The 72,089-nt window shown below is 42.1% G+C and overlaps 1 protein-coding gene across 2 annotated transcripts; it reads right to left on the bottom strand.

Moving 5' to 3' along the window:
- Positions 1-16,418: 16,418 nt before the first annotated feature.
- On the bottom strand, positions 16,419-50,023 carry plin1 (perilipin 1). 2 transcript variants are annotated; one of them, XM_046293742.1, is made up of 9 exons: positions 49,820-50,019; positions 49,592-49,649; positions 49,173-49,371; positions 48,036-48,118; positions 47,678-47,942; positions 41,226-41,413; positions 36,755-36,880; positions 36,265-36,459; positions 16,419-17,875 (listed from the first exon to the last, which is right to left on the bottom strand). In XM_046293742.1, exons 2-9 carry the CDS (start codon positions 49,631-49,633, stop codon positions 17,552-17,554), a joined length of 1,422 nt encoding a protein of 473 aa, XP_046149698.1. In that variant the 5' UTR covers positions 49,634-49,649; positions 49,820-50,019; the 3' UTR covers positions 16,419-17,551. The 2 variants fall into 2 exon arrangements, with proteins under 2 accessions (XP_046149698.1, XP_046149707.1); XM_046293751.1 differs by lacking the exon at positions 16,419-17,875 and adding an exon at positions 23,142-23,459 and having other exon boundaries at positions 49,820-50,023.
- Positions 50,024-72,089: the final 22,066 nt, after the last annotated feature.

The raw sequence follows: 72,089 nt of genomic DNA on the forward strand, positions 1-72,089 counted from the left end.
CTTTATATAAATATTAACTTTATCAAACAAAACATGCATGTATTGTGTAACATGAAGTCCTATGAGTATCATCTGATGAAGATAATTCAAGGTTAGTGATTAATTTTATCTTTATTTCTTGCTTTTGTGAATGCTATATTTTGCTGGAAAATGGCTGTGCTTATTGTGGTTTGGTGGAGACCTAACTTAATAGTTTGTAGTGCTTTCGCTGAAAAGCCTATTTGAAATCGGACACGTTGGTGGGATTAACAATGAGAATAGCTTTAAAATTATGTAAGACATGTACAGTGGGGCAAAAAAGTATTTAGTCAGCCACCAATTGTGCAAGTTCTCCCACTTAAAAAGATGAGAGAGGCCTGTAATTTACATCATAGGTACACTTCAACTATGACAGACAAAATGAGAAAAAAAATCCAGAAAATCACATTGTAGAATTTTTTATGAATTTATTTGCAAATTATGGTGGAAAATAAGTATTTGGTCACCTACAAACAAGCAAGATTTCTGGCTCTCACAGACCTGTAACTTCTTCTTTAAGAGGCTCCTCTGTCCTCCACTCGTTACCTGTATTAATGGCACCTGTTTGAACTTGTTATCAGTATAAAAGACACCTGTCCACAACCTCAAACAGTCACACTCCAAATTTCACTATGGCCAAGACCAAAGAGCTGTCAAAGGACACCAGAAACAAAATTGTAGACCTGCACCAGGCTGGGAAGACTGAATCTGCAATAGGTAAGCAGCTTGGTTTGAAGAAATCATCTGTGGGAGCAATTATTAGGAAATGGAAGACATACAAGACCACTGATAATCTCCCTCGATCTGGGGCTCCACGCAAGGTCTCACCCCGTGGGGTCAAAATTATCACAAGAACGGTGAGCAAAAATCCCAGGACCACACGGGGGGACGTAGTGAATGACCTGCAGAGAGCTGGGACCAAAGTAACAAAGCCTACCATCAGTAACACACTATGCCGCCAGGGACTCAAATCCTGCAGTGCCAGACGTGTCCCCCTGCCTAAGCCAGTACATGTCCAGGCCTGTCTGAAGTTTGTTAGAGAGAATTTGCATGATCCAGAAGAAGATTGGGAGAATGTCATATGGTCAGATTAAAGCTTTTTTAGTAAAAACTCAACTCATCGTGTTTGGAGGACAAAGAATGCTGAGTTGCATCCAAAGAACACCATACCTACTGTGAAGCATGGGAGTGGAAACATCATGCTTTGGGGCTGTTCTTCTGCAAAGGGACCAGTACGACTGATCCGTGTAAAGGAAAGAAAGAATGGGGCCATGTATCGTGAGATTTTGAGTGAAAACCTCCTTCCATCAGCAAGGGCATTGAAGATGAAACGTGGCTGGGTCTTTCAGCATGACAATGATCCCAAACACACCGCCCGGGCAAAGAAGGAGTGACTTTGTAAGAAGCATTTCAAGGTCCTGGAGTGGCCTAGCCAGTCTCCAGATCTCAACCCCATAGAAAATCTTTGGAGGGAGTTGAAAGTCCGTGTTGCCCAGCAACAGCCCCGAAACATCACTGCTCTAGAGGAGATCTGCATGGAGGAATGGGCCAAAATACCAGCAACAGTGTGTGAAAACCTTGTGAAGACTTTGACAGAAATCCTTTGACCTCTGTCATTGCCAACAAAGGGTATATAACAAAGTATTGAGATAAACTTTTGTTATTGACCAAATACTTATATTTTCCACCATAATTTGCAAATAAATAAATTAAAAATCCTACAATGTGATTTTCTGGATTGTCTTTTCTCATTTTGTCTGTCATAGTTGAAGTGTACCTATGATGAAAATTACAGGCCTCTCTCATATTTTTAAGTGGGAGAACTTGCACAATTGGTGTCTGACTAAATACTTTTTTGCCCCACTGTATGTTTTAGGAATTGTAATCATGAGATTTCTGTGGTTTGAATTTGACGCCCTCTATTTTCACTGATAGTTGTCATATCGATCCCGATATCAGGATTGCAGCCATAACAGGTTAATGCGTTTGAGCCAATCAGTTGTATTGTAACAAGGTAGGGGTGCCATACAGAAAATAGCCCGATTTGGTAAAAAACCAAGTCCATCTGTCCTTTGGTCTGATGAGTCTAACTTGGGAGACACTTAACAAGCATGACTATCACAGCATTCTGCAGCGATACGCCATCCCATCTGCTTTGCGCTTAGTGGGACTATCATTTGTTTTTCAACAGGACAGTGACCCAACACACCTCCAGGCTGTGTAAGGGCTATTTGACCAAGAAGCAGAGTGATGGAGTGCTGCATCAGATGACCTGGCCCCACAATCACCCAACCTAAACCCAATTGAGATGGTTTTGGATGAGTTGGACCACAGAGTGAAGGAAAAGCATTCCAGATTAAGCTGGCTGAGGGAATGCCAAGAATGTGCAAAGCTGTCATCAAGGCAAAGGGTGGCTACTTAGATGTGTCCTAACTTGACTGGTACTGTATTAGTATAGCCAAGATTCATTTGAGAATAGTCTGATGGGTGAAAATCCATGATGTATAAAGCCCCACCCGTTGCTGGCAGGTGTATAAAATCGAGCACACAGCCATGCAATCTCCATAGACAAACATTGACAGTATAATGGCCTTACTGAAGAGCTCAGTGACTTTCAATGTGGCACCGTCATAGGATGCCACCTTTCCAACAAGTCAGTTTGTCAAACGTCTTCCCTGCTTGACCTGCACAGGTCAACTGTAAGTGCTGTTATTGTGAAGAGGAGATGGCTCAGCCGCAAAGTGGTAGGCCACACAAGCTCACAGGAAGGGACCGCCGAGTGTTGAAGCACGTCATCACAATAACTTAATGAAATAGGTTTCCAGCCACACACAAGCCTCACCATGAGTAATGCCAAGCGTTGGCTGGAGTGATGTAAAGCTCACCACCATTGGACTCTGGAGCAGTGGAAATTTGTTCTCTCGAGTGATAAATCACACTTCACCATCTGGCAGTTCGACGGATGAATCTAGGTTTGGCAGATGCCAGGAGAATACTACCTTCCCCAATGCATAGTGCCTACTGTAACGTTTGGTGGATGAGGAATAATTGTCTGGGGATGTTTTTCATGGTTCGGTCTAGGCCACTTAGTTCCATTGAAGGTAAATCTTAACACTACAGCATACAATGACATTCTAGACTCTGTGCTTCCCAAAAAATGGCGTGGGACTTAAGGTACAAGCATATCCTTTCTGCCAAATGAACAAGCCTACAACCTATGGCATATGTGGTAAACCGTGGGGTGTTGGGTTGAGCATGCAGAGATTGACACAGAGACAGGGAGGCTTTAGTCAGAAAAACAACTTTACTTAAGACAGAAAATAAATATATCAAAAAAATTACTTAGGTTTTGCTTCTCTCTCTTAATTGGTGTCCGTCTCTCCCGTGGTGTGCCACCGTGCTCCTTTTATTTAGCCTCTACGGCTGGTTGGCACTTTCCTCTAATAACCTTCACTTAGCTGGGCCCCCGACCTGTGGATGACAGAGAAAGAGAATCGCTGTAAGGACAGCGGGTGACACAGTCATTCGTGTCCTTACCTTGTGCCATCCACACAAGGGGGGGCATGGTCAGTAATCAGGGTGAACGTCCTCCCCGAGGAGGTAATACTTGAGGGTGTCCAGGGCCCACTTCATGTCAAGGCACTCCTTCTCGACAGTTGAGTATTTCTTCTCCCTCAGGAGGAGCTTCCTGCTGACATATATGATATATATATGCCATTTAGCAGACGCTTTTATCCAAAGCGACTTACAGTCATGTGTGCATACATTCTACGTATGGGTGGTCCCGGGGATCGAACCCACTACCCTGGCGTTACAAGCGCCATGCTCTACCAACTGAGCTACAGAAGGACCACGATGCAGTGCTCCTCTCCCTCTTGGGAAAAAACAGTCCCTACCCCGGTGTCAGACGCGTCTGTCTGGACCAGGAAGTTTTTGAGAAGTCTGGGGTGACGAGTACCGGGTGCGATCATCCTTCAGGGCCTGGAACACCGCCTCTGTGTCCTCCGTCCATCTCACTGTCTGGGGTAGTCGTGCCTTTGTTAAATCTGTCAGGGGAGAAGCTTTTGCGGCAAAGTTAGGTACAAATCTACTGTAGTAATCTCAGGAATTACTTTACCTGCCTCTTGGTTTGGGGGACCGGACATCCCCTAATGGCAGCCATTCTTTTTTCTTGGGATTTCACATTTCCCCTCCCGGTCTGATATCCCAGGTACTCCACTTTGGTGTAGCTTGCACTTGTGGGGGTTCGCAGTCAGACTTGCATCCCTTAGCGCATCAACCACGGCCAGTAACTTACACAGATGTGACTCCCAATTGTCACTGTGCACAATTATGTCATCTAGATAAGCCGCTGCATACTCACTGTGCGGCCGCAGGACTCGGTCCATGAGCCGCTGAAATGTTGCTGTTGCCCTGTGGAGCCCGAAAGGCAGAACCCGGTAGTGGTATATCCCCCCTGCCGGTACCCCTTCGTCAGGTCCAGGTCCCACAACGGCTTAGTATCTCCCGTTTGAGTCCCTCATATTTCACAGCCTGGTCAGTGTTCAAATCAAAGTAGGCCTTCTGGACCTTCCCAGAGAGTTCGGGTGCCAACTGGCTGGCCCACTGGGGCTTGGGCCATCCTTCCCGCTGTGCCGTCCTCTCGAAGGTGCACAGATACGACTCCACGTCATCTTCCTCCCTTAACTGAACCAAGAACCTATTTGGGCCAGACTCCTGAGCCCTCCCAACCTTCAACTGGGCTACTTCCGCTAACAGGTTTTGTTGGTGCTGTTCCTCCAGCGCTTGCTCCTGGAGAGCCTGTTGCTTCTGCTGGCTGAGGATGAACTGAGCCACCAGCTCCTCCATAGTAATCTCCGCACACTCGACCCGACGGCACCCAAATCTATTGAAGTGCCCGCATTCTCCACCATATGTGGTAAAGCGTGGGGTGTTGGGTTGAGCGTGCAGAGATTGACACAGAGACAGAGAGGCTTCAGTCAGAAAAACAACTTTACTTAAAACCTCTCTTGCCAAAAGCCAGTAAAAATGCAGAGAGCCAAATTCAAATAAATTACTATAAAAATCAAACTTTCATGAAATCACACATGCAAGATAGCAAATTAAAGCTACCCTTGTTGTGAATCCAGCCAATACGTCAGATTTCAAAAAGGCTTTTCGGCGAAAGCAAACGATGCTATTATCTGAGGATAGCACCATAATAAACAAAGAGAGGGAAGCATATTTCAACCCTGCAGGCGCGACAGAAAACGCAGAAATAAAAATATAATTCATGCCTTACCTTTGAAGAGCTTCTTCTGTTGGCACTCCAATAAGTCCCTTAAACATCACAAATGGTCCTTTTGTTCGATTAATTCCGTCGATATATATCCAAAATGTCAATTTATTTGGTGCGTTTGATCCAGAAAAACACCGGTTCCAACTTACACAACGTGACTACAAATAATATGTCACCGCAACAGTCCTAATCCCACCACAACAGGCTGAAATTTCAAGAGGTATTTTCAAACAGCTCTTACACTAAAAGGACATTATCATCAATTTCACAGTATTATTCCAACATCATAGTGTGGACAATATATATCATGCACAGGAAAATCATGTTTTTGACTGCACTTGGCCTTTATAATGACTTTAATGACTTCAAATAATCAATCAGCAGTATAAACAATAACAAAGTAGGCTCCCTTCCCCTGTTTGGTAAAAAGCTGAGGAATGGAGCTGGAGAAATGTACAAATTCATGACATCCATGACATCGACATTTTGGGCTATATATATGTCACGATTTTCATAATAATGGTCGGACCAATTTAACAAAACAAAAAACAATAAACGCACTAACTCCAAACATTAACAATATCCCATAACCCACAGGTGGAAAAAATGCTATGTAAGTATGATCCCCAGTCAGAGACAGCGATAGCCAGCTGCTTCTAATTGAGAATAATACCAAAACCCCAAACATAGAAAAACAACCCAGAACTAGACTGTTGTATGTTGTTATGGTCTAATGGTCTAATGTTGTTATGGTCTAATGTTGTTATGATCTAATGTTGTTATGATCTAATGGTCTAATGGTCTAATGTTGTTATGGTCTAATGGTCTAATGTTGTTATGGTCTAATGGTGTTATGGTCTAATGTTGTTATGATCTAATGGTCTAATGTTGTTATGGTCTAATGGTCTAATGTTGTTATGGTCTAATGGTGTTATGGTCTAATGTTGTTATGATCTAATGGTCTAATGTTGTTATGGTCTAATGGTCTAATGTTGTTATGATCTAATGGTCTAATGGTCTAATGTTGTTATGGTCTAATGGTCTAATGTTGTTATGGTCTAATGGTGTTATGGTCTAATGTTGTTATGATCTAATGGTCTAATGTTGTTATGGTCTAATGTTGTTATGGTCTAATGTTGTTATGGTCTAATGTTGTTATGGTCTAATGGTCTAATATTGTTATGGTCTAATGTTGTTATGTTCTAATGTTGTTATGGTCTAATGGTCTAATGTTGTTATGGTCTAATGGTCTAATGTTGTTATGGTCTAATGTTGTTATGATCTAATGGTCTAATGTTGTTATGGTCTAATGGTCTAATGTTGTTATGGTCTAATGGTCTAATGTTGTTATGGTCTAATGGTCTAATGTTGTTATGGTCTAATGTTGTTATGGTCTAATGGTCTAATGTTGTTATGGTCTAATGGTCTAATGTTGTTATGGTCTAATGTTGTTATGTTCTAATGTTGTTATGGTCTAATGGTCTAATGTTGTTATGGTCTAATGTTGTTATGATCTAATGGTCTAATGTTGTTATGGTCTAATGTTGTTATGGTCTAATGGTCTAATGGTGTTATGGTCTAATGGTCTAATGGTGTTATGGTCTAATGGTCTAATGTTGTTATGGTCTAATGTTGTTATGGTCTAATGTTGTTATGGTGTTATGGTCTAATGGTCTAATGGTGTTATGGTCTAATGGTCTAATGTTGTTATGGTCTAATGTTGTTATGGTCTAATGGTCTAATGTTGTTATGATCTAATGTTGTTATGGTCTAATGTTGTTATGGTCTAATGTTGTTATGGTCTAATGTTGTTATGGTCTAATGTTGTTATGGTCTAATGGTCTAATGGTCTAATGGTCTAATGCTGTTATGATCTAATGGTCTAATGCTGTTATGATCTAATGTTGTTACGATCTAATGTTGTTATGATCTAATTGTCTAATGTTGTTATGGTCTAATGGTCTAATGTTGTTATGGTCTAATGTTGTTATGGTCTAATGTTGTTATGGTCTAATGTTGTTATGGTCTAATGGTCTAATGTTGTTATGATCTAATGTTGTTATGATCTAATGTTGTTATGATCTAATGGTCTAATGCTGTTATGGTCTAATGGTCTAATGTTGTTATGGTCTAATGTTGTTATGGTCTAATGGTCTAATGTTGTTATCGTAGAATGTATGCACACATGACTGTAAGTCGCTTTGGATAAAAGCGTCTGCTAAATGGCATATATTAGACTAACCCCCCAGTCACGCCCTGACCTTCTCCACCATAGAAAATAAAGGCTCTCTATGGTCAGGACGTGACAATATAGTTCTTGTTCACATTGACTTTGTTTACAAACATTGGAGTAAAACAAGCTTATATTTTGTGTTCTGATGGGGTACGACAGTTGACCTAAGCTCATGAGGCATTTATAAATGATATTCTTCAAGAATCATTGGTTACATATCACTCATTTATAATTTCCAAAAAATGAGAGAACTGCTGATTAACACTTTAATATGTATAACATTATATAACTAGGCAGAAGTGTATTAGGCCTCATCTCATAGGGTGCGATCAAAATCCCCTGAGTCGAAAATTAAGGCACTGTATGCCAACCTGCACTGACATTGACTTTCAACCTCCCAATAAAGGAGTTACCATGGTCAGCAGGGGGTCTGGAATGTGTGAACTGTACAACTGTTGAGGCTAAATGGACCTTTTTGCTGCAGAAATAAACCTGAAGATATGCAGTAATTGTTAAAAGATCCCAGCTATCCAATATCCCTTTGCCATTTCTGAACTTCCCAGCAGATTATTAAGGCCCCCTGCAGACCTGTTCTCCACAAGTGCACTGGCTGCACACTTACTATGGTCTTCCTTGCTGGCCAGGAAGTCATTCTGACACTGAGGGAGGTAACTGGTAACTGGTAACCATAATCCTGCTCCCACCCCTACTGCCTCTAATTGGTGAACATTCAGAGTACTTTCACTGCTAGTCAATTTACTTCAATGACAGTGCATGATTTCTCTTCAGCTATTCAACTCAAAACATGATGATGAACTAAAATGAATATTGAAGCACTACTATGCTGGTGTAGCACATGGGGATGTGTGAAACTTACTCCTCTCCTGGCGCGACTGGTAAGACGCTTTGGGAGGACAGTCACGTCTGCTATTAAAAGCAGAGGTCCGGGTTTTAAGACTCGGTGTGAGCCAAATCAGGGGGAAGCGGTACTCGCTAAGAAAGCACCATTACATCCTTTACACTGGCAAGACCCCTTTGTCCAGCATCAATCAAGATAAACAGCACTTATTAGCTTTTAGGTTTCAGTTATTCTGTTGCTTGTGAAATAATCTAAACTCTCTCTTAGTCAGGTGACAGGAGACGGGTGCCTCTGGTCTGGAGCTGTCTGTCAGTGAGCGCTACGCTGCTGTATTGTGACAGCTCTGTAAGCCATCTCTCTATGCACAGGGGGATAATGAGGGCTTTTACACAGGCAGCAGAACACACGGCAGAGTCAGGCCTCTGCCTGGCGGCACTGCACAGAGATCTGAAGAGATTACACAAACACACATGCACGTCATGCACTTTCAGTATGTACGCACGTGCTGTCGAGCACACCCACACACACGCACGCGCACACACACTCACACACACGTACAAGCACACAAACAACTATTATGTAAGTAGTAAATGACAAGAGGCCTGGCTTTGATCATGAAATCCTTTCTCTCTGATCACATTACCTATCAAAACTACCTTTGGAAGACAACACAGTGTTTCAATGTAGTCAGCTATTGTTCCAGGTACTGTGGATGCAGAGACATGGAGCTGTACAAAACTGCATATTTGAGCAAACACATGGAGTTCACACTATGTCAACAACATGTAGTTCTGCAATGGTCATATACCCAAGTCAGTATGAGAAACACATCCAGTGTGTTAAGCTGTTTAATGATGATGATGTCTGACTATTTTTTTGTTTTACATGAAAATAGGCAAAGCTACTGTATTCAGTCCTTTGAAATGACTGCAAGTATTGAGAATATTTTGCATCTTAAACAGAGCAGTTCAGTTATTCATAAGCTTCTTTATAAGTGCCTTTATGGTAGACACAGATACAGTGTATGATCCTGCCATTTTCCCGTAGTAGAGTGAGTTTTACTGCAGAGAAGCGCCTGGTTGTCGTTGGCATGAATGAGTCCCATTTTACTTGCATGGACAAGGTTCCCATAGTGATTGTGGGCAACAAGAGGGACTCCTCACAGAGAGACAGTCCTCAGTAAGGAGGGTAGACCGCTAGCCCTCACAACAGACTGACATGAAAAGCATGTCTGCCATAAAGAAGCCAGCTGGAATCAAGGGCTGCAGCTGGAATCAAGGGCATGGTGAAAAGCAGCCAGCTGGAATCAAGGGCATGGTGAAAAGCATGTCTGCCATAAGCCAGCTGGAATCATGTCTGCCATAAAGGGCAGGCATGGTGAAAAGCATGTCTGCCATAAAGAAGCCAGCTGGAATCAAGGGCATGGTGGAATCATAAAGGCCAGCTGGAATGGTGAAAAGCATGTCTGCCACAAAAAGCCAGCTGGAATCAAGGGCATGGTGAAAAATGTCTGCCATAAAGAAGCCAGCTGGAATCAAGGGCATGGTGAAAAGAATGTCTGCCATAAAGAAGCCAGCTGGAATCAAGGGCATGGTGAAAAGCATGTCTGAAAATGTCTGCCAGCTGGAATCAAGGGCATGGTGAAAAGCATGTCTGCCATAAAGAAGCCAGCTGGAATCAAGGGCATGGTGAAAAGCATGTCTGCCACAAAGAAGCCAGCTGGAATCAAGGGCATGGTGAAAAGCATGTCTGCCATAAAGTAGCCAGATGGAATCAAGGGCATGGTGAAAAATGTCTGCCATAAAGTAGCCAGATGGAATCAAGGGCATGGTGAAAAGCATGTCTGCCATAAAGTAGCCAGATGGAATCAAGGGCATGGTGAAAAGCATGTCTGCCATAAAGTAGCCAGATGGAATCATGGTGAAAAGAATGGCATGCCAGATGGAATCAAGGGCATGGTGAAAAGCATGTCTGCCATGCCAGATGGAATCAAGGGCATGGTGAAAAGCACAGCCAGATGGAATCAAGGGCATGGTGAAAAGCATGTCTGCCATAAAGAGCCAGATGGAATCAAGGGCATGGTGAAAAGCATGTCTGCCATAAAGTAGCCAGATGGAATCAAGGGCATGAAAAGCATGTCTGCCACAGATGGAATCAAGGGCATGGTGAAAAGCATGTCTGCCATAAAGTAGCCAGATGGAATCAAGGGCATGGTGAAAAGCATGTCACAGAGGGAGGGCATGGTGAAAGCATTGTATACCAGGGATGGGCAACAGCGGAGCAATTTACAAAAACAATAACAAATATATTGATGTTTTTTGGGGGGGGATTCAGTTTGGGTTTTAACTTACTGTTGAGAGTTAGAATAGTAGCAACTTCTAAATGCTACATCAGCAGTTGTTCTCTTGTAATGTCAGTCACTGACGTTCACTCAATTACCCCATCTCAGCAAACATTTGTTTTATTGGTAAGTAAGTCAGCCATTTATCTAAACTTGTAGTAATCATGGTTGAATTACCAACCAGGGGCCCCCATTGATTTTGTTAGTCACTCTCACTCAGATATCAAATATTTCTCTCCTTTGGAAATATGTGTAGAATTACAGGAAATTAGCTGTAAAACTGCTTATTTTTCCCTCCGCCATATAGCAAAATGAGAGGAATTGCATGAATGTAGTTATACAATTGTAAAATCTTCTCTCTGTCTCATGGCAAAATTTGTAGAATTGCTGAAAATGTACTTTAAAGCTTATGCTTTCCCTCTCCGCTGTTATTTAAAAAAATCAAATGACTATTATCCTCAACCCTCAATCCATTTTTACAGGACAAGCAGTTAACAACTTCATACACAAACAGCACCTTTTTTTAAACCAACGTGAGGACATTTCATGTCCATATTGTTTGTGACCAAGGTAGAAATTAATACAATTGTAATGAAGCTCAGTCATCATACAGTACAAAACACTTAAGATAAGTATATGTATACATGTATTTCAGTATAATGTATATTACTATACTAAAATGAGATACTCATGACAATTCATTTTTTATTGTTATGAGCTGAATAAAAACCTTTCACCTTCATCTTATTGAATTTATGTATGACAGGAATACTGGAATCAATATTGTGCAGTATAGTATTTGAATTACTCTTCATGTAACAACAGCAACCAGTACAGTAGCAATTTTAGACAAAAGGGAAATTAATGGAGTTTTTGTTACGTAGTTTAAAAAAAAAAATAAGGTCTGTGGTAAACACAGGCTTAGGAGATCTTATACATTCATCAGCTAATGTCACTTTTTGTGATTTTTAAAAATCATTTATGTAATCAAAACAAGCACATAAAGTACGTAAAGTACATAAAGGCTTCAGATTTATCAAGGTCATGTTACCTGATTATATTATCTCATAAAACAAAACATATACGATTATATAAGATATAAGCCTATGCTAACCTCAGACTTTATTTTCGGCATGTGTCCAAAAACCCATTATTTCCCCGCCAATTTCTCCCATAGGAGTGGCTGAACAAAGCAGAGCTATAAAAAAATACTAACTAATTTCCGGTTCCCTTTCAGTCGGTCAATTTGTATAACAAACTATGGGTAGTCAACAACCAATCCTATTCACCTGAAATGAACTGAAATCACACCTACGGGTCAATGGATGCCGAGCCCGCGTTCGGAAGCCCCACCTTCCTTTCTATAATACCAGGGGTTGCATCCATTTCCTCAGTTCTTCGCTTTTCAGCTCGCCTACATGAAGAACATGTCACATAATTTACAAACTTTTCAAGCACACAAAGGCTACGAGATTCGGCTAGACTTAGGTGTCTGTTACTGAGGAGAAAGTACTCATCCCCCTAGAGTTGCAAGTTCTGTGTCTTGGTATCGTTTTTTTATGTTTGCTACAAGATAACTACTTTTTGCTCTGCTTGTGTAGTCACTGCTTTCTTGCTTGAGAAGGATTGCCAGTGGTAAGAATAAGTTCAAAACGGCTAACCAGACAAGTTTGAATGTCCGACCATGCCCTATGGCATGTTGTTCACAATTAAAATTAAAGAAACTTGAGTGCTGTCCTGTTGCCTGTGGAAACACGCTCAAGTTACCTTGGCTCAAACCAGTTTGTGTGACCAATGTCTCCGGCTTGGTTCAACTTCCATTGGGAGTAGGGCTAACTTTGTGAGGAATTTTGGTGGTCGGAGTTGATAGTGGTGTCATCCCAGCTGACTGTGGCTCATTACAGTTTCTCTGGCAGAGTTCAGAGTCTAGATTCTGGGGATGATATACTATCCCCAATTGGCTCTGGAAGGCTTTTAGAGTGTGAATCAAATGACATCAGTCTGGGTTAGCCTGAAACCCTGACTGGATTTAGTAGGGGAGAATGAACCAGTGGTGGTAAATGGGCCTTTGATGGTGTGTTCTCCCCCGCAGCGGAGTTCCTCCAGTTTTGGGAGAAGGTATTTACCTCCTGTCCCTGCAGCGGTGAAGCATCACTTACCCCTGTTTAAAGATTTCGCCAATGAGTGGCAAGTTGCTTCGCTCCTGAAGCTAAGAAGGGGGTTAATAATATCACCGTTCTTCCAAATAAAAGCGCCAGTTCTTGAGATTCCTGAGAGGGACAAGCAGATATATGGATGAGCCAGTTTCTACAACAAGAGGCCCTCTTCCGCAAGCATTTATTTTGGCAACAGTGCTCCCAAGCAGCGCGGTTAATGAGGGCAGGTTACTGGATGCTGAGGAACCTGGTGTTCCATCCAGTGGGAATGCACAGTTTCATCATGGGTGATGAGGATGGTGACTAGGGGAACGGTATGCAGTTCACTATGCATCCTCCTCCTTTTCGTGGCGTCATTATTTCAATGGTCCCCGAGGTCCTAGCTCTTGTCTTGACAGGATATTTCTTCTTTACTTCAAAAGCAGGCTATTTGGGTGGTTCCCTGCATCAGAAGTACAGAGCCTTTGGTACAACCAGTACTTCGTAGTTCCCAAGAGCGATGGAACGTTGCATCCCATCCTGGACTTGCATGTTTTAAACAAGTACCTCAAGATTGTAAGTTTGGCTGCTCAAGGTATCCTCTTCATTGATAAGGGTGTTGGCTCCTTGGAGAGACCCGTGACTGCTTTTTCAAAGGGTTCTCGTGGTCCGAATAGGGTGATTACGACAGACACATCTTTAGTGGGATGGGGAGCACTGTGAGTGGGCTACTCAGAAAGAGGGATTTGGTCAATAGTGCAAAGGGTGCTGCATATCAATCACCTAGAGCTACTGACTGTTTTGCTAGCTCTGAGGCATTTCCTTCCTATGTTGAATGGCCAGCATGTGTTGGTAAGGTCTGACAACAGGACGATGGTGGCGTACATCAACAGGCAGGGAGGAACGTGGTTTCTCTCTCCCCTAGACCTGGCCCATTATCTATTCAAATGGAGTGGTGCACATTTCTTGTCGCTCAAGGCGACATATCTATGCAGGTCTCTCAACGTGGGTGCGGATCAACTTTCCACGAGGGTTCTGTCTCTACTGAGTGGTGACTGCACCTCTTGGTGCTGGCCCAGACATGCCACCGGTTCAGCATGGCTGACATAGATCTTATGCATCAAGAGAAAACACACGTTGTCGTCTGTTCTTCTCAATAAGGGATGTGGGCGCTCCATTGGGAACAGACCCTACTCTATGCATTCCTCTGGTGGACCTGATTTAGACCACCGTGGAGAGGGTCTGTTAGGAGGGTCTGTTGTTGATTTTTGTGGCTCCCTGTTGGGCCAGAAACCGTAGTTCCCGGAGATCATCCACCTTTAGGACGAGGACCCGTGAGGGTTCTGTGTCATCTGGATCTATTGTTCCAGGCGTCCCGAGGAAGGTTGAGGTTAATTAGAAAATGTCAGCCATATCCAGACAGAATAATGAGCAGAACATGACAGATGGAATAAATGTAACTGTTCCGTTGAATCATCTCACCAATTCAAGGCAAGTAAGGCCTTTTTTTAGACAGAAATACCTTTTGACCGCGCGGACTCACTAAACACTTGTTTTTATTCTTCAGGAAATAGTAGTTACATTCATAACTGTACGTTCTCTTTCAGTCGGTCACTCAGTATAACATGGTATGGGGGCATTCAATTACGCCCCAAACCGGCTCAGAGGGTACCAAACTAGGAGGCCTGTTGAATCATCCCAAGTATGGCCTATTTATTTATCAGCTTCAATATTGCAGATAGATTGTGATTTCAATCAATGTAATTGTCTGCATCATTTTCAATCCCCCATACATACAGTTGAAGTCAGAAGTTTACATACACCTTAGCCAAATACATTTAAACTCAGTTTTACACAATTTCTGGCATTTAATCCTAGTAAAAATTCCCTGTCTTAGGTCAGTTAGGATCACTACTATCTTAAAAATGTGAAATGTCTAAATGATTGTAAAGAGAATGATTTATTTAAGCTTTTATTTCTTCCATCACATTCCCTTGGGTCAGAAGTTTACATACACTCAGTTAGTATTTGGTAGCATTCCCTTTAAATTGCTTAACTTGGGTCAAACGTTTTGGGTAGCCTTCCACAAGCTTCCCACAATAAGTTGGGTGAATTTAGGCCCATTTCTTCTGACAGAGCTGGTGTAACTGAGTCAGGTTTGTAGGCCTCCCTGCTCGCACACAATTTTTCAGTTCTGCCCACAAATTGTCTATGGGATTGAGGTCAGGGCATTGTGAATGTCACTCCAATACCTTGACTTTGTTGTCCTTAAGCCATTTTGCAACAACTTTGGAAGTCTGCTTGGTCATTGTCAATTTGGAAGACAAATTTGCGACCAAGCTTTAACTTCCTGACCGATGTCTTGAGATATGGCTTCAATATATCCACATAAGTGAAGTCCCCCCTGCAGCAAAGCACCCCCACCGCATGATGCTGCCACCCCCGTGCTTCACGGCTGGGATTGTGTTCTTGGTGCTGTAGAGATGGGAGAACCTTCCAGAAAGACAACAATCTCCACAGAGGAACTCTGGAGCTCTGTCAGAGTAACTATTGGGTTCTTGGCAGTGGTGTAAAAAATACTAAATTGTCATACTTGATTAAAATTAAAGATACAGTAATAGATATTACTCAAGTAAAAGTGAGTCACCCTGAAAAATACTATGTGAGTAAAAGTCAAAGTATTTGGTTTTAAATATACTTATGTATCAAAAGTAAATGGAATTGTTCAAATGTACTTAAGTATTAAAAGTAAAAGTATAAATCACTTAAAACTCCTTATATTAAGCAAACCAGACGGCACAATTTTATTTTTCTTATTGACGAATAGCAGGGGCACACTCCAACAGTCAGACATAATTTATAAACAAAGCATTTGTGTTTAGTGAGTCCGCAAAAGCAGTAGGGATGACCAGGGAAGTTATCTTGATAAGTGTTTGAATTAGACCATTTTCCTGTCAAAATGTAACGAGTACTTTTGGGTGTCAGTAAGAAGTACATTATTTTCTTTAGTAATGAAGTGAAGTTAAATTAAAAGTTGTGAAAAATATGAATAGTGAAGTACAGATACCTCTCCAAAAACGACATAAGTAGTACTTTAAAGTATTTGTACTTAAGTACTTTACACCACTGGTTCTTGGTCACGGCCCTAACCAAGGCCCTTTCCCCCGATTGCTCAGTTTGGCCAGCTCTAGGTAGTGTCTTGTTGATTCCAATCTTCTTCCATTTAAGAATGATGGAGGCCACTGTGTTCTTGGGGACCTTCAATGCTGCAGACATTTTTTGGTACTCTTCCCCAGATCTGTACCTCGACACAATCCTGTCTCGGAGCTCTACGGACAATTCATTCGACCTCATGGCTTGGTTTTTGTGGAACCTATATAGACAGGTGTGTGCCTTTGCAAGTCATGTTCAATCAATTGAATTTACCACAGATGGACTCCAATCAAGTTCTAGAAACATCTCAAGGATGATCAATGGAAACAGGATGCTTTTGAGCTCAATTTCGAGTCTCACAGCAAAGAGCCTGAATACTTATGTAAATAACATTTGTTTTTTATTTTTCATAAATGTGCATGAATTACTAAAAACCTGTTTTTCTCTTTGACATTGTCTAATATTTTGTGTAGATTGAATGGGGGAAAAGTATATAATACATTTTAGAAGGCTGTAACAAAAGGCAATGTGGAAAAACGCATGGGTCTGAATACTTTCTGAAAACACTGTATATATGTTTTTAAAGTAAGGACTTAATGCAAAGTGAGGATGTGCAAACAGACACATGCTATTAAGAAACGGTCATGAAAGTGTCATTTAAGAATATATTTAATGGTTTAACTTCATGCATGTCCCTCATCGTGATAGAATGTGGGTTATTTCTTCAAGACAGTCTTTTGTTCAACATTTTCCCATGACAGGCAGTAAGAAGGAAATATGGTACCTAGAGTTTCTTCTCAAATCCAATTTATGAGCGTCACTTCATTGATCTGTCTGTTCTTAATGATTCAGCTATGTTATAGGCAAAGCTATTGAGCACAGTCACATTGTGTCTGGCCAATGATTTATTTAAATCCTGGATTGCTGATGCTATACATTTGCCATTGTGATACTTTGAAGCCGTCAGTCCTCAATAGGAATTAATGGAATTCTACATTACTTCAATGAAATGTTTAAAGGACAGACTTACATGTATTTAAGTATTTTCTGTTGTAGCGGGGACAATAAAATTCGTAATCTCAAAATGATACTTTATGGAAAATGTTTTGCCATTTTAATGTTTAGCTGTCATAATTTTAAAGTATGCTTTAAGCTGTCTGAAATAGACTAAATGTGGCAGACATTTATGTCGACATTAACAAATACATTTCTATAACTTCCAAAATATCTTTGCCAAGATGGAGGTGCGGTGGCTTCAATACACCCCCTCCTAATAGCAATCTACTGCGTTTATAAATCATTGTTTCAGACATTGCTTAGTCTATTAGCTATGCATTTGTCAACAGAATAGGAGGCCTTCTTTCAAGCAAAGCTTTGGCCATATCACAAAGAATCCCACAAGTATTACATTCGTAGACCTTCGACATACATGATTGCACTTGCTGTTACTGCATAAAGCTCTACAAATACTGTTGCAATAGTTGAATCACAGCATTGTTGCAAGCTTATATTAAATTGCTTCTAGTTGACACTGTTAGTCATCCATTTCAGTTGTATCCTTCTGAATGGGCTCCACAGTGACAACGTATTTAGAAGTGGGGCTGTAGCTGCGGGAATGCACACTGTGTGTATACGAGGAGTTTCGGGACCTCATAGCGATCTCTCCTCTCCGTGGGATGCGCTGGGTGACGATAGGGGTGTAGGACTGGCCCAGTATCATCCTCTGCTGTTGGGGGATCTGTAGCAGGACCCTTTCCTTGAGGAGCCGGGCCTCATCAGAGATCTTGGGCTCACTGTTCTCCTCATCCACAGCACTGCAGCCAGGCTCAGAATCCTTGTAGGAGTATAACCCTGGAATCTGTGTCCAAAGAAAACAATACCATGATAGCAATTCATCCAAGTAATTAGGACTAGCTCTAATCCTTTTCATCTGAATCATTACTTGTTTGGTTATTGTCTACTACAGGGGTGATTTAATGAGTGTCACAGGCTTAGTTGAATTCATGGCAAGGACTGTGTCCCTCCACCCACCCTCCTACAATGGCTTCTGCAAAAATAACCTGCTATTGCTTATTTGAGACGTGTCATCTGGGCCTGCAGCTAATTAGAATATCAGACAGTGTTTTCCCAGAAAAAACAGCAGGATTTTTCCTCTGTGTGGGACAATTCCAGTTAGAACTGCTTGCTGTTTGTTCAGGGAATCAGGAGCTGTGTGATGCCAAGGAGAAATGGAATGACATTCTGATGGATTAATTATATTTCATTAGGAGGCTATTTGAACAAATAGGCTAATTAAGCCAAACAGACTCTGGTATGATCTATGAAGGGAACAATGCAGGCCTTTTCATGTGCCGACATTACCCAGAATGCATCTCAACACCTTCAGGCAAATCTGAATTTGAATTTAAAGTGCCTTCAGAAAGTATTCAAACTCCTTGACTTATTCTACATTTTGTTGTGCTACAGTCTGAATCGAAAATTGATTAAATATTTGTTCTCACCCATCTACACACAATACCCCATAATGACAAAGTGAACATGTTTTTAGACATTTGTATAAATGTATTGAAAATGAAATACCAGTAAGATCTCATTTACATAAGAATTCACAGTGAGTCAATATGTGTTAAAATCACCTTTGGCAGCAATTACAACTGAGTCTTTCTGAGTAAGTCTAAGAGCTTTGTAGACTTGGATTGTACAATATTTTCAAATTCTTTAAAAAAATTCTTCAAGCTCTGTCAAGTTGGTTATTGATCATTGCTAGACAGCCATTGTCAAATCTTGCCATAGATTTTCAAGACGATTTAAGTCAAAACTGTTTGTTCTGTAGGCTAAGTAACACAACTGTATATTCGGCCTTGTGTTTAAAATCTGTTTTCCAGAATCCACCTTTATTCACCTATAAATGATCAAGAAATCTATCAAACATATTAGTTAAATCAGATGTGGAGAGAGAAGAGGCATTCATAAAAGGATGCTTCCACTGTAGATCTTGGACCTCATGGCACCATAAGGAAATGTTCAAACTTTGCATGCCTTCAGACTTCTAGGACCTATGAGGTAAATATATAAATTGCACTACTAAAGGAGTTATTTATTTATATATTAGTGTTCTTGTAATAAGATGTATATCCCATGCCTTGAAAGGACGTCGTGGAGAACGTATAGCCACTATTAGACATCAAGATATCACCTCGCTTGTTGCGAGACACTATATAGAAAATACAAATCTTTCTATTAATGAATTGTGTTGCGTCGGGATCCAAAAGGTTCATCCACCACCTAGAGGGGACTGTGTCACAGACTATGACAACAAATTACTCCAAAGACAAGCGATGTGGATATATAACTTAAATACTGTATCTCCACACTTTTAAAAGAAGAACAAGATTTCACATTCTTCCTTTAACCTCTAGGGTATGTGGGACGCTAGCGTCCCATCTGGCCAACATCCAGTGAGGTTGCAGAGCGAGCGCCCAATTCAATTACAGAAATGCTCATTATAAAAATTCTTTAAACAAAACATATTTTACATAGGTTTAAAGATGAACTTCTTGTTAAACCAACCACAATGTCATATTTATCAAATGCTTTTCGGTGAAAGCATACCTAGCCCAGAACATACCTAGCCCAGAACATAGCCCAGTTGACAAATTATTACAAACAGTAACCAGCCAAGCAGAAGCGTTACAAAACTCAGAAATAGAGATCAAATTAATCCCTTACCTTTGATGATCTTCATATGGTGCAAATCAGAAGACATTCATTTACTCAATAAATGTTCCCTTTGTTCGATGAAGTCTCTATATCCAAAAACCTCAGTTTTGTTAGCGAGTTTTCTTCAGTAATCCACAGGCTCAAACGCAGTCAAAAACATCCAAATTGTATCCGTAAAGTTAATAGAAACATGTCAAACGATGTTTATATTCAATCCTCAGATTGTTTAACCTAAATGATCTGTAATATTTCAACCGGACAATAACGTTGTCAATATAAAAGGTAAACAAGAAATGAACATGCGCCTGAAAAAAACTCTGCATCACGTTAGGGTCCACTCATTCAGACTGGTCTTACTCCCTCATTTATAAGAATACAAGGCTGAAACGATTTCTAAAGACTGGTGACATCTAGTGGAAGGCATAGGAACCGCAAATGGAGTCCTAAGTCAATGGATACTGTAATGGCATTGAATAGAAAACTACAAAACCCCCCAAAAAACTACTTCCTGAATGGATTTTTCTCAGGTTCTTACCTGCTAAATCATTTATGTTATAATCACAGACACTATTTTAACAGTTTTGGATACTTTAGAGTGTTTTCTACCCAAATCTACCAGTATATGCATATCATATCTTCTGGGCCCGAGTAGCAGGCCGTTAAATTTGGGCATGCTTTTCATTCCAAATGCTGCCCCCTACCCTAGAGAGGTTAAGCCACATTTATACTGTTATACAAGAACACTTTCCATATCAGATTTTGCACATTGTTTATGAGTTAGCCCCACATATTTATGAACGGCTTTGTCTGATGTCCTTTGTGGTGGGCTCTCATGAATTGATGTGACTGATTTAGGTGAGCGGACACCCCTGGGCGATTGATTTGCGAGTTGCCCTTTCGTGCCTGCTCCCATACCCTATAATTCTGTATCTTTTTGTGACTAATTTGCATACAGGTAAACCAGAGGGGCCGGGTCCCTGATTGGCAGATGAGTGGCAACCCTGATTAGAACCATCTCCTGCTCATCTGTTGTTCTTTACAAATGCTGCTTTGAATTAAATAAAATTGTACACACTGAATGTGGCTGTAAAGCCAAAACGTCTGTGTACGCATTGGATAATGAAGTAAGCTTTATGCAATATTTTTTTGAGTGCGAACCCATTACACCGCCTTGTTTGTCTGAATACTTTCTGAAGGCATTGTACATCAAGGTCTAGTCATTCCTCATCTGAAATTTCTAAAAGAATTATGACCCTATGTATACCCAGTAAAGGCATGATAAAACATGACAGTCACTGACAAACTGGTCTGGCACATGGTAACTATTTGGATTGGATAAATGAGGTCTTTAATAAAAAATAAATGAACTTGTATTTTTTTGTCCTACAGCTGACACAAAGCTTCTAGTTCTAACTGTAGTTCTAACAAAGCATCTCGTTCTAAGTTCATGTTGAGTTTAGTCACCTATTTTCTCCACAGATTTAGAGGGCTGTCATCGGAATTTCATAATTCCTATATGTGTGCATTAATTACATCACTCAGTCTATTTTATACGAATTTGTAAGATTCCTATTTGCATAAAATAGACAGAGACCAATCTTATCAAAATTAGATAGTTGTATTTATTCTCGGAGCTCACTGCCATGAAACCACGAACAACAGTTTATATACAAAATATGACGTCATAGGTTATAAAATGTCCTTTTGTCACGACTTCCGCCGAGGTTGGCTCTCCTGCCCGTTCGGGCTGTGCTCGGCGGTCGTCGTCACCGTCCTATTAGCCACTACCGATCCCTTTTCGGTTATCTGTTGGTTTTGTCTGATTGTTTTCACCTGTGTGTTAGTTAATTAGTATCTGTATAATATGTAGGTTGTCCCGCCCTTGTTTTGTGCGGGATTGTTTGTTTTTGACATTTCGTTTCGGCTGTCTGTGTTTGTGTGTTTTATTTCTCCGGTTTGTCTGTTTATTCCTGTTTTGGATATTTTTCACCCTGTTTGTATTTTGGGTTGTCCGTGTTTATTGTTGTTCACCGGAGAATAAACCTTTATTCATTATTTGCTCTCTGCGCCTGATTCCACCCACCTTGACTAGTCGTGACACCTTTCTCCTATCGACCAGGACAAAGCAGGTTCAAAAGTTTATTCCAACCCCCGAGCTCTCTCACTCCAGACACACACTTATCAAGATTAACTGCTGAAATCTCACCTTCATCTATCACTATTCAGAAGACAGCACCAGATAATGGAAAACCTAGGAAACTCACTGCCTTATCTAAACATCCCAGAGCTAAGTTGATTCGGTTCAACCATAGGTAAACAATCCTTTCTGCTTACTTAAAACCACAATCCATTCCTCCCCCAACCTAGCTGGAATGGTATTTATTATGTTTAATTACCCCCTGTTTCATGCTACACAATCCCTTCCTTATGAATTCACATATTGTAAAACAGGGTAGAGTTCAATTAATTATAGTTCTATTTAAAATGTAGATATTGTTTAGTCATTATACATCAAATTCCTAACAAGGGACAATGGCAAAGTCACAGGAGGTAAATGGGTATTTTCTCCATGCTTATCTTTCTAGCACATTTCCCAAAGCACAGCTGATCAATTTTCTCAGACAATGGAATCCCCCTTTCCTTATTGAACACAGCATGCCTTTATCTTATTAATGAAGAAGCAACTGAAATCAGGTTGAATGTGTTTGATAACGCTATTGCTGGTTGTGTTTGGTTATCCATCTTTTGATAAAGCAAGGCAGGCTAGTTAACGTTAGCTAGCGAGGCAGGCTAGCTAGCTACCTCATTACAACATAGTTAGGTCATAGCTCATACAAGTTTGTGTAATGTCTATATATTGCTGGTTATGTAACGTTATCATTTGATCTTGCTAGCGAGGCAGGCTAGATAGATAGCTAGCTAACGTTTTCATACATGTCGGATTTGACAAGTTAGTTCGTAGCTCGTACAAGTGTATTCTGTATTGTCAAGGGCAAAACTAAATAATTGGATGCACCTATGGTGGTAGATAACTCATGTCTGAGGCTGAATAATACAGTGAAATAGGAGCAACAAACTGTAACAGCGTCACCGGCCTGAATCTAATCCAATCTGAGGCTACAGTCAGTCTACATAATAATAATATATGCCATTTAGCAGACGCTTTTATCCAAAGCGACTTACAGTCATGTGTGCATACATTCTACGTATGGGTGGTCCCGGGGATCGAACCCACTACCCTGGCGTTACAAGCGCCATGCTCTACCAACAGAGCTACAGAAGGACAGTACATCTGTAGAGCATCAAATTAGCTTGAACCGAGTTACTACCCTGATGACACAGATGGCTTCATCAACAACGGTAATGTGTGCTACGTGAAAGTGTATAAAAAAAATACCCAGTTTGATAAACTAGCAATTTAATTAAATTACCCAGTCAAGCTGATACAAGTAGTAGAGTCATTTTGGTTGGGAAGTGTATTATCAAAAAGCTTTGTTATTTCTTTATAACAAAATGCAATTTACCCCTTGGCTATCTATTGTATCACCTGTCACAGGCACCCCCAGTCAGCACCAACTCATAAGATGAGGAAGTACATTGATTATGAAGATTTCCTGCTGCAGTTGTTCAAGAGATGTCCAGTTTACAGCCGATCATGAAACAGAGTAGACCAGCAAGGGGACCCTCAGCATCATGCAGACATGCCCTTGCTTTGAGCAATCCTATAAATGGAACAGGGAGGACACTTGAAATCAGGTTGGTAACATTTGACCTGGTCAAAAGTTAAAACAGTTTCAAGTTGTTCCAATTCACCTTCATACCCTGCTTGGTGGAACCGGCCTGACCTCTTCATTTTCCATTCTATTTCACATATCATGATATCTTAAGTGAAATAGAAAGGTGAATGTAGTGATCAGGTTAGTTTCACCATGCTAATCATAACCACCATTGATCATGTAATCTGTGGTCTATGTCTGTTTGTGTGTGTGACCGACCAGTATATTTGATGGAGGGGCCAGGAGCTGATCTACGAAGCCATGCCCATCAATGGGGCACTGGCAAATACCTCGTCGATGGGGAGACTAGAATTAGGTAGGTCTAGTCTGACCTGTTCAAACATCAACATAGAATATGTTCGTTTGTCAGACATCACTGGTAATAGAAGAGAGTGACTGTATGTGTTCACAGATGAGTCTATGGAGTCAGCACTTGCAAGATGATGTGATGGAGTCATAACCAACAGACAGGCATGATACTGACATCTCTGAATGGAGAGAGACGTGGCACTCAACACATCCACAATGTGGGACTGAAGTCGATTACTAATAATACAGCACAGGAAAAAAAGTCCAGTATTTGTAACACCCTTTTCATTCCATGTGTCACTGATGAACTCGGCCTTAACTAGCTATTTCTACAGATTGAGAGGATTGTAGATGTTTTTGCGAGACACCAGCCTCGGTTGTTTGATGGGGTGACCATAATTGGGTAGATGTTATCTGATCTGTTCAAACTTCAACATAATACCCGTTTGCATGAGATATTACCTCTCCTAACTGCCATTGGTAATAGAACAGTGACTATGTGTATGTGTTCACAGAAACATGTATGGAGCCAGCATGTATGGAGCCAGCATGTATGGAGCCAGCATGTATGGAGCCAGCATACTAGTTGAGAAAAAATACAATTACAAAGCATTAATGAGGCTATATACAGGGGGTACCGGTAAGTTGAGGTAATTTGTAAAGTGACTATGCATAGATAATAAAAACGGGGAGTAGCAGTAGTGTAAAAAGGGGGGGGGGTCCAGGTAAATAGTCCAGGTGGCCATTTGATTAATTGTTTTAAGAATGGGAAATGTCAGAATAATAGTAGAGATAATTATTTATTTAAGCTTTTATTTCTTTCATCACATTCCCAGTGGGTCAGAAGTTTACATAAACTCAATTCGTTTTTGGTAGTATTTCCTTTAAATTGTTCAACTTGTGTCAAACGTTTTGGGTAGCCTTCCACAAGCTTCCTACAATAAGTTGGGTGAATTTTGGCCCATTCCTTCTGACAGAGCTGGTGTAACTGAGTCAGGTTTGTAGGCCTCCCTGCTCGTACACAATTTTTCAGTTCTGCCCACAAATTTTCTATGGGATTGAGGTCAGGGCATTGTGAATGCCACTCCAATACCTTGACTTTGTTGTCCTTAAGCCATTTTGCCACAACTTTGGAAGTATGTTTGGGGTCATTGTCCACTTGGAAGACCCATTTGTGACCAAGCTTTTACATTCTGACTAATGTATAGAGATGTTGCTTCAATATATCCACATAATGTTCCTGCCTCATGATGCCATCTATTTTTTGAAGTACCAGAGTCCCTCCTGCAGCAAAGCACCCCCACAGTATGATGCTGTCACCCCGTGCTTCACGGTTGGGTTGATGTTCTTCAGCTTGCAAGCATCCCCCTTTTTCCTCCAAACATAATGATGGTCATTATCGCCAAACTGTTCTATTTCTGTTTCATCAGATCAGAGGACATTTCTCCAAAAAGTATGATCTTCGTCAACATGTGCAGTTGCAAACCGTAGCCTGGCTTTTCTATGGCGGTTTTGGAGCAGTGGCTTTTTCCTTGCTGAGCGACCTTTCAGGTTATGTCAAAATAGGACTTGTTTTACTGTGGATATAGATACTTTTGTACCTGTTTCCTGCAGCATCTTCACAAGGTCCTTTGCTGTTATTCTGAGATTGATTTTCACTTTTCGCACCAAAGTACGTTCAGCTCTAGGAGACAGAATGCATCCCCTTCCTAAGCGGTATGACGGCTGCATGGTCCCATGGTGTTCATACTTGCGTACTATTCTTTGTACAGATGAACGTGGTACTTTCAGGCGTTTGTAAATTGCTCTCAAGGATGATCCGGACTTGTGGATGTCTACAGATTTGCCTGATTTCTTTTGATTTTCCCATGATGTCAAGCAAAGAGGCACTGAGTTTGAAGGTAGGCCTTGAAATATATCCACAGGTACACCGTTAAAACGGTTAGCAAGGGGTCTGGAATGTGTGGTTAAGGCTAAGTGGGCATTTTTGCTGCAGAAAAAACCTGAAGAAATGTGTTAATTGATTTAAAAAATGCCATCTATCCAATGTCCCTTTGCCTGAATACTTCCCAGCAGAGTATTAAGGTCCCTGCAGAGTTGTTCAAGTGCAGTGGCTGCACACCCACAATGACCTTCATATGCTGGTCAGGCAGTCAGACTGACACTGAGGAAGCTGGTAACCATAATCCTGCCCCCCTCTCTTTCTGCATCTAATGGGTGAAAAATCACTGTGCAGAGTAAATTCACTGCTAGTCAATTTACTTCGGTAACACTGGATGATTTCATTGTGTTCCAACTCGCACCGCTGAATAGCTAGCTTTTCACGTTGCGTGACTGGTAAGAAGCTTCAGGAGGGAAGTTACGTGCTAGAAAGCAGAGTTCCTGGGTTTGAGCCTCAGCGTGAGCCTGAGCCGAATTAGGAGGAGGCGGTACTCGCTAAGCAAGCGCAATTCCAATCTTTACACTGGCAGTCCTTTTAGTCTAGCATAAATTGCCCAGCTCAACATTTAACACCATAGTCCCCTCCAAACTCTGGGTCTCGACCCTGCCCTGTGCAACTGGGTACTGGACTTCCTGACGGGCCGCCCCCAGGTGGTGAGGGTAGGTAACAACATCTCCACCCCGGTGATTCTCAACACTGGGGCCCCACAAGGGTGCGTTCTGAGCCCTCTCCTGTACTCCCTGTTCACCCACGACTGCGTGACTATGCACGCCTCCAACTCAATAATCAAGTTTGCGAATGACACTACAGTGATAGACTTGATTACCAACAATGGCGAGACGGCCTACAGGGAGGAGGCGAGGGCCCTTGGAGTGTGGTGTCAGGAAAATAACCTCACTCAACGTCAACAAAACAAAGGAGACGATTGTGGACTTCAGGAAACAGCAGAGGGAGCACCCCCTATTCACATCAATGGGACAGTAGTGGAGAGGGTAGTTTTACGTTTTAAGTTCCTAAGTTTTAAGTTCCTCGGCGTACACATCACATAAATACTGAATTGGTCCCCCCCAACAGACAGCGTTGTGAAGAAGGAACAGCAGTGTCTCTTCAACATCAGGAGGATGAAGAAATTTGGCTTGTCACCAAAAGCACTCAAACTTCTACAGATGCACAATCGAGAGCCACCTGTCGGGCTGTATCACCGCCTGGTACGGCAATTGCTCCATCCACAACCGTAAGGCTCTCCAGAGGGTAGTGAGGTCTGCACAATGCATCACCGGGGGCAAACTACCTACCCTCCAGGACACCTACAACACCCGATGTCACAGGAAGGCCACAAAGATCAAAGGACAACAACCACCCGAGCCACTGCCTGTTCACCCCGCTATCATCCAGAAGGCAGGTCAGTACAGGTACATCAAAGCAGGGACCGAGAGAATGAAAAACAGATTCTATCTCAAGGCCATCAGACTGTTAAACAGCCACCACTAACATTGAGTGGCTGTGCCAACATACTGAATCAAGTCCAGCCACTTTAATAATGGATATTTATGTAAAAAATGTATCACTAGCCCCTTTAAAACAATGCCACTTAATATAATGTACATATCCTACATTACTCTTCTCATATGTATATACTGTACTCGATACTACCTACTGCATCTCGCCTATGCCGTTCTGTATCATCACTCATTCATATAGAGTGGGGCAAAAAAGTATCTAGTCAGCCACCAATTGTGCACGTTTTCCCACTTAAAAAGATGAGGCCTGTAATTTTCATCATAGGTACACTTCAACTATGAAAGACAAAATGAGAAAGAAAATCCAGAAAATCACATTGTAGGATTTTTTATTAATTTATTTGCAAATTATGGTGGAAAATAAGTATTTGGTCAATAACAAAAGTTTCTCAATACTTTGTTATATACCCTTTGTTGGCAATGACAGAGGTCAAACGTTTTCTGTAAGTCTTCACAAGGTTTTCACACACTGTGGCTGGTATTTTGGACCATTCCTCCTTGCAGATCTCCTCTAGAGCAGTGATGTTTTGGGGCTGTTGCTGGGCAACACAGACTTTCAACTCCCTCCAAAGATTTTCTATGGGGTTGAGATCTGGAGACTGGCTAGGCCAGGCGGTGTGTTTGGGATCATTGTCATGCTGAAAGACCCAACCACGTTTCATCTTCAATGCCCTTGCTGATGGAAGGAGGTTTTCACTCAAAATCTCACGATACATGGCCCCATTCATTCTTTCCTTTACACGGATCAGTTGTTCTGGTCCCTTTAAAGAAAAACAGCCCCAAAGCATGATGTTTCCACCCACGTTTCACAGTAGGTATGGTGTTCTTTGGATGCAACTCAGCATTCTTTGTCCTCCAAACACGACGAGTTGAGTTTTTACCAAAAAGTTATATTTTGGTTTCATCTGACCAGATGACATACTCCCAATCTTCTTCTGGATCATCCAAATGCTCTCTAGCAAACTTCAGACGGGACTGGACAACTGGCTTAAGCAGGGGGACACGTCTGGCATTGCAGGATTTGAAGTGTGTTACTGATGGTAGACTTTGTTACTTTGGTCCCAGCTCTCTGCAGGTCATTCACTAGGTCCCCCCGTGTGGTTCTGGGATTTTTGCTCACCGTTCTTGTGATAATTTTGACCCCACGTGGTGAGATCTTGCGTGGAGCCCCAGATCGAGGGAGATTATCAGTGGTCTTGTATGTCTTCCATTTCCTAATAATTGCTCCCACAGTTGATTTCTTCAAACCAAGCTGCTTACCTATTGCAGATCCAGTCTTCCCAGCCTGGTGCAGGTCTACAATTTTGTTTCTGGTGTCCTTTGACAGATCTTTGGTCTTGGCCATAGTGGAGTTTGGAGTGTGACTGTTTGAGGTTGTGGACATGTGTGTCTTTTATACTGATAAGTTCAAACAGGTGCCATTAATACAGGTAACGAGTGGAGGACAGAGGAGCCTCTTAAAGAAGAAGTTAAAGGTCTGTGAGAGCCAGAAATGTTGCTTGTTTTTAGGTGACCAAATATTTATTTTCCACCATAATTTGCAAATAAATTCATTAAAAATCCTACAATGTGATTTTTCTGGATTTTCTTTTGCCCCCATTGTCTGTCATCGTTGAAGTGTACCTATGATGAAAATTACAGGCTTCTCATCTTTTTGAGTGGGAGAACTTGCACAATTGGTGGCTGACTAAATATTTTTTTGCCCCACTGCATCTTTATGTACATATTCTTTATCCCTTTACACTTGTGTGTAAGGTAGTAGTTGTGGAATTGTTAGGTTAGATTACTTGTTGGTTATTAAAGCATTGTCAGAACTAGAAACACAAGCATTTCGCTACACTCGCATTAACATCTGTTAACCATGTGTATGTGACAAATAACATTTGATTTGATCAATCAAGATAAACAGAAAAGATTCCACTCGTTTGTGTTTCAGTTATTCTGTTTCTTGTTAAATAAATCTAAGCTCTTTCTTAGTCAGGTGACAGGAGATGGGTGCCTCTGGTCTGGAGCTGTCTGTCAGTGAGCGCTACACTGCTGTATTGTGACAGCTCTGTAAGCCATCTCTCTCTGCACAGGGTGATAATGAGGGCTTTCACAGAGACAACCGAGCAAACAGCAGGGTCAGGCATCTGCCTGGTGGTACTGCACAGAGATCTGAGGAGATTACACACACACTTGCATGAACAGTCACGCACGCACACAACCTAGATATAGAAATCTGCAGAGAAGATTCGGAGTAACTCCCCAAATACATGCTTGTAGTGTTATACCCAAGAAGACTCGAGGCAGTAATCTCTGCCCAAGGTGGTTCAACAAAGGAATGAGTAAAGGGTCTGAATACTTATGTGATACTTCCGGGGCGTTTTATTTAAAAAAAAATAGCAACAAAAAAAATAGCTAAAAACCTGTTTTTGCTTTGCCAGTATGGGATAGTGTGTCTAGATTGATGCGGGATTTTAAAAAATCCATTTTAGAAAAAGGATGTAATGTAACAAAATGTGGAAAAAGTCTAGGGGTCTGAGTACTTTCCGAATGCACTTTTTAAACTCAACAAAAACAGAGATGTCCTCGCACTGTCAACTGTGTTTATTTTCAGCAAACTTAACATGTGTAAATATTCGTATGAACATAAGTGTCACACGGACCATTATTTGAGTTATTTATTTCTCTGTTTTGTTTGGTCAGGGTGTGGTATGAGTGGGCATTCTATGTTGCATATCTAGTTAGTCTGTTTCTATGTGTTTTGGCCCGATATGGTTCTCAAACAGTAATTGGGAACCATATTTAGGTAGCCTGTTTTGTATTGTGGTTTGTCATAGTCTCCGATTGGGAACCATATTTAGGTAGCCTCGTGGGTTCGTGGGTTATTGTCTATGTCATGTTGCACGTTAGCACAGTGTTTCGTTAGCAGTCACGTTCGTCTTGTTAGTTTGTTTAGGGTACTTCGTGTTTTCCATTTAATCATTAAAATAGGCATTCACACCACACTGCGCTTTGGTCTACTCCATACGATGATCGTGACAGAATAACCCACCAACAATGGACCAAGCAGCGTGGTAACGGACAGCAGCAGCAATCGCAGGACTTCTGGACTTGGGAAGAGAGTCTGGACGGCAAAGGACCCCGAGCATAGCCAGGGGAATATTGCCGTCCCAAAGCAGAGCTGGAGGCAGCGAAAGCAGAGAGGCGCCGGTATGAGGCAGCGCGGCTGGAAGCCCGAGAGGCAGCCCCAAAAATGTATTGGGGGGGCATAGGGAGAGTGTGGCAGAGTCAGACCTGAGCCAACTCCCCCTGCTTACCGTAAGGAGCCAAGGATGGAACCAGAGCCGGTCAGGGCGGAATTGGAGGTGAGCAAAGCAGAGACAGTGAAGGAGTTAATGGGGAGATTGGAGGAGAGAGTTATGAGGGAGGTGCTGTGTTGGAGATTTGATGTCACCTGGGTCAGCTCTCCATACTCGTCCTGAGGTGCATGCTAGCCGTCTGGTGAAGACCGTGCCAGCCCCGCGCACCAGGCCTTCTGTGTGCTTCCCTAGCCCTGCACGTCCTGTGCCAGCTCAGTGTTACAGTTTTCCGAGCCGTGCTTACCGTGGCGGGCGTTGTACTGGTCAGGCACCGTGTTATGCGGTGGTGCGCACAGTGTCCCCAGTATGCGTGCTTAGCCCGGTGCGCTACATCCCTGCTCCCCGCATCTGCCGGGCTAGGGTGAGGATCCAGCCAGGGCGGATGGTGCCAGCCTTGCTCTCAAGATCTCCAGTGCGCCTTTACTGTCCGGTCTATCAGATGCCATCTCCAAGCACCAGCCCTCTGGTGGCAGCCCCCCGCACCAGGCTTCCTGTGAATCTGCAGAGCCCAGTACTCCCTGTTCCTGCTCCTTGCACTCGCCCTGAGGTGCGTGTCCCCAGCCCGTTACCTCCAGTGCCGGCACCACGCACCAGGCCTATAGTGCGACTCAGCAGGCCGGTACGCCCTGTTCCTCCTCCCCACACTCACCCTGAGGTGAGTGTCCTCGGCGCAGTACCACCAGTGTTGGCACCACACACCAGGCCTACAGTGCGTCTCGTCTGTCCTGAGCCGCCAGAGCCTCCAGTCTGTCCTGAGCCGCCAGAGCCTCCAGTCTGTCCTGAGCCGCCAGAGCAGTCAGCCAGCCCGTTGTTTGTTTGTTTAGTGTACTTCGTGTTTTCCGTTTAATCGTTAAAATACGCTGCGCTTTGGTCTACTCCATATGACGATCGTGACAATATGAGTCAACAACTGAGACAAACTGAACAATTCCACAGACATGTGACAAACAGAAATTGAATAATGTGTCATGCATCTCAATCATGCACAGAACTAGCAGTATGGCTGGTGGCATTGTCATGCTGGAGGGTCATGTCAGGATGAGCCTGCAGGAAGGGTACCACGAGGGAGGAGGATGTTTTCCTTGTAACACACAGCGTTGAGATTGCCTGCAATGACAACAAGCTCAGTCCGATGATGCTGTGACACACCGCCCCAGACCATGATGGATCCTCCACTTCCAAATCGATCCCGCTCCAGAGTACAGACCTCTGTATAACGCTCATTCATTCAATGATAAATGCGAAGCCGACCATCACCCCTGGTGAGACAAAACCGCAACTCGTCAGTGAAGAGCACTTTCCTGTCTGGTCCAGCGACGGTGGGTTTGTGCCCATAGCAGACGTTGTTGCCAGTGATGTCTGGTGACGACCTGCTTACAACAGGCCTACAAGCACTCAGTCCAGCCTCTCTCAGCCTATTGCGGACAGCCTGAGCACTGATGGAGGGATTGTGCGTTCCTGGTGTAACTCGGGCAGTTGTTGTTGCCATCCTGTACCTGTCCCGCAGGTGTGATGTTCGGATGTACCAATCCTGTGCAGGTGTTGTTACACGTGGTCTGCCACTGTGAGGACGATCCGCTGTCTGTCCTGTCTCCCTGTAGTGCTGTCTTAGGCGTCTCACAGTACAGACATTGCAATTTATTGCCCTGCCCACATTTGCAGTCCTCATGCCTCCTTGCAGCATGCCTAAGGCACATTTACACAGATGAGCAGGGACACTGGGCATCTTTCTTTTGGTGTTTTTCAGAGCCAGTAGAAAGGCCTCTTTCGTGTCCTGTTTTCACAACTGTGACCTTAATTGCCTACCGTCTGTTAGCTGTTAGTGTCTTAACGACCGTTCCACAGTTACATGTTCATTAATAGTTTCTGGTTCATTGAACAAGCATGGGAAACAGTGTTTAAACCCATAACAGTGACGATCTGGGAAGTTATTTGGATTTTTGCGAATTATCTTTGAAAGACAGGGTCTTGTCACGCCTTGGTCATTGTATCTTGTGTTTTTGTTATATGTTTGGGTAGGCCAGGGTGTGACATGGGTTTATATGTTGTATTTCGTATTGGGGTTTGTATTAATTGGGAGTGTGTATTATTAGGGGTGTGTCTAGTTAGGCTTGGCTGCCTGAGGCGATTCCTAATTGGAGTCAGCTGATTCTAGTTGTCTCGGATTGGGAACCGTATTTAGGTAGCCTGAGTGCGCGTTGTATTTCGTGGGTGATTGTACCTGTCTCTGTGTTAGTCACCAGATAGGCTGTAATTAGTTTCACTCGTTTGTTGTTTTTGTATTTTCACTTATTTCATGTACCGCATTATCTTCATTAAAAGTCATGAGTAACCTACACGCTGCATTTCGGTCTGACTCTCAACAAACAACTGAGGAAATTCATTACAGAATCACCCACCACCATTCACAGACCGAGCAGCGTGTGAACTGGCAGGATCTAAAGGAGGACGCTATGGACGGCAGAAGCAGGGATTATACGACGTGGGAAGACGACAGGTGGGCGGCCGACCCAGAGCGCGTGCAGGAGCCCGCCTGGGATTCCCTACAGCAATGCGAAGAGGGCTATACACGTATGGAATCGAAAAGGAAAGCACGGTTATACAGAGCGAGAACCGAAGGTAACGGGGAAAGCGCAAGTATGAGGAGGCAGCACGGCGACGCGGTTGGAAACCGGAAAGTCACCCCAAAAAATGTATTGGGGGGGGGCTTAGGGAGAGTATGGCTGAGTCAGGAGATAAGCCTGAGCCAACTCTCCTTGTTCATCGTGAGGAGCCAAGGAGGAGACCTGAACCAGAGCCAGTGTTAGAGGTGAGCGAAGCAGAGACTGTGAAGGAGTTAATGGGGAAAGTGGAGTGGAGAGTAATGAGGGAGTTGCTAGCTTGGTGCTATAGATATAATATTCGTCGGACGGATCGTGTCGGGGATTTAATAGCACCTGAGTTAGCGCTCTATACTCAACCCGAGGTGCGTGTTAGTCAGCTGGTGAAGTTGGTGCCAGCCTCACGCACCAGGCCTCCTGTGCACATCCCTAGCCTTGCACGTCCTGTGCCTACACTGCTCTCAACATCTCCAGTACGTCTTCACGGTCTAGCCCATCCTGTGCCACCTCCACACACCAGTCCTCCGGTAGCAGCTCCCCGCACCAGGCTTCCTGTGAGTGTCCTCGCGCCAGTACCACCAGTTCCAGCACCACGCACCAGGCCTCCAGTGCACCTCGCCTGTTCAGCACAGCCGGTGCTTTCCCCCCCTCCTGCGCTGCCGGAGTCTCCCGCTTGTTTAGCGCAGCCAGAGCCTTTCTCCTCTCCTGCGCTGCCGGAGTCTCCTGTCTGCCCAGCACGTCCAGTGCGCCTCGCCTGTTCAGCGCAGCCAGAGCTTTTCTCCTCTCCTGCACTGTTGGAGTCTCCCGCCTGTTCAGCGCAGCCAGAGCCTTTCTCCTCTCCTGCGCTGCCGGAGTCTCCTGTCTGCCCAGCGCCGCCAGTCGGCCCAGCGTCACCAGTCTGCCAGGATCCGCCAGAAGTGCCAGTCTGCCAGGATCCGCCAGAAGTGCCAGTCTGCCAAGATCTTCTAGATCGGCCAGACAACCTGAATCATCCAGGTCCACCAGCCAGCCAGGATTTACCGGAGCCTACTACCTGCCTGAGCTTCCTCTCAGTACCGGGCTCCCCCTCAGTACCGAGCGGCCCCTCTGTCCCGAGCGGCCCCTCTGTCCCGAGCGGCCCCTCTGTCCCGAGCGGCCCCTCTGTCCCGAGCGGCCCCTCTGTCCCGAGCGGCCCCTCTGTCCCGAGCGGCCCCTCTGTTATGTGGGGATCAGGGTGAGGACTATTGGGCCATGGTTGGCGGAGAAGGTGGATTATCCTAGGACGCGAAGGGGAGGAACTAGGACATTTATGGAGTGGGGTCCACGTCCCGAGCCAGAACCGCCACCATGGACAGACGCCCACCCGGACCCTCCCTATGCTCTTGAGGTGCGTCCCGGTGTCCGCACCTTAGGGGGGGGTTCTGTCACGCCTTGGTCATTGTATCTTGTGTTTTTGTTATATGTTTGGGTAGGCCAGGGTGTGACATGGGTTTATATGTTGTATTTCGTATTGGGGTTTGTATTAATTGGGAGTGTGTATTATTAGGGGTGTGTCTAGTTAGGCTTGGCTGCCTGAGGCGATTCCTAATTGGAGTCAGCTGATTCTAGTTGTCTCGGATTGGGAACCGTATTTAGGTAGCCTGAGTGCGCGTTGTATTTCGTGGGTGATTGTACCTGTCTCTGTGTTAGTCACCAGATAGGCTGTAATTAGTTTCACTCGTTTGTTGTTTTTGTATTTTCAGTTATTTCATGTACCGCATTATCTTCATTAAAAGTCATGAGTAACCTACACGCTGCATTTCGGTCTGACTCTCTACAAACAACAGACGAACCTCGTTACAGGTCTACAGTTTACATATCTGTTTTTAGTTGTTTAAGTTTAAACATATTTTGGACATGTCGATATTTCTACTTAAAAATACCAAATATATCTATCTATATATAGATTATTGTCCTGCTCACAGTGTCTGGTGGAAAGCTGACTAACCAGGTATTGTAGGATTTTGCCTGTGCCCAGCTCAATTTCCACTTCTTTTTTATTGTGTAAAACTCCTCAGTCCTTAATGTTTGCAAGCATACCCATAACATAATGCAGCCACCACTATGCTTGAATATGGAGAGTGGTACTCAGTAATGTATTGTATTGAATTTGCCCCAAACATAACACTTTGTATTCTGGACAAGAAATGAAATGTTTTGCCACAGATTTTGCGCTACTACTTTAGTGCCTTGTTGCAAACAGGATGCATGTTTTGGAATATATTTGATACTGTACAGGCTCCCTTCTTTTGGCTCTCAACAATTAGGTTAGTATTGTGGAGTAACTACAATGTTGTCGATCCATCTTCAGTTCTCTTATCACAGCCATTAACCATTTTAAAGTAACCTGAAATCCCTGAGCAGTTTCCTTCTTCTCCGGCAACGGAGTTAGGAAGGACGTGTATTGATGCCCCTTCCAAAGTGTAATTAACTTCACCAGGCTCAAAAGGAATGTTCAATATATTTACCCATCTACCAATAGGTGCCCAGTCCAGACAACCTATCATGTGACTTGTTAAGCAAACATTTACTCCTGAACTTATTTAGGCTTGCCATAACAAAGGAGTTGAATACTTATTTACTCAAGACATTTCAAATTTTCATGTTTAATTAATTAAAAAAAAATGTATTATTCCACTTTGACATTGCAGGTTAGTGTGTGTAGGCCAGTGACAAAAAAACTAAAAGGTGTGTGAATACTTTCTGAAGGCACTAATAAAAAAAATCTTCACACACACACACTTGTTTAAAATAAACATTTCATAATTTTTGGAGTGGTGACAATGATTTAGCCCAACGCTAAATAGAGCATTCTAACCACTTCTTGATCTGATTACGTCCTAAAGTATGTGATACATCACTCTCTGAAAAGCTGTGCTGATCACACATGGTTGGGGGATGGGAGCAGCTCCCTCCTTTCCCCACATGAGGGGTTCAAGTGAAGGGTAAGCCAGACAGAATCAATGCATGTAAGGGCCAAATCAAATCAGGGATGGCAGGGATGACGGAGTGACTCACCATAACATAATAGGAGATGCTGTTCACCACACGATCCCGGGCGCTGCCCACGGTCTCCAACAGGGCACCCAGCCCGTTTTTAGCCAAGCCAAAGGTGGTCTGAGGGGCACTCTTCACACTGGACACAACTGACATGTAGTTAATCTGCAGTTGATAACCAACGCCACTCACCAGGCGCTGCAGCCCACCACCACTCTGAAACACAGGGACATGAATGTAATACAATGTGAGTATCTGAACATTTCTTTACCATACAACAACACCACCTATGCACATAGTGTGGCTCATTATACTCTGCTAACCAGGCAGCCTTTTCTGAGCAGCAAATCAACATAAACAGTACAACATGTATTGTACATACGGGTATTGTCTTGGCTGTCTTCTAGGGTGAACCTAGAGGCCAGATTCTGTATGGTTTTGTAACAGCACTTCAGATTTCTTTCATGTTTGAGACCTGCTCTAAGGCTGGTATGATGTAAGGGTTCATAACCTTCTGAAACTCTGCTTCTGTCGCTTTGTCTCTCTGCTCCTCCCAACTGAAGAATCCCATCAATGAGCTCTGAAAGAACAGGCCCACTGTTTCCACAGCCTCAAGGTTCTTCATGGCATATTCAGTCTGGCAGGGAAAAGTACATTTTCAAAGTCAATTTTAATCATCCATAACAACATATTTGCAAAAAGGTAATAAACAGTAATTGTAACGATTCTCATCCTCCTCTTCTGAGGAGGAGTAGTAAGAAGGATTGGAGGACCAATACACAGCGTGGTAAGTGTTCATTATATTTATTTATAACCCAGAACACTAAATAAAACAACAAAGAGAACGAAATGAAACCGAAACAGTCCTGTACGGTGCATACATAAAACACAGAACAGAAAATAAACACCCACGAAACACAGGTGTAAAAAGGCTACCTAAGTATGATTCTCAATCAGAGACAACTAATGACACCTGCCTCTGATTGAGAACCATACCAGGCCAAACTCAAAACACAACATAGAAAAATGAACATAGACAACCCACCCAACTCACGCCCTGACCATACTAAAACAAAGACACAAATAAAAGAACTAAGGTCAGAATGTGACAGTAATAAAAGTTACAGTAATAAAATGATACTCAGTTACAATTCATTTTTTAGAAGCTTGACTGTTCCAGTCAATTATTTACAATAGTTTGAGTAGTATCTAGAACTACTGTAAGCCTTATCAAACCCACAACTGTAAGAATATCCTTTCAAAAGAGCTAAGCTTTTGCATTTATCGGCTGACGTCAGACAAGGCCACTAAGTTGTATCGACTCAGACCACCATCCTATGTACAGCCATTCTCAAACACATCTGGGTAAATCCATTTGAATTCATTTAAATCCTCTTGAATTCACTTTGACAGCAAACCTTTTGATTTGAACAAAACCTTCCATGCATATTTACCCATTATAGAATGTCAAAACATTCAAGAGATAAATGGTGCTCAAAGTTGACCAATTTGCATACCCAACCATATTATCAAACACACATGTCTTGGTCACTGGAAAACATTAGCGGTTGAGATTGATACAATTTAAAAGCATACAAACAGAATTGTCCATTTAAAAAAAAAAAAATTCCAGAACATTGCTTTTTTATATATATATATTTTTTTTGGGGGGGGGGGTGTGAATGTGAATAAAATGTAAAATGTCAACTTTCAAATTACTGGGATCTTGTATATAGAGTATGCGACTATTTATTTTTATAGCCTACAGTTTACTTGCCGTTAGTCAGCACCTCTAGCAACTTTTGAGTGTGCTTTAGCTCATTCTTTTTATTACACTTTCAAATGGTACCACAAAGAGACTGTCAATCCTCTATAGGAAACCTATTGAAACTATAGAAATATAGAATAGATAAACATTTAAGTTGACATTCAACTGTGGGTGGACCGGCATCAATCTTTGTGGTAGTAAATAGAAGTAAATTTTTTAATTAAAATTAAATTTCAATGGTGAAACAGCTAAATTGCAGTAGTCTGAAGGGATAGGTTCATTATATTTCTGTGATTGAAATGATACCCACCATGTATTCAAGAGCATGTTGCTTCTCAACCGATTGGCGGGCACAACACAAAAACCTCAGATGTCAAATAGAGTATAACCTACAACATTTGTGAATATGAAAATTGACAAAAACATTGTTTTTTTAAAAGTTTAATTTGTATTCAAACCCTGTTTGTAACCTGTTTGAAAGACATCAAACTCAACCGTTTATCTTTTACAGTGATGACATGGATGTCTCATAATATGGTGTGGTATACCAAAATGGGTCAACTTTGAGGACCTCTCTCCCTCTCTCTCTCTCGAATGTTTAGGCATTCAGGTACAAAAGATCCCTTCGACCACTTCTTCCACGGGGAAACGTGAGGAAAGTTTTGTTTAAATCAAAAGGAATGCTGTGAAAAAGTGATCTAACTAAGACAACTGCAATAAATACATAAAAGAAGGACCACCTGCTACATTGAACTAATCTGTGTAAAAAGGTCACTTCTACACCTTGGGGAGTACAGTCCCTACAACCAAAAATATCTACAGTGTCAGTAGATACCAAAACTCTACGCGGTAACCAATAAGCTCAAGGATTTTTTTTAGGTCGATATTTTTTATAAACGATATTTCTTAGGAACTTGTTTTCAGTTCCTACCGCTTACACTGGATGTCACCAGTCTTTGGAATTTGGTTGAGGTTATTCATTTGTGCAATGAAGAAGTAGAGCCAACTAGGAACTGCATAATACTGTTGAGAGTTGCGCAAGACTTCAAAAGTAGCTTGGTTGTTGTGTTCCTGTATTGAACACAGATAGACCCGTCTTCAATTTGATCGATTATTAACGTTTATAAATACCTAAAGTTGTATTACAAAAGTAGTTTGAAATATTTTGGCAAAGTTTCTAGGCATCTTTTGAAACATTTTGTAGTGACAATTACGCATTTTGGAAGATGTTTTTTCTGGATCAAAATTCACATTTTTGATATATATGGACGGAATTAATCGAACAAAAGGAACAATTGTGATGTTTATGGGACATACTGGAGTGCCAACAAAAGAAGCTCAAAGGTAAGGCATGTTTTATATTTTATTTCTGCATTTTGTGGCGGCAGGGTAGCCTAGTGGTTAGAGCGTTGGACTAGTAACCAAAAAGGTTGCACGTTCATATCCCCGAGCTGACAAGGTACAAATCTGTTGTTCTGCCCTTGAACAGACAGTTAACCCACTGTTCCTAGGCTATCATTGAAAATAAGAATTTGCCTAGTTAAATAAAGGTAAAATTTTTAAAAATTGTGTAGTGCCTGCAGGGTTGAAATATGCTACCCTCTTTGTTTAATGTTGTGCTATCATCAGAAAATAGCTTCTTATGCTTTCACCGAAAAGTATTTTTAAAACCTGACGTTGGCTGGATTCACAACGAGTGTAGCTTTAATTGAGTATCTTACATGTGTGATTTAATGGAAGTTTGATTTTTATATAAATTTGCCGCGCTGCATTTTCCCTGGTTTTTGGCCAAGTGGGATGCAAGCGTCCCCTATACCATATGAAGCAAAGAGAGCAAACTGAATGATAATTCATAGCGAATGCTATCTAGCTATGGGATACTCCTCTCTCAAGTAAAGTCTTCCTTTATAATGTTCCTGAGATCTGTGTTTCGTCATGTGAGTTGAGATGGGTGTGTCTTGGCTATAAATGATACTAAGAACTGTTTTGTAAGGATTCTCAGAGAATTCATTTATAGACACTGAATTGATCGGAGAGTCACAGGGCTATGGTAAATCTCATATAATTAAATATGGACTTTATGATATAACTGACTTGTGTGTGGTTTGCTCTCGTGATTTGGTAATGCAGGAAATTTCCACGACACTGACCAGGTGAATGTTATGATCCCCTATTGATGTCAACTGTTAAAGCCACTATATTTAATGTAGATTAAGGGGAAGAGACAGGTTAAATAATACTTTTAAGCCATGAGACAATTGAAACATGGATCCTGTATGTGTGCCATTCAGAGGGTGAATGGGCAAGACAAAAGATTTAAGTGCCTTTGAACAGGGTATGGTAGGATGTGCAAGGCACACCGGTTTGAGTATGTCAAGAATAGCAACGCTGCTTGGTTTCCTGTGTATATCAAGAATGGTCCACCACCCAAAGGACATCCAACTAACTTGACAACTTTTGGAAGCATTAGTCAACATGGGACAGTATCCCTGTGGAACGCTATCGACAACTTGTAGAGTCCATGCCCTGACAAATTTAGACTGTTGAGGGAAAAACGGATTGCAACCCAATATTAGGAAGGTGATCCTAATGTTTTGTACACTCAGTGTACCTCTGGCTGTCTGTCGCTCCTTGGGTCTCTCTTCAATGCTTATTTCAGCTGGGATTTCAACTGCCATACTCCAGTAACCCCTGCTGTTATCGAGAACTACTGTAATTGATGTGATTCCCAGAGAGGGATTTGGACTGAATTATGGCTTTAGACTGTGTGTGACATAACCTCCCCGACAGAGTATGCATTTACTCTAGTAATAACCCAAATAATTATACCTAATTTCATAAATGAACACACATCAAGTAATTTACATGTCAAAATTATGGATAGAATTGTCAGTCTTTCGGGCATAAATAAATAAATGATACGCTGGCTGTAAGTAATAGGAATACATTTCATATGAGTCTTTCCACAGGCATGCTCTTCCCTCTCTGTGATGACCTCAACAACAACTCTACGATTAGGCTAACAGAGGTCAAAATTCACACATTTTCCCGTATTTGTACTGACCATAGTACCTAATTGGGCTGCCAAATTTGATTTTGATTGGCCAATTCCACTGTATCTACATCCCATCAGCGAAAATTTGATGTTTTAATTTAATTTCCCCACAATTATTTAGTGTCTGGGGCCGAGACTAAACAGACAGCTGGCTCTTACCAGTGGAGACACACCGGAGATGTGTGTGACCAGGTCCTGACCTTGACTCTTGGCGTGTTGGAGCGTTGCGGCTGTCTGATTGTAGGCACGTCGACACACTGTGCTGGCCAGAGCCCCAAGCCTCCTGTAGCTGGGCGGAAGGCCAGGAGCACTGACACCTGACTCCTGCTCCCACAAAGCAGCAGACTCTGGGGGACAGATAAAGAGCACACAACGGCTGGACAAACGGATACAAAATGTCTCTTTTTCACTCAACAACCTAACTCAAAGCATCACATATCATCATTAGCTGACCACTCCTGATGAAGGACAAATAGGATGGACCCTCACTAAGAAAAAGCTAACAAACTTGTAAGAACTTCTAGATTCAAAATTTCTATAGCTGTTACATAAATTCTGTATCATATTTACTGACAATGTTACAGTTCATTACTTGTGAGCAGAAGGTCACTCTTTGAGTGACTATGTCTTATGTCCATGAGTTCCGAAGAAGGTATGTGCGTTCAGAAAGTATTCACACATCTGGACTGGTGTAACAGCCCGAATTTAAAATTAATTACATTTAGATTTGTCACTGACCTGTGGAATTGTTTGACATTTTTACAAAATAATTAAAAATGGAAGTCTAATGGTCTTGAGTCAAAATGTATTCAACCCCTTTTTTACAGCAAGTCTAAATAAGTTCAGGATTAAGAATGTGCTTAACAAGTCACATAATAAGTTGCATGGACTCCCGTGTGCAATGGTGTTTAACATGATTTTTTAACTGACTACGCCATTTCTCTACACCACACATACAATAATTGAGAGTGCCAAGAGTGTGCAAAGCTGTCAAGGCAAAGGGTGGATATTTTGAAGAACCTCAAATATGTTTGATTTGTTTAGCACTTTTTTGGTTACTACATGATTCCATATGATTTATTTCTTTGTTTTGGTCTTCACTATTATTCTACAATGTAGAAAATAGTCAAAAGAAAAGAAAAACCCTGGAATGAGTAGGTGTCCAAACCTTTGGTCTAGTTGTAGGGAAAACACTTCTGGCCTTACTGTGTGGAATGGGGATGTAACATTCTGTAGTTGGTCACAAGCTAGCACATTTGGGTCATTGGAAGTGATGGGAATGTTTGTTTTTGGTTTCACATTGGTTGTGGGAACAAAGCCATAAGCTTCCTGACCAGTAAAACTGAAGTTTAAAAAAAAATTATGTTCTGAGAACATTTGGCCTTTTTTGGAAACAATTATGTTTAGGTTGCAGGGAGGTTCTGAGAATGTTTTATTCTGGTTCTGATAATGTGTCCCCTAGAGGTTTTATTAACACTCTGAGAACATAAATTATAGGTCATTTGGAGGTTATTGAATAACTACTTTAAAGCTTTTACTGAATGTTTCAATAAGACTTAGTAACACTGCTACCTTATTTTAAAATGACATTCTTAGAATGTTCTCTGAGCTTTCCTAAAGTTCCTGTGGTTTTTATGGACAGTTTGAGAATTTAGAGCTTATTGATGTTACTGTGCACAATAAAAAATTCAGAATATTTCCAATAACTGACAAAATAGTTATTATACAGTCTCTGAACGTTCTGAGAACGTCGTCAACTTCCGGTGAAATTGGAGGGCGCTCATTTCAAATAAATAATCATACAAATTGTGGATATTAAACATTTAGGTACATACAAGTGTCGTATATATCGGTTAAAAGCTTTAAAAGTATTTTTCATCTAACTGCATTGTCTGATTTATAATAGGCTTTACAGCGAAAGCATGCCATGCGATTGTTTGAGGATGGCGCCCCACATCAACATATATTTCAATCAGCACAGATTTCACAAAAATCACAAATGTTGATTAAAATATTCACTTTTTGAAAATCTTCTGATTTGCAATCCAAAGGATCCCAGCTACAACATGCATGACCGTTTTTTTTAGATAAAATCCTTCTTTATATCCCAAAATGTCTATTTAGTTGGCGTCATCGATTTGAGTAATTCACTCGTTCAACATGCAGAGAAAGGAATCCAAAAGGCTACCTCTAAACTTGTTGAAAAGTCAAAAATACATTTCTATTTAATGATTAGGTACCCTAAAATGCAAGTAAACTATCATTTTTCATGCGGAGGGAAATATGTTCAACAGGAAAGCAAAATTCCTCTTCATCGCGCGCACACACAGACTGATTTCCAACTCTGACTCCCAGTACTAAAGCTCAAAATTCTTCCTCGTTTGGGAAGAAACAAGACTGAAACCTTGAACAAAGACTGTTGACATCTAGTGGAAGCCATAGGAATTGCAATATGGGAGCTGGATTTGGACATGACCCTATTACATTCCATTGGAAGAGCATGGGCTCTCAAAAAACAACAATTCCGTTTGGTTTTTCTTTAGATTTTCTCCGACCATATCTATTGTGTTATAGTCTCATACAATAGTTTAACATTTCTACTAACTTCAGTGTTTTCTATCCAATGGTACCATTTATATGCATATCATGGCTTCTGGGCCTGAGTAACAGGCACTTTACTTTGGGCACGTCAGTCAGACAGGAAGTGTAGAAAAAAAGACCCTAGCCTGAAGAAGCTTTAGAACTCAAAAGGTATCTAAATGTAATCTTTGTAATCCCCAAAAGTAATTATTTGGCATGAGAGGGACAAAAACAATAACTAGTAATGCTGCACACTCCAAGAAAAGGTTACCATCTAACCTTTCTGGTAAAAAAAGTTATATGCTGAGGTGTAGTCACATTCTTTTGAGGACAAGCTTAAGTATACAATACAAATGTATAAAATGTTAAATTTTTATCATAATGCATTTCCTATTCAACAAAATTGTGTAAATTAGGCTTGAAATTACTTTTTTTTCAAAATATTGTATAGACAATTTATACAATAAGATTTCACCTTCCTTATAAAACTCTAAAATGCATATCTGTACATTTAGTGTCAGAGAAAATGTACATATTTCTTAAAGGTCTTTCCTGATAAAAACGTTTGTCCCCCCTCCGCTGTGAACGGCTTAGAGAACTCAATAGGAACTCGCCTTTCATCTCATATCAATCTTGTCCGTCTATGACAAACAGAAAGGTTTAAAAATCAATTAATTATTTTAGATTAGCTATAAAATGTCTCAAAAAATGTGCTACAGTGAGAAAACCACTCTCCCCTGCTGGGTTACAATGTAAGGATTACAGCCACATGTTTTGTTAGTGCCTTTATAGAAGGCAGATGAGACATACTCCTGTGCCATGAGAGTCAGGGTGTCACGCTCCTCAAAGGATCGGACCAAGGCGCATTCGTGGTATGTATACATTCTCTTTTTAATTAATGAACAAAAACAACAACCAACCAAATGAAACGTGAAGTATACAAACTAGTGCTTACAGGCAACTCAACATGGACAAGATCCCACAACTAACAATGGGGAAACTGGCTACCTAAATATGATCCCCCCCCAATCAGAGACAACGATAAACAGCCTTCTCTGATTGGGAACCATATCAGGCCAACAACCCTAGATGACAAAAACCCTAGACCTACAACAACTAAAGTACCCACCCTAGTCACACCCTGACCTAACCAAAATATGTAGAAAAACAGATAATGTAAGTAATAACAGTACCCCCCCGAAAGGTGCAGACTCCCGGCCGCAAACCTGAACCTATAGGGAGGGTCCGGGTGGGCATCTACACTCTGTGGCGGCTCCGTTTCTGGACGCAGCCCCCCCTCCTTACGCTGATCCCTCCGCTTTTGTGGAACCGGACCTTGGATCATCGCCGGAAGCTCCGGACTGGGGAGGCGCACAGGAGATCTGATGCGTGGGACAGGTATAGGTGGAACCGGGCTGATGACACGCACCTCAGGGCGAGTGCGGGGAGGAGGCACAGGACGTTCTGGACTGTGGAGGTGCACTGGAGACCTGGAGCGTAGTAGCACAATGCGTCCTGGCTGGATGCTCACTTTAGCTTGATACGTGCGGGGCGTTGGCACAGGACGCACTGGGCTGTGAAAACGTACTGGCGATACAGTACGTAGAGCCGGCGCAGGATATCCTGGGCCGAAGAGGTGTACTGCAGACCAGGAGCGCTGAGCCGGCACAACCCATCCTGGCTGGATGCCCACTCTAGCGAGGCAAATGTGGGGAGCTGGAATAGAGCACATGCGCACTGGAGACACCGTGTGCGTCACTGCATAACACGGTGCCTGACCAGGCACATGCTCCCGACGGTATGCACGGGGAGTTGGCTCAGGTCTCAACCCTACCTCTGCCAATCTCCACGAGTGCCCCAACAACTGCTTTTTGGGAGCTGTCTCTTGGGCTTCCGTGCTAGCCGTCCCGCCCCCCTATCTTCGCAATTCCTCTTTCTCTGCCTCCGCCTGCATCCATGGCTGGATCTTGTCCCCTGCCATTACCTCTTCCCAGGTCCAGGATGTCCTCCACTCACTTTTCTCCCTGGCCCAGGATCCCTGCTCCTCTTGAACACGCTGCTTGGGCTATTTTTGGTGGTGGGATCTTCTGTTACGTTCGTCATAAGTATCGGATCAAGGCGCAGCGTGGTATGCGTACATTCTCTTTTTAATGAATGAACAAAAACAACAAACGAAACGTGAAGCTATACAAACTAGTGCTGACATGCAAATAAACATAGACAAGATCCCACAACGGGGAAATGGCTACCTAAATATGATCCCCAATCAGAGACAACGATAAACAGCTATCTCTGATTGGGAACCATATCAGGCCAACATAGACATACAAAAACCCTTGACATAGAACAACTAGAGTACTCACCCGAGGCACACCCTGACCTAACCAAAATATATAGAAAAACAGAGAATCTAAGGTCAGGGCATGACACAGGGCTACTGCTCAATGCAAGCCATTTTGATCTACGGTGTCCAAAGATCGATTTATAAGCAAAAATGTTAGTGGGCAACCAGTACAAGAAGCTCGCAGGTCCCCGAAACAAGGACATTTACATGGAAGAGGTTAAGAGAACCAGGTGGGAACTTGTGTGTAATGTTCAGTGGAAGTACTGAAATTCCCAAATAACAATTGTTTCTTAACACCAGCCTTCTAATCACCAGAGCAGCACAGCATGTTCTCTGTACAGACATCTAAGGGATTGCTCAGCTCAGAGAGCCTATATACCACACACTGTGTGAGTGGTGCGCGTGGGATGGATGTAGTGAGGGTTGATTAACTTTGGTCAGACAGGGCCAACTGCTTATTCTGCCTGCCTATCTGAGGACGGGATCACCTGTACTCCCAGAGCAGGAGGATTAGTCTGGAGAACACCCGAGTGACTTGTCTGGCCAGACAGGGCCACAGGTAGAACCGATAATACCACTTATATAAAATGGGGGTCATTGACTTAATAATAACACTTGCAGACTGGCAGAAGTGCTTATACATTGTACCCCCCCGCACAGTATAAAAGCAAATAATAGATTGTTCAACAGCCCGAGTCAAACTCAAGAGCCCATTCAATCTGGCAGGCAGGGGGTTTGAGTAAAAGATTATTAGAATAATCTCAATTGACATTGAAATGACTAAAACCAAATTGAAACTGTAGAAATGATAATGGTTCTACATTTATAGTCTCTTCACTCTGTCCAGCTTGCTGAAGATCAGTTCAATTCCTATGGGAGACCGGTATAAAAAAACTAGTATGTTTATGTACTGTAAGTGTCACTGGATAAGAGTGTCTGACAAATAATGTAAAATGCTAACACTGATCAAATTCCAAAAGCGATGGATATGGGACAATTTTCTACACATTGACTGCGAAGAAATATAATACATTTTAATTGCTTCCCTCCAGACCTCGGCGAAGACAGAATGCTACCCGCAGGGGAAATTAGTTTGACACCCCGGTTCTACAGGTATGGTATGGGGATTCTTTATAGATTTCCTTATGGTCTAGCACATTCTCTAACAGCCAGATACGGTTCCATTTGGCAAGCCAAGTATGTATTTGGCTAATTTAGTTGAATATAATATATTTCCCTTAGATTGTAACAGACTGACTCATATATGAGTCATCATGTGGAGGGTGAAGAGGTTGTCTAGTGCAAGTGCTAGAGAACATCTCATCTTCAGGCATTGCTTAGAGATGTTATCACTTTATCTCACTTGTCTAAATCATGCCGTTATGTTCTTTCTGTGTCCTGAAACAAAACATCTCCTATCACCAGTCATCTACTACAGCTTGCCTGCTGTAACCATGAAACCATAGCGCTCCACTGTTTTGTTTCTCAATTGTAGGTTGCCACCTTGTGGTGAAAGTTGAAATAGCTACAGTATACTGTTTAAAAATGGGTCAGTGCGATCCGGGATCTTTGGGACGTCCCTCAACGGATAGCAACGACCCTTGTAAATGTTTAGCTCCCATTCCATGTCCTTATCTGAACTAACTCAACAGAGTAAGAAGAAAAAAATATTAGGTTTGAAGTATACCATTCTCCTCAGAGGATCCAGGCAGAACATAGTTGACCAGACTCTCAGCCAGGGTCAGTGCAGTGTCTGCTCCCTCCCCTGCAAGGTGGACAGGCTTGCTGTTCAGGACGTAGCTAAAGCCATCACTGAAGGCACTCCTGGTCAACTGGAGCCAACTGGATGCCATGCAGAGCACCCTGTCTGAGGTGCCAGCGATGGGGCTGGCGATGCCCTCCTTAGCTGTCTGCACTGTAGAGGTGACTGCATCCACTATGCCAGATGCCAGCTGTGTGAAACAGAGGAAAAAGACAGGTTTTAGGGGCAGAAGTCATGCTGTGTAACAAGCATTTTAAATTGACTCAGAAAATAGCTTCCTTGCCTTCTCAGGGGGATACTGCAGAGCTGGGATCTTCTCCTCCAGATGATCCAGCCCTTTACAGGCCAGATTGTTGGCAGCGACAACTAGAGACAATATATTGAGTTTAGAGAAGGTCATTATGTGTTTTACACTGCCGATAATTGAACATATTGAAAGGTGTTCTCTACTCTGTGATATTATTTAATCACAAATAATACGTTATTAAACATCTCCAGGAGCTAGATAGCAAAAATGCAGATGAGATCATTGTCATTTTGGCATTGCTCTCTGAGACAGAATATCTGTGGCACACCTTAGTGACATGCAAGCTGCAATCTGCCTTGGTACTTTCATTATATTGCACTCATTACAACAGATCCCTTTTCCTCACTTGCCAATGGGTTGTGAGCAAAGCTGTATTGCATTTTCAGATTCAAAACTTTCCTTCATGCGTGTTTATTCAAATGTTTGTGAAGTAAGCTGGAACGTGAGACAATTAAATATTTAAATTGCCCAATTTATCATGAAATCTCAGTCTACTTGTCACCAGAGAACAGTTTTGCAATTCGTGAATGTGAGTTCAGGACACAGAGTTCATCCAATATAAATTACATTTCACAACCAGGAAATGTAACATCCCGAGGGAGAGTTTCATGACAACTGTGTGTTCTCCCCATCAACAAGTAGAACATAGAAACAGTCAAACCAAGTCTTGTAGACCTGGCTCAGTCTACTAAACCTGGCTCTACTAAGAGCTGGCCCTAGCCCAGGCGTACGGCAGGATACATTCCCAGACTCAACAGCACAATGGATTTGTTGTCACTACAGATGATCAAACAAACAGCAAACACTCTCAGTGAGAATGAGCTCATTTACTCCTTTTCATGTATTGCACTTCACAGCATCAACATGTATTGAAGGATTACTTTTGGAGGTACTGCATGTTCAGGTTACTGTAGTAGATGGACATCACAATCAGGTAATGGTACTGCAGTGTGAAGCAGTATAGCCTATTGTACTGTAGTAGCTGAACATATGGTTAATGAACTGATTACACAGCCTATCTATTTGTCTGGACTGGTGGCAGGGTGACTAACAATTTTTGCAGTGCAGCAATTGATGACAGTTAGCACTAAGGCAGGGAATCAGTGTGCTCACGCTGGGTCTCCAGTCGGTCGATGGCAGGCTGGATGCTCCACACTGCCAGACTGCTGGCGGTCCTGGCCCCCCTCTCATACACCCCACACACAGAGCAGAGGAGCGGGTGGGTCTGCTTGGTGCTAGTGTAGGTCCTCTCAATAACCTCATAGGTAGAGCTCACTGCGGGTAGGCTTAGGAGTCTGACAAACACATTGTCCTGAGAGACATGGAACAACAATTCACTCCTCAAGCTGAGACAGACATGCTCAACTCTGTCAATGTGCATACATACTGTAGTAGGCTACATATATACATAACTGTTATTATAGTCTGTCAGAGATTTACAGATGAGGGTTAGGATATTGTAATGTAGTGGAATTATGTTACAGTTACATCAGTGCATGAACATGTAGTTGTAAACTGTTTGGAAACCTTACCTTTTCCTGGGCTTTAGTGGATGCCGTTTTCTCTGGAGCCATGACTGATCAACTAGGCCTATGTGAATAACATAATGATGAATCATTGTTGCACCTGAAGCAAGTTTGGAACTACTACCAGCATATTGACTTGTAGAAACATTTTATATTGAATATATTATTAGGCTCCTACTACAGAAGTAAACCAGCAATTTTTAAAAATCAAATGTAATATGAATAGAAACTAACCGTCTAGTGTTGAGTCCCGCTGAAGACCGTGGCACATTTAATTTGGTGAGGGACAGAAGAACTATACAGACACAACCTGGGGAAAAAGCCTGCTCATCACGCCCACTTAAAGGAGAAGTCTACCCAAAATCCAAAATCTCCCAAGTGGTTCCAAACCTTGAAACTATTTCAGTGGAGTTCCCCTCTCTCTCCCTAGATTGCAGAACTGAGACAGCTGCAAAAACAGGTCATGTGACTCGTGATATTCCTGGATGCAGTCCTCGCTCCTCTCCGTTGTCATTGAATGCATGATTTACAAATCTGCAAACTGTTGGCAAAATCATTGTTTTATTGAATTCGTACGGCCAAATTTGCTATTTTTGTCAAAAGTACATTTGGCACTTTTCAACCAGATTTGTGAGTATTTTCTATTATTATTGTTTGTAGCCCTCATAGGGAAAACCCTACTCATTATATGCCAATATATGGAGCTGTCTTCAGTATCCTCACTATTTCCAACCCCCCCAATTCAAGCTGGAAATCAAGCTCCATATAAGGGCATATCGTGACATATCGTGACATTTCTAAATAGAAGGGTTTCCCCCATGAGGGCGCTCATGCACAGATTTTACCCATCTCCACTTCTGTGTCAGTCAGCTACCTAAAATAAAAAATGTAATTATCGCAAATATTTAACGAGAAAAAGTCAACATATTGTGACTCAAAAAAGTATTTTTAGACAAAAACAGCTAATTTCAATAAAACAATGTATTTGCTTACAGGGCGCAGATTTGTGAATCATGCATTCGCTGACAACAGAGCAGAGTGAGGCCTGCATCCAGCAATGTCACAAATCATGTGACCCCTTTTTTCAGCTGTCTCAGTTCTGCACTCCAGGGAGAGAGAGGGGGAGAGGGCAAACTCCACTAAACTACACTGAACAAAAATATACACGCAACATGCAACAATTTCAAATAATTTACTGAGTTACAGTTTATATAAGTAAATCAGTCATTTGAAATAAATACATTAGGCCCTAATCTATAGATTTCACATGACTGGGAGTACAGACATGTATCTGTTGGTCACAGATACACTACATTACTAAAAGTATGTGGACACCTGCTTGTCTAACATCTCATTCCAAAATCATGGGCATTAATATGGATTTGGTCCCCCCTTTGCTGCAATAACAACCTCCACACTCCTGGGAAGGCTTTCCACTAGATGTTGGAACATTGCTGCGGGGAGTTGTTTCCATTTAGCCACAAGAGCATTAGCGAGGTCGGGCAATGATGTTGGCCGATTAGGCCTGGCTTGCAGTTGGCATTCCAATTCATCCAAAACGTGTTCGATGGGGTTGAGGTCAAGACTCTGTGCAGGCCAGTCAAGTTCCTCCACACCGATCTTAACAAACCATTTCTGTATGGATCTCGCTTTCTTCATGGGGGCATTTTCATGTTGAAACAGGAAAGGGCCTTCCCCAAACTGTTTCCACAAAGTTGGAAGCACAGAATCATCTAGAAAGTATGCTGTAGTGTTAAGATTTCCCATCATTAGAACTAAGAGGCCTAGCCCGAACCATGTAAAACTGCCCCAGACCACCAAATTTTACAGTTGGCACTATGCATTCGGGGCAGATAGCATTAACCTGGCATCGTACAAATCCAGATTCATCCGTCGGACTGCCAGGTGGGTAGGTACCAACATATCTGACATGCTGATCTTCAACAAGGGGGCACCTCAGGGGTGCGTGCTCAGTCACCTCCTCTACTCCCTGTTCACTCATGACTGCATAGCCAGGCATGACTCCAACACCATCTTTAAGTTGGCTGATGACATAACAGTGGTGGGCCTGATCACCGACAACGATGAGACAGCCTATAGGGAGAAAGTCAGAGACCTCAACGTGATCAAGACAAAGGAGATGATATTGGACTACAGGAAAAGGAGGACTGAGCATGCCCCCATTCTCATCGACGTGGCTGCAGTGGAGCGGGTTGAGAGCTTCAGGTTCTTAGGTGTCCACATCAACAAAAAACTATCATGGTCCAAACACACCAAGACAGTGAAGAGGGCACTACAAAGCCTATTCCGCCTCAAGAGACTGAATATATTTGGCATGGGTCCTCAGATCCTCAAAAAGTTATTCACCATCGAGAGCACTGGTTGCATCACTGCCTGGTATGGCAACTGCTCAGCCTCCAACAGCAAGGCACTACAGAGGGTAGTCATATGGCCCAGTACATCACTGGGCGCACGCTTCCTTCCATCCTGGGCCTGTAGGTCCAAAAGACGTCTTAACAGCTTCTACCAAGCCATACAACTGCTGAACAGCTAATCAAATGGCTACCCAGACTATTTGCATTGCCACCCCCCTCTACCTACATGTATATATTACCTAAATTACCTCGACTAACCGGTGCCTCCGCACATTGACTCTGTACTGGTACCCCCTGTATATAGCCTCGCTATTGTTATTTTACTGCTGCTCTTTAATTATTTTTTACTTTTATTTTTATTGCATTTTTTACTTAACACTTATTTTTCTTAAAACTGCGTTTTTGGTTAAAAGCTTGTAAGTAAGAATGTCACTGTAAGGTCTACACCTATTGTATTCAGCGCATGTGACAAATAACATTTGATTTCATTTGATTTGAAGTGTGATTCAACACTCCAGAGAATGCGTTTCCACTGTTGCAGAGTCCAATGGCGTCAAGCTTTACACCACTCCAACAGACGCTGCTTCCCATGTTCTTGTTGTTTTCGGCAACAGATCATTTTAAAACATTTATTTTGGAGGTCTTCATACATTTTCCCCTCATTTGTTCTAGCATTTGTCTACGATGTGTGTAGAAGGCTCTGATGATGGAGTGACCAAGCATTGTTCTAATTCCCTTTCCAAATTTGTCCCCTCCACATCCACTCAATGAGAGATATTATTGAGAAGACAGGTCTGAAAGATCCCAGACTAAATCAGGAGTATTTTTTTAGGTTAGCCCCAAAGAAATTATAGTCTGGATATTGATCAGTGTATGACTCAATTTATTAATGCTTTCATCCAATGGAGCTGACAGCAAATCCCTTGACAATAAGTATGCGTGTCAATAAGCATCCTTTAGGAAATGACACCTCTTCTTGACAAAGGGGCTGGATATGCCATGTAGATATGCCATGTAGATTATCATGTTCGGAAGGATTGATGTTGGGCTCATGAGTGTTCAAAACATGACTGATGTATACATAAATGTATTCTGCTCCATACAACACATCTCAGCATGGCAGGTGTAACAGAGTAAGAAAATATATCCTGTTTGCCCAAATGAGTTTAATAAGCATTGCATTCATGTTATTGAGTTTCTGTTTAAACATGCCATATAGTTGTATTGATTCCTATTGACATACTGTATTCCATTCATCACTACTTGACTGACATTGTGTAGTTGGTTGACAATATTTCACTCTGACTGCTCTATTGTTGTTGCGACTGTTTTGTGCTGATAGAGTGTACGGTAGGTTGGAAATGCTTCTCTACTACTTTCCCAGTTAAAGGCATGGTCTCTTGATATAATTATGTCTAAACTGTCACAGAATGTGTATGAACTAATGTACAACGTAATGACAAGTAGTTTGTTGTAATGTAAAATGTATTTTGGTTGTTTTAACTGAGTTTTTATGCTAACTTGTTAGCTATGCTAGCTCTCGTCCTGTTAGCCATGTACTGTATGTATACTATTAGATAGCTTGTTTTCAACATGTGTGTGCCATTCAAACCTAGAAGGTTAGACATTTTTGCATTTAAAAAAAATAATTTTATGTTGTAGGAGAGTGAGAGAAGCCATAAGTCAACTAACACTACGGTGTTGGTTATTGCCTGTCCCAGGTATGTGATTGAATGTGTTGTCTATGGAGAATTGTAATTGTTCTATGTAATTATTGTTGGCTATTTTTATTGTATAATTTTACATGGAGCTCAGGCATTATGAAAGAAAAATGAAATATACTATTTGATCAAAACAAGAATACCATAACAGACTGTTAAGTGCTTATGGAGTGTGAAAGAAGCAATAACTCAACTAACACTGCGTGTTGTCTGTCCCAGAATAAAATAATTTCATGGGCTCCAGTACCATCATGTCCATGCATGCTGATTAGTTGCCTTGGAATGGAGTCAGAACCATAAGGTTACAATTGGTTACAATCGGATCAGCCGATTGCCTAGGGACATCTGCAGCATCGCCGTGTATCCAGTGCATCACAAGTGGATTTCCTTTCATTATTGTACCTTTCGTATTATAGGGAGTTCTCTCTGAATTCTCTGAATTTCTCTATTTGTTATTTTCAGAGTACATTTCTCAGTCATTTGAGTCGTATTTTTAAACAGTCTCTCACCCAGCATTGAATAAAACAATAATTTTACACATTTTATTTTATATGCCATTTAGCAGACGCTTTTATCCAAAGCGACTTACAGTCATGTGTGCATACATTCTACGTATGGGTGGTCCCGGGGATCGAACCCACTATCCTGGCGTTACAAACGCCATGCTCTACCAACTGAGCTACAGAAGGACTTTTGGGATATTTTACTATTAATACCATGGCAGAAGGTATTGATAGAACCAGACCAGGTAAAGGTTATGGTGGCACTAGGCCCAAAGTCTCAGTGCACTTTGCTGACCCTAGCTCAGTCCTTGATTTACCAGATCTTGGAAACTACTGTGAATAGGACACCGTACACTTCAACACCAGGCCCTCTAGTGACCCAGCTACAGAGTTAGGTGTGTTGATGGAGAAGTTAGGCGAGCACATAGGAGACTCAGTGACAGCCAGACTACTATTTGAGGGTGAATGTGGGAAAACAACTCAGCCCTCCAGATGTCACAGTGGCTCAGCCAACTCCAGCCCACAGGGTACAAACCTAGATCTATCTCAGTTGAATGTAATCCTGAAATCTAATGCCAAGGATACACCAGTCTTCAGGGGGATGGGTCAGACAAGTGTGACTTTCTGGAATGGGTTGATGTGATGGGGATCGACGTGAAGAGAAGCAGTGTCCCATTAACCAGCCAGTCAGAGAAGAAGATGAGTAGGCTAAGGCATTCTGAAGCAGCACTATACCAGCAGGTAGCCTAGTAATTAAGAGCATTGGGCCAGTAACTGAAAGGTTGCTGGATCAAATCCCTGAGTTGACTATGTGAAAAATCTGTTGGTGTTCTGGATAACAGTATCTGCTAAATGGCTCAAATATTTTTGTGTAAACAACAACAGTGCCCCTGAACAGGCATGCCATGTGTGTAAAGATACAGCACACACCACATTCTCCCACTGTCAGTCTAGTCGACTACGTTTCAGATGTCATTCCATAGGTCATGTTAGAGAGACTGCCATATAGCCGCATCTAAGACCCTGGCTGCCCGAGTGACGAGCCAGCCAGAATCCACCAGCTCAGGAAACTAGGTTGCCTGCATTCGGAGAGGAGAAGTGAAGGTAACAGTAAAAAATCCCTCAGTGAAGTATCTGATTATGAGTCAGTTTATTCATCACTTAATGAAATTTCCCAAGAGTCTCCCAAAGTAGTCTCCAGAACACACAGCGTGTTGATAGCTCATATAGCCTCTTTTACACGCCAGTCAAAATTAACAGTCAGATCACAGTCAATGCCATGTTGGATAACAACTCAATGGCCTGCACACTTCTGGGTAAACGAGATTAAGGGGGTACGGCAAACCAGTCAAATGAAAAGGGGATGTAGATCCAGAGGTTAGAGCAGTACTCTGAAATGTATAATGTCAGTGTGTCATCTTGTGGCTTTGTGATACACCCAGATGCTCCTTACCTTGGTGCCAGCACAGATGGGAAGTTTTTTTGACCCTGCCACAAATCCTCCTTTTGCCATGGTTCCACCTGTCTCCAGAGAGTGGCAGATACCGTCCTAAAGACATTAATGACACTCAGTTGTGTCCTATGAACTCATTATGTTTTGCCTTGTTCAAAGAGGTGTGTTTACGTTGTCCTTTGCTGAAACCAACCTGAATTATGTGCTGTGTGTGTTTGTCTTCTGAGGGAGTTTTCGAGACTTAGTGTTTTTTGTTTTCCCAGTGTTACTGTGATCCTTCCTTTACTGTGTCTCAATAAATGTTTATGTTTATCCTTAAACGCTGATTCCTCGTCTGGTCTCTTCTCTGCACCTGGGTCCCAACCTCACCATGGCACAGCAAGCTTCAGCCCATCAACATGGACCCAGCAGAGATCACCCAGATCAAGAATGTTGTAACCCACCAAGGAGCACTGCTGGAGCGGCAGCAAGAACAACTCTTCCAGATATCAGAAACACTCTGGGCACTTACCGACTCCCTCTAACCACAGTTCCAACCCCAACCCAGGAGGACCCAATGCCCAAGTCTCATCACCCATTGCTACAGGCGTCACCGTAGATCCTCAAGGGAACCTGCACAGGGAATCATCCCAGCCCCCTGAGCGGTATGACAGGCCCCCGGGAGGATGCAAGGGGTTCCTCACTCAGTGCTCTCTAATGTTCGAGCTTCAGTGCTCCTCGTTCCACACCGATCAGGCCAAGATCGCCTACATAATCTCTCTACTCTCAGGCAAGGCCATGGCATGGGCAACGGCAGTGTGGGAACAGCAGCCACCATCCTGCAGCTCCATATTAGCCTTCACTGCGACGAGACTACGACTAGCTGTCGGCGGAAGAGAAGCGGCCAGCCGACTGTTCAACATCTGCCAAGGGGCCAGACCAGTGACTGACTTTGCCTTTGAGTTCCACACACCCTCGCCGCCGAGAGTGGGTGGAATACACAGGCACTGGTCAAAGCTTTTCCACTGGTCAACGCTTTCCACCAGGGGTTGTCTAACTCTGTCAATGATGAACTGGCTTCTCAGGAACTGGGAGAGGACCATTAGTCGCTGATAACGCTGGCAAACAGGATCGACAACTGCCTCTGAGAACGTATGAGACAGAGCTTTTTTGACACCACCCCAGTATCCCGGGTTCCTTAGCACCCCAAGCCCCCCGAACCCAGCATTGAGGAGCCCAATGCAGTTGGGACTTAAACATCTGAGTCGCACACGTCTGAGCCCATAGGAGTCTGACAGGCTCATGCGCGAAGGCTGCTGCCTCTACTGTGGAGGTATTGTCCATCTCCGTGCTGCATGCACAGAGCTGACGGGAAACGCCAGGGCTCGCCAGGACAAGGGGAGAAACTGACATGCTGTGCAGTTACTCACCAGCTACCCAGTCACTGTCTGTCACTACCCACAACCCTCCACTGGGACAACCGTCAGCACCAGATTCAAGCTTTCGTGGACTCTGGGGCCGCAGATGATTTCCTTGATCAAGCCTTCGCAAGAGAATTACAAATCCCCTGCGTGAAATCTCCCATCCATCGGCAGATTCAAGCCCTCGATGGACGCCCCATTGGCTCCGGTCAGGTGGAATGTCAGACCAAGCCCTTTCTACTGCAGGTTGGGGTGAATCACTCAGACTCTTAGTTTTCTTTTGATCACGGCTGCCGAGAACATCCTTATCCTAGGGTACCAGTGGCCAGCGCTACATAACCCACTACTCTCCTGATCCACGGGACACCTACTACACCTACTGGGGTAAGGACTGCCATGCTAAATGTCTATGATCCCCACCTAGAGCCTTGCTGCGTCCCCCTGCATCCATATAATGGACATATTTTGGGTTTCTACATCATGCAAAATAAATTCACAAGCGAGACAATAACAAAGACATACATCTTCTTGCCCTCCACATTCTCCATGGACGGCCGATGATTGTGATGGTTGTGACAGACTTGCCTTTAATGACCATTAGTCTTTGATTTCCAGGGCAAATATATTCAGTTTAGTAAGTCTTCTTTGGATCATTGGAGAAGGAGGATATTCGGCAGAATTAATAACTCTTTATCACCTAAAGTTGAGGCACTTCAATAATTTTCAGCCAACATGCATTCAAGACAATTTGGGTCAGTGCCTGATATGCCGAAGATCCCTGCTGCATCCAATCTTTGTTGCGGTTCTCTTCCAGATTGTCATGCTGGAGGAGCAAAAGGCCCATTTGTGTTAACTGACTACGTGATGCAAAACACCCCTCCACAGATTCTGAAATGAATTGAGAATGCTTCATTTAAAGCATTACAACCTCAACTATGTAGAGTAAAAATCTTATGCCACTTGTTTGGGAGGCAGTCATCCCATCCAGAACAATGTTTCAATTGGTATAAACTAAGACAAGCTTCGATGTCTACTAAACAATATACTGTATAACTGGAGGTGTTTCTTGGATGACATTGATATCAATTTATGTTAGTGCGAGTAATGTGTTGCTTCAGAGAAGGCTCAGAAGTGCAGTTGAAGTCGGAAGCTTACATACACCTTAGCCAAATACATTTCAACTCAGTTTTTCGCAATTCCTGAAAAATTCCCTTTCTTAGGTCAGTTAGGATCACCACTTTATTTTAAGAATGTGAAATGTCAGAATAATAGTAGAGATAATTATTTATTTCAGCTTGTATTTCTTTCATCACATTCCCAATGGGTCAGAGGTTTACATACACTTAATTAGTATTTGGTAGCATTGCCTTTAAATTGTTTAACTTGGGTCAAACGTTTCAGGTAGCCTTCCACAAGCTTCCCACAATAAGTTGGGTGAAATTTAACCCATTCCTCATGACAGAGCTGGTGTAACTGAGTCAGGTTTGTAGGCCTCCTTACTCGAACACGCTTTTCAGTTCTGTCCACAAATTCTCTATAGGATTGAGGTCAGGGCTTTATGATGGCCACTCCAATACCTTGGCTTTGTTGTCCTTAAGTCATTTTGCCAAAACTTTGGAAGTACACATGGGGTCGTTGTCCATTTGGAAGACCCATTTGCGACCAAGCTTTAACTTCCTGACTGATGTCCTGAGATGTTGCTTCAATATATCCACATCATTTTCCTACCTCATGATGCCATCTATTTAGTGAAGTGCACCAGTCCTTCCTGCAGCAAAGCGCACCCACAGCATGATGCTGCCACCCTCGTGCTTCACAGTTGGGATGGTGTTCTTCGGCTTGCAAGCGTCCCCCTTTTTCCTCCAAACATAACGATGGTCATTATGGCCAAACAGTTCTATTTTTGTTTCATCAGACCAGAGGACTTTTCTCCAACTTTGTTCACATGTGCAGTTGCAAACCGTAGTCTGGCTTTTTTTGTGGCGGTTTTGGAGCAATGGCTTCTTCCTTGCTGAGGGGCCTTTCAGGTATATCAATATAGGACTTGATTTACTGTGGATATAGATACTTTTGTACCTGTTTCCTCCAGCATCTTCAAATCAAATAAAATCTAAGTGTATTTGTCACGTGCACCGAATACAACAGGTGTTTACCTTACAGTGAAATGCTTACTTACAGGCTCTAACCAATTGGCACGCCCTGACCTGAGTATTCTTTGTTTTTTAAATATATGTTGGTTAGGTCAGGGTGTGACGAGGGTGGTATGTGTGTTTTTTCTCATCTAGGGTTTTTGTACTTTCTAGGGGTTTTGTAGATTTATTTAGGCAGCCATCTTCTTTGGGTATTTCGTGGGTTATTGTCTATGTTATGCGTTAGCACATTGTTTCATTAGCAGTCACGTTCATCTTATCGTTTTGTTTGTGTTCTTCTTGTAATATAGAAGAATGTATTCTAACCACGCTGCGCTTTGGTCTACTCCATACTCCATATGCTAGAGTCTCCCGTCTGTCCTGAGCTGCTAGAGTCTCCCATTTGTCCTGAGCTGTTTCCATCTAGGTGTTTATGTAGGTCTATGGTTGCCTAGATTGGTTCTCAAATAGAGGCAGGTGTTTATCGTTGTCTCTGATTGGGAACCATATTTAGGCAGCCAACTTTGTGTGTTTTGTGGGTTATTCTCTATGGTATGTTGCACGTTAGCACATTGTTTCATTAGCAGTCACGTTCGTCTTATCGGTTTGTTTAAGTGTTCTTCCCTTAAAGAGGAATGTATTCTAACCACGCTGCGCTTTGGTCTAATCCATACGACGATCGTGACACCACTAGTATGGAAAAAAGGTGTGTATGTGCGTAGGTAAGTAAAGAAATAAAACAAAAGTAAAAAGACATTTGGAAATAACAGTTGCAAGGCTATATACAGACTCCGGTTAGTCAGGCTTATCGAGGTAGTATGTACATGTAGGTATAGTTAAAGTGACTATGCCTATATGATGAACAGAGTATAAGTAGTGTAAAAATAGGGGCATTACTTGCTGTTTGGGGTTTTGGGCTGGGTTTCTGTACAGCACTTAGATATCAGCTGATGTACGAAGGGCTATATAAATTAATTTGATTTGACTGTTGAAGCCTTCTTTGTCCTAGACTTGGCACTCCGGTACCGCTTACCATGTGATAGTAGAGAGAACAGTCTGACTGGGGGTGGTTGGGGTCTTTGTGTAGAGGTCCTGGATGGCAGGCAGCTTTGCCCCAGCGATGTACTGGGCCGTACGCACTACCCTCTGTAGTGCCTTGCGGTTGGAGGCTGAGCAATTGCTGTACTAGGCAGTGATGTTGCAGCTGTATAACCTGAGGACCCATGCCAAATCTTTTTTGTTTCCTGTGGGGAAATAGGCTTTGTCGTGCCTTCCCCGCGACTGTTTTGGTCATTGCTGTGCTCTGTTTTTATTTACAGTAGTGATGGACAGCTGGAGGCATTTTGAAAACAGGTTTTCACAAGTGTACTGTAGCAGGTGTAGCCCATCATGCAAACAATAGTTCCTATTAGCAGGACAATAGACTCTTCATAGCCCGGCTACTGTAGGTGTGAAAATCCCCCAATTTGGTTTTGGTCATTGTCTGCATTTGGAGAAGAAAAAAATACATTTAGCCTAAAAGCTAACATTAGGTTCAATAAATCTAATCAAAATCAAACTAGAAATATACATGGAAATAGGCCTAAATATAACAAAATATTGCTATAATCCTACCTACGATGTGGTCCCAGAAACACCTCTCTGACATGGGGTCCAGCATGATACCTGAAATAGGAGGCAACAGTGAACACATAGCGTTGAACACATAGCAGTCTGTGAGGTGTAGCTTACAATATTTGATGTACCTTTTGCTTTGTAAATAGCTAAACATACCATCAAAAATCAAATATGGGCCTGGTCCCTGGAGAGAAATTGCCACCCACACATGGAGTTTGAGTGGATGCTTGGGACTCGGCTTGCTTGATCTACTTTTTTCTGTAGCAATTTTGATCAAATTGCTCAAGGGGCAAGGTTGATTCGTATGTGAAGATGGTGTCATTGAATGTCTCGCCAGCTTTGATCCATCCATGGGACTGCATGACATGAAGTTCTTTTTGTCAGACAAATCATTGGGTCAAAACTACAGAACAGTACAAAACGAGAACACATGGTTAATGTTCTGATAAAATAAAATATATACTCTATATGCTGTACAAGTTTTTAAAAAGTTATAGAATACCTAATCATTCAAGGGTTTTTCTTTATTTGACTATTTTCTACATTGTAGAATAATAGTGAAGACATCAAAACTATGAAATAACACATATGGATAGTAATCATATAGTAACCAAAAAGGTGTTAAACAAATAAAAATATATTTTATTTGAGATTCTTCAAATAGCCACCCTTTGCCTTGATGACAGCTTTGCACACTCTTGACATTCTCTCACCCAGCTTCACCTGGAATGCTTTTCCAAAGTCTTGAAGGAGTTCTCACATATGCTGAGCACTTGTTGGCTGCTTTTCCTTCACTTTGTGGTCCGACTCATCCCTAAACATCTCAGTTGGGTTGAGGTCGGGGGATTGTGGAAGCCAGGTTATCTGATGCAGCACTCCATCACTCTCCCACTTGGTAAAATAGCTCTTACACCGCCTGGAGGTATGTTGGGTTATTGTCCTGTTGAAAAACAAATGAATATCCCACTAAGCCCAAAACAGATGGGATGGCGTAGCATATATTGATACAGAATGCTGTGGTAACCATGCTGGTTAAGTGTACCTTGAATTCTAAATAAATCACATGCAGTGTCACCAGCAAAGCACACCCACACCATCACACTACCTCCATGCTTTACGGTGGGAAATACCCATGCGGAGATCATTCATTCACCCACACCGCGTCTCACAAAGACACAGCCGTTAGAAACAAATCTCCAATTTGGACTCATCAGACCAAAGGACAAATTTCTACCTGTCTAATGTCCATTGCTCGTGTTTCTTGGCCCAAGCAAGTCTCTTCTTATTGGTGTCCTTTAGTAGTGGTTTCTTTGCAGCAATTTGACCACGAAGGCCTGATTCACACAGTCTCCTCTGAACAGTTGATGTTGAGATGTGTCTGTTACTTGAACTCTGAAGTATTTATTTGGGCTGTGATTTGAGGCTGGTAACTCTAATGAACTTATCCTCTGCAGCAGAGGTTCCTGTGGTAGTCTTAATGAGAGCCAGTTTCGTCATAGCTCTTGATGGTTTTTGTAACTGCACTTGAAGAAACTTTCAAAGTTCTTGACTGACCTTCATTTCTTAAAGTAATGATGGACTGTCATTTCTCTTTGCTTATTTGAGCTGTTCTTGACATAATATGGACTTGGTCTTTTACCAAATAGAGCTATCTTCTGTATACCCGACTCCCTTTTCACAACACAACTGATTTGCTCAAACGCATTAAGAAGGAAAGACATTCCACAACTTAACTTTTAAGAAGGCACACCTGGTAATTTAAATGCATTCCAGATGGCTACGTCATGAAGCTGGTTGAGAGAATGCCAAGAATGTGCAAAGCTGTCATCAAGGCAAAGGGTGGATATTTGTAATGTATTTTGATTTAACACTTTTTTGGTTACTACATGATTCCATGTGTTCTTTCATAGTGTTGATGTCTTCACTATTATTCTACAATGTAAAAAATGATAAAAATAAAGAAAAATCCTTGAATGAGTAGGTGTTCTAAAACCTTTGACCGGTAGAGTGTGTGTGTGTGTATATAAGTGTATATGTGTATGTCTTACCAAGCCTTTAAATAAGTCCACACCACTTTCTTCAACTGTCTTCTGACTGTAATTAGAGCGATGTAGATGTTGTGCCGTGATGCCAACAGATTACAGATGGCCTTTGCCGAGCGCTCGTCATCTTCATCCATTAGTGAGTCGTTCACTGGAAACTGAATACAATGTAAAACTGTGCAGCAGTTAGTTTAGCCTACTGAAACCCTGCTCAAACATAGGTATGCTATGTTAGCTAGCTATGACTTTCCAACACAACACTGGAACTCTTCCAAGTCAAGGTAAGCTTTTGGTATTACAAATGTCTTGCCACCGGTGCCCACCGGTGTAACTGCTTACTGATTATACACTAACGTTACTGCATGATTGTAGCAAGTTTACCAACGCTTTAGTTCTATTAGATATACTGACTATGACTTTATTTTAGCTAATATGGTGACAATCATGTAGGCTGTGTGCAGCGGTTTGACTTGGATTTTTTTGTTGTCTGGTCACATACAGCTGTGTTTGTGCATTGAAGTCCACAAGCGAGGTGAGAGGAGGAGAGCACATAGATGCGAAAAGGAATACAACGTGGCTGCTATGAAAGTGAACAGTTTTACCCATGATTAGGGGTGTATTAATTTGTCCAATTCTGTTGAAATTTGAATGATGATTAAACCCTATATCAGCTGGATGCAGGCAAATGGACTTATCTATTGTTCACCTAATACCTATTTTTTTACTTAAGAATTGCACTGTTGGTTAGAGCCTGTAAGTAAGCACACCTGTTGTATTCGGCAAGTGACAAATATATTTTGATTTGATATGCTGTAATAGAAATAAGGCCATGCTTATGATAATTGTTTTATCATCTTAAACGACACTGACCGGCATTGCTAGGGATTGTCTCGTTCTGTCCATCGTTCGTATGTGTTTTCCTTGTTTTAGTGTTGGTCAGGACGTGAGCTGGGTGGGCATTCTATGTTTGTCTATTTCTATGTTTGGCCTGATATGGTTCTCAATCAGAGGCAGGTGTTAGTCATTGTCTCTGATTGGGAACCATATTTAGGTAGCCTGTTTTGTGTTTGGTTTTGTGGGTGATTGTTCCGGTCTCTGTGTTTTGCACCAGATAGGGCTGTTTTTGGTTTTCCACGTTTATTGTTTTGTAGTGTTCATGTTTATCCGTTTTTATTAAACATGAGTCAATATAACCACGCTGCGTTTTGGTCCTCTACTTCACCACAGGAAAACCTTGACAGGGATGGCATGGAAGAGCACTAGTAAGCCAGTGACTCAGCCCCCGTAATATGGTCAGATGAAGAGAATCCCAGGGGAGAGAGGGGAGCTGGCCAGGCAGAGACAGCAAGGGGGGTTCGTCATTCCAGTGCCTTGCTGTTCACCTTCACACCCCTGAACCTGACTACACTCAATCATAGGACCCGCTGAAGAGATGAGTCTTCAGTAATGCAGGCAAATGGACTTATCTATTGTTCACCTAATACCTATTTTTTTACTAAGAATTGCACTGTTGGTTAAGCCTGTGAACAGACTTAAAGATCGAAACGGAGTCTGCAACTCTCACATGGATAGGCAGGCCATTCCATAAAAATGGAGCTCTATAGGACAAAATCCACTGGCTTCAGCTGGATGCTTAGAAATTCTAGGGACAATAATGAGGCCTGCGTCTTGTGACCGTAGCGTATGTGTAGACACGTACGACAGGACCAAATTTGAGAGATAGGTAGGAGCAAGTCCATGTCATGCTTTATAGATTAACATTGAAATCAGCCATAGCCGTAACATGAAGCCAGCATAGACAGGCTAGTTTTGTCAAGATTCTAGCAGATGTATTTAGCACAAACTGAAGTTTATTTAGCATTTTATCCAGTTAGCCAGAGGGTAGAGCATTAGTAGTCAAATCTATAAGTGACAAAAGCATGGATTAGCATTTCTGCATTTCTGGACAAAAAGTATCATATTTTTGCAATGTTTATGAAGATGGAAAAAAGCTTCCCTTGAAATATTCTTGATATGTTCATCAAAAGAGAGATCAGGGTCCAGAGTAACGTTGAGGTCCTTCAGTTTTATTTGAGACAACTATACAACCAAGATTTATTGTCAAATCAAACAGCAGATATCTTTGTTTCTTGGAACCTAGAAATGGATCTCTGCTTTGTCTGAGTTTAAAAGTAGCCTACGGGAAAGAGTAATTTTGGCTGGGAAGGAGGTCACTTACCATATAGAGAAAGTTTTCAAGGCATTTGTGGGGCTGTGTGTTGCGGTAATTTGCCTTTCTGTGTTTTTGGGGGAGTTTTCTATACAGTCTGCTGAGTGCTGGCTTAACTGAAATGCGATGCTTCGACCATGGATCCGATCATGGATCTGGTTGGATTTCAGAAGCCTCAGAGCCAGGCTTTCTTTGGAGGGGTGGATTTTGCTCCATGGAGAAAGTTTATTTTTGTCAATGTTGGTGCAGCTGCTAATGTTAGCTTGCTATAGATAGGTATCCTCTTCCTCCGTTTCTGAATACATTTGTGGCTATTTCTTTCTAGCTAGCAACATTTGTGAGCTAGATTTGGTTTGTCTACTGCCTTATGTCGATAACATAGCTACTTTCTTCACTGGTATGGGCTAGTAAATATCCTAAACCTAGCCAACTAGATGGCAAGCTAAAACTGGGGAGAGAGGGAGGAGAGAATTCACTTTTTTGTTACTGGCTTGGTACTGTTCACTCAAATATTTATTTCCACATTTATGTTCCACATTAATTTATTAAATTCAATTTTTATTCTATAACAATTGTAATTGTGTCTATGTTGTGAATATTTTGAAAAATCTTCACAACCATTGTCCATGCTAAAAAGTGTCTACAGGCGATATGTTGGTCCACCATGTCATAGAAATTACAATCTTCAGGCAGTCTTTGGATTTTATATATATGGGGAGTATACATTCAACAATTGTAAACAAAAAATATATAGAGTTGAAGTCGGAAGTGTACATACACCTTAGCCAAATACATTTAAACTCTGACATTTAATCCTAGTAAATGTTCCCTGTCTTAGGTCAGTTAGGATCACCACTTTATTTTAAGAATGTGAAATGTCAGAATAATAGTAGGGAGAGTGATTTTATTTCAGCTTTAATTGCTTTCATCACATTCCCATTGGGTCAGACTCAATTAGTATTTGGTAGCATTGCCTTTAATTTTTTTAAACTTGGGTCAAACGTTTTGGGTAGCCTTCTACAAGCTTCTCACAATAAGTTGGGTGAATTTTGGCCCAGTCCTCCTGACAGAGCTGGTTTAACTCAGTCAGGTTTGTAGATCCTTGCTCGCACACACTTTTTCAGTTCTGCCCACAGAGGTTCTATGGGATTGAGGTCAGGGCTTTGTGATGGCCGTTCCAATGCCTTGACTTTGTTGTCCTTAAGCCATTTTGACACAACTTTGGAAGTATGCTTAGGGTCATTGTCCATTTGGAAAACACATTTCCTACCAACTTTAACTTCCAGACTGATGTCTTGAGATGTTGCTCCAATATATTCAATAAATTTTCCTACCTCATAATGCCATCTATTTTGTGAAGTGCACGAGTCCCTCCTGCAACAAAGCACCCCCATAACATGATGCTGCAACCCCCGTGCTTCACGTCTGGGATGGTGTTCTTCAGTCTGCAAGCATCCCCCTTTTTCCTCCAAACTAAATGATGGTTATTATGGCCAAACATTTATTTTTTTAATTCATCAGACCAGAGGACATTTCTCCTAAAAGTACGATCTTTGTCCCCATGTGCAGTTGCAAACCGTAGTCTGATTTTTTTTTGTGGCAGTTTTGGAGCAGTGGCTTCTTCCATTTACATTTAAGTCATTTAGCAGACGCTCTTATCCAGAGCGACTTACAAATTGGTGCATTCACCTTATGACATCCAGTGGAACAGCCACTTTACAATAGTGCATCTAAATATTTTAAGGGGGGGGGGGGGTGAGAAGGATTACTTTATCCTATCCTAGGTATTCCTTAAAGAGGTGGGGTTTCAGGTGTCTCCGGAAGGTGGTGATTGACTCCGCTGTCCTGGCATCGTGAGGGAGTTTGTTCCACCATTGGGGGGCCAGAGCAGCGAACAGTTTTGACTGGGCTGAGCGGGAACTGTACTTCCTCAGTGGTAGGGAGGTGAGCAGGCCAGAGGTGGATGAACGCAGTGCCCCTGTTTGGGTGTAGGGCCTGATCAGAGCCTGGAGGTACTGAGGTGCCGTTCCCCCTCACAGCTCCGTAGGCAAGCACCATGGTCTTGTAGCGGATGCAAGCTTCAACTGGAAGCCAGTGGAGAGAGCGGAGGAGCGGGGTGACGTGAGTGAACTTGAAGGTTGAACACCAGACGGGCTGCGGTGTTCTGGATGAGTTGTAGGGGTTTAATGGCACAGGCAGGGAGCCCAGCCAACAGCGAGTTGCAGTAATCCAGACGGGAGATGACAAGTGCCTGGATTAGGACCTGCGCCGCTTCCTGTGTGAGGCAGGGTCGTACTCTGTGGATGTTGTAGAGCATGAACCTACAGGAACGGGCCACCGCCTTGATGTTAGTTGAGAACGACAGGGTGAGCGGCCTTTCAGGGTATGTCGATATAGGACTCATTTTACTGTGGATAACAGATACTTTTGTACCTGTTTTCTCCAGCATCATCACAAGGTCCTTTGCTGTTCTGGGATTGATTTGCACTTTTCGCACCAAAGTAGCGACAGAACGCGTCTCCTTCCTGAGCTGTATTACGGCTGCGTGGTCCCATGGTGTTTATACTTGCGCACTATTGTTTGTACAGATGAATGTGGTACCTTGAGGCATTTGGAAATTGCTCCCAAGGATGAACCAGACTTGTGGAGGTCTATAATGTTTTTCTGATTTCCTTTGATTTTCCCATGATGTCAAGCGAAGACTCACTGATTTTGAAGGTAGGCCTTGAAATACATCCACAGGTACACCTCCAATTGACTTGCATTATGTCAATTATCCTATCATAAGCTTCTAAAGCCATGATATAATTTTCTGGAATTTTCCAAGCTATGGGGGCGCCATGTTATTATTGGATAAAAAAAACGTGCCCGTTTTAAGCGCAATATATTGTCATGAAAAGATGCTCGACGATGCATATAATTTGTTATAAAGTTTTCTTTCCAGCTTTGGAAAGAAAACACTCTGACGTTTTCAAAACTGCAAAGATATTATCTGTGAGTGCCCCAGAACTGATCTTACAGGCGAAACCAAGATGAAACTTCAAACCGGAAATGAGCAGGATTTTTGACGCTCTGTTTTACTATCGTCTCCTTATAAGGCTGTGAACGAGCTTATGCGCTCTGCCGTTCATCCAAGATGTCTGCAGCATTGTGACGTGTTTGTAGGCATATCATTGGAAGATTGACCATAAGAGACTACATTTACCTGGTGTCCCGCCCGGTGTCCTGTGTTGAAATTATTGCGTAATCTGTAGGTCCATGCGCGTTCCATCTCTTCAGAAGAGAAAGTCAACTGCCACGAAGGATTTATCGTCAATAGATATGTGAAAAACACCTTGAGGATTGATTCTAAAAATCGGTTTGCCATGTTTCTGTCGATATTATGGAGTTAATTTGGAAAAAAGTTTGCGTTTTAATGACTTAATTTTCTTTTCCTTACCCAAACGTGATGAACAAAACGGAGCGATTTGTCAACACAAATAATATTTTTTGTAAAAATGGAACATTTTGCTATCTGAGTCTCCTCATTGAAAACATCTGAAGTTCTTCAAAGGTAAATGATTTTATTTGAATCCTTTTCTGGTTTTTGTGAAAATGTTGCATGCTGAAAGCCAGGCATAATCCTATGCTAGGCTATCAATACTGTTACACAAATGCTTGTTTAGCTATGGTTCAAAAGCATATTTTGAAAATCTGAGATGACAGTGTTAAAAGGCTAAGCTTGAGAGCAAATGGATTCATTTCATTTCATTTGCGATTTTCATGAATAGTTAACGTTGTGTTATGCTAATGAGCTTGCGGAAAGATTTACACAATCCTGGATACAGGTTTTTTTCGTAGCTGAACGTGACGCAGAAAACTGAGCGATTTGTCCTAAACGAATAATCTTTCAGGAAGAACTGAACATTTGCTATCTGAGAGTCTCCTCATTGAAAACATCCGAAGTTCTTCAAAGGTAAATGATTTGATTTGAATGCTTTTCTGGTTTTTGTGAAAATGTTGCCTGCTGAATGCTAATGCTAAATGCTACGCTAGCTATCAATACTGTTACACAAATGCTTGTTTTGCAATGGTTGAGAAGCATATTTTGAAAATCTGAGATGACAGTGTTAACAAAAGGCTAAGCTTGAGAGCAAATGGATTCATTTAATTTCATTTGTGATTTTCATGAATAGTTAATGTTGCGTTATGGTAATGAGCTTGAGGCTGTAGTCACGATACCGGATCCGGGATGGCTCGACGCAAGAAGTTGAAGGCACAGTCAACTTAGTGCATATAAACTTCTGACCCACTGGAATTGTAATACATTGAATTATAAGTTAAATAGTCTGTCTGTAAACAATTGTAGGAAAAGATACTTGTGTCATGCACAAAGTAGATGTCCTAACCAACTTGACAAAACTATAGTAGGTTAACAAGAAATTTGTGGAGTGGTTGAAAATGAGTTTTAATGACTCCAACCTAAGTGTATGAACTTCTGACTTCAACTGTATATATTCAGTCAGAACCCATGCATATTATTTCATATACAGCACCAACTACATACATATCTGCTAGGGTCCATTATCTGCTACCTGGACTTTAAAAGTCTCCATTCGCCACTAGGCAGAATGTGCTTGGATTGAAACTAAATACAGGAAGGCTATTTAGTTTGTTAACCTCTTTCAGCTAGGGGGCACTATTTTATTGTTTGGAAAAATAACTTTCCCAAAGTAAACGGCCTATTTCTCAGGCCCAGATGCTATAATATGCATATAATTGACAGATTAGGATAGAAAACACTCTAAAGTTTCCAAAACGGTCAAAATATTGTCTGTGTATAACAGAACTGTTATTGCAGGTGAAAACCTGAGGAAAATCAAACCAGGAAGTGGCTTATATTTTGAAACAGCCATGTTCCATAGCCTGCCTCCGCTCCATTTAAAGGGATATCAACCAGATTCCTTTTCCTATCACTTCCTCAAGGTGTCAACAGTCTTTAGACATAGTTTCAGGCTTTTATTTTGAAAAATGAGTGAGAAAGATAACATCGCGTCTGTGGATAGCTGGGTGTTCACATGAGGTTTGCTTGTGCAACAGAGTGGGGCAGCCATTGTCTCTCCCTCTCCTACTGAACCTCTCTCGTGACTGATATATTATCGATTATATATTGTAAAAACAACCTGGGGATTGACTACAAAAAAAACGTTTGACATGTTTCTGTGGACATTATATTAGATTAAATTCTATAGAACAAAAACAAGTTGATGCTGGATAGTAAAACAACACCAGAAAAGCTTTTATGCAAACAAACTTCCAGAAGTACTCAAGGCACTCTCATGTAGTGGAAAAATGTTAAAGTCTTTATTGATTTACAGTTTATGCATGGCAAGAATAAAAAAACAGACTCGTTGGGACTACAATAGCCATCATCGGTGTGACTTAAGTAATGTAGCTAGCTTGCTAGTTAGCAACCAATAGATATGTTGTTAGCTAGCATGAGCATGAAATTGCTCCTTGTCCCAGAATGACTAGCTAGTGATAAAGCTATTTGCTTTATCACTAGCTAGTCATTCTGGGACAAGGAGAAATTTAGCAATCAGTATTTTTCTAATGTAAGTCTACAGAAGTCTATAGGACAAGTAGTGTAAATCTAATGGTCATCAAGGCAGGACCCACTAATTACATTCACACTGACAAATAAGAAATGGCACATTATCCCATTAAATAGTTGGAGTAGGATGATTGCAGAGCTCCCGGCCTTAGACTCAGGGTGTTCCTTTTCTAGCTCACAAACTACATTCATTTGCTGTGATTATTTATTTAATTAATTCTTGTTTCTCACTTTTGTCTCACATGATCTATTCAGGTCTCCTGTGTTCTGCTCCTAAAGATCAACCAAGTGCTATTCACCAAGCATTGGCTGATTCAGTCACTTGTGAGGAGAACCATCGTACTGCAGTTTGAACTAGCCCTGCCATCACTATTTGGACATTGGGACCACATGGATTTGCCTGTTTTCTCTTACACAATCTAGTGCATTTTAGAGACGAAGAACACCAACCTCAGATACACGTGCTTGTTTAAGCATCTCAAAGACTAAATTAAATGTAGAATCAGTTTAATACTAGAACAACTGGGCCTCGATTGGACCCCCCCCCCCCTTCAAGCTAATGAGCAGTCATTCTGACTGCAACATTATAACAGTGTACTTAATATATTTAATATATGCTATTGCAAAAATAACCATTTGGTTGTGTTTATGAAGGCCTGGGGTGACATTAGAATATGATGTTTTGTTTATTTCAAATAACACAATTGCATTTTCATTAGCTTATGTTATTTATTGCAGGCTGTGTGTTAAAACAAAAAAAACAAATGCATAAATTCAGGTGTACAATACATTTTCTTTTTGGAGTGCCACAGAAAGCATATTTGTTGGAACACGATCACAATGTATTTTTATATTGATGTAATAAAAATACCCTAACCACCAATAAGTACAGTCAAAAGATGCATGGTCAAATTATGTGATCAGTAGCCTTAACATCATTATAAGCACCAAATGGCCTTGATAAATAGTGAAACTCTGCACGAAAGCAATAATGGCATTATAATGAATGTGTCGATATGACATGAATCAAAAATAGTCAATTATTGCCAGCTATTGCTTATTGTGTGAATATTCACGCAATGGCATCAGTTGGATTTTATTTAGCTGTTATCTCTTTTCCTAACAGTTGACACAATTTACATAACTTTCACTTGCTTGACACACTTTGACATACCTTTATTTGGTTTGTGAAGTACAACCGCTGTGCAGGTGCCTTATTTTGCTCAGAAGGAGGGACCTCCTGTTTCACTTTGTTCATGGTGCCGGCCAGACTTGTTTTCTTTGCAAGCAAATTGTTCGCCAATGACAGTGAAGTTAAGAAATTGTCCATGGTGACATTTCTCCCCTTGCAAAAGGAAGATCTCTGACACACTCGCTCACCTGCTGCCCGATGTGGATATTTTTCCAGATATTGAATGCCGTTCAGCATGAACAATTATGGACGTTCTCAATGTGTAGCCTG

This window comes from Oncorhynchus gorbuscha, linkage group LG02, assembly GCF_021184085.1.
Source record: "Oncorhynchus gorbuscha isolate QuinsamMale2020 ecotype Even-year linkage group LG02, OgorEven_v1.0, whole genome shotgun sequence".
In the NCBI taxonomy this organism is placed as follows: domain Eukaryota; kingdom Metazoa; phylum Chordata; class Actinopteri; order Salmoniformes; family Salmonidae; genus Oncorhynchus; species Oncorhynchus gorbuscha.

Bases quoted from the DNA above. Each gene is read 5' to 3' on its own strand.
- plin1 (XM_046293742.1), bottom strand. From the start codon at position 49,633: ATGGCTCCAGAGAAAACGGCATCCACTAAAGCCCAGGAAAAG. The intron at 47,943-48,035 runs GCAAGGAAGCTA...TGTTTCACACAG, and splicing joins TGCAGTATCCCCCTGAGAAG to CTGGCATCTGGCATAGTGGA. The intron at 36,881-41,225 runs GTAAGAGCCAGC...TTTCCCTGCCAG, and splicing joins TCTCCGGTGTGTCTCCACTG to ACTGAATATGCCATGAAGAA.